The following is a 72,089-nucleotide window of genomic DNA, read 5'->3' as shown; positions in this document are numbered from 1 at the left end:
CCCAGGCGGACACGGGTTCCAAGTCTCTACCACCTTCAGAAAAAAAGTTATTGGCCGAGGGATGACCTTGGAGTGGTTTTCATCCCTTATCCTAACCCTAACCCTAACCCTAACCCTAACCCTAACCCTAACCCTAACCCTAACCCTAACACTGCTTCCAAGTCTCTGTGACCTTCAGAAAAAAAGTGATTGACCGAGGGATGACTTTGAAATGGCCTCCACGGAGCTTTCGGGCACTTCCCCTTGCCCTAGACACTCGGGACTGCTACCATTGGAAAGGGCATCCTCGAAAACCCCCAGGCGGACACGGGTTCCAAGTCTCTACCACCTTCAGAAAAAAAGTTATTGGCCGAGGGATGACCTTGGAGTGGTTTTCATCCCTTATCCTAACCCTAACCCTAACCCTAACCCTTTTTCTTTCTGTCCAAGTCTTTAACCCTAACAAGACTTTCAATTCCAATTTCATTCCACTACTAACCCTAAAACACAACCAAATACAACAAACACCAAGTCTGCCGACCAAAAGAACACCTCTGCTTGTCGCACAAACTCGGGGCTGGTACCGTTGGAAAGGGCGTCCTCCAAAACCCCTGGTTGGACACCGGTTCCAAGTCTCTGTGACCTTCAGAAAAAAAGTTATTGACCGAGGGATGACTTTGAAATGGCCTCCACGGAGCTTTCGGGCACTTCCCCTTGTCCTAGACACTCGGGACTGCTACCGTTGGAAAGGGCATCCTCGAAAACCCCCAGGCGGACACGGGTTCCAAGTCTCTACCACCTTCAGAAAAAAAGTTATTGGCCGAGGGATGACCTTGGAGTGGTTTTCATCCCTTATCCTAACCCTAACCCTAACCCTAACCCTAACCCTAACCCTAACCCTAACCCCAGGCGGACACGGGTTCCAAGTCTCTACCACCTTCAGAAAAAAAGTTATTGGCCGAGGGATGACCTTGGAGTGGTTTTCATCCCTAACCCTAACCCTAACCCTAACCCTAACCCTAACCCAACCCTAACCCTAACCCTAACCCTCAGAAAAAAAGTTATTGGCCGAGGGATGACCTTGGAGTGGTTTTCATCCCTTATCCTAATTCTAACCCTAACCCTAGACAGTCTCATAATACACTTTTACATGGAACCCTCACCAATCCCTAACCCTAACCTTAACCCTTTTTCTTTCTGTCCAAGTCTTTAACCCTAACAACACTTTCAATGCCAATTTCATTCCACTACTAACCCTAAAACACAACCAAATACAACAAACACCAAGTCTGCCGACCAAAAGAACACTTCTGCTTGTCGCACAAACTCGGGGCTGGTACCGTTGGAAAGGGCGTCCTCCAAAACCCCTGGTTGGACACTGCTTCCAAGTCTCTGTGACCTTCAGAAAAAAAGTGATTGACCGAGGGATGACTTTGAAATGGCCTCCACGGAGCTTTCGGGCACTTCCCCTTGCCCTAGACACTCGGGACTGCTACCATTGGAAAGGGCATCCTCGAAAACCCCCAGGCGGACACGGGTTCCAAGTCTCTACCACCTTCAGAAAAAAAGTTATTGGCCGAGGGATGACCTTGGAGTGGTTTTCATCCCTTATCCTAACCCTAACCCTAACCCTAACCCTAACCCTAACCCTAACCATTGGAAAGGGCATCCTCGAAAACCCCCAGGCGGACACGGGTTCCAAGTCTCTACCACCTTCAGAAAAAAAGTTATTGGCCGAGGGATGACCTTGGAGTGGTTTTGATCCCTTATCCTAACCCTAACCCTAACCCTAACCCTAACCCTAACCCTAACCCTAACTTCGATTTAACCCTAACCCTAACCTATCCCTAACCCTAACCTAACCCTAACCCTAACCCTAACCCAATTTCAGTTCTGGCCTTAAATGACCATCAAGTCTAATTCTAACCCTAACCCTAGACAGTCTCATAATACACTTTTACATGGAACCCTCACCAATCCCTAACCCTAACCTTAACCCTTTTTCTTTCTGTCCAAGTCTTTAACCCTAACAACACTTTCAATGCCAATTTCATTCCACTACTAACCCTAAAACACAACCAAATACAACAAACACCAAGTCTGCCGACCAAAAGAACACTTCTGCTTGTCGCACAAACTCGGGGCTGGTACCGTTGGAAAGGGCGTCCTCCAAAACCCCTGGTTGGACACTGCTTCCAAGTCTCTGTGACCTTCAGAAAAAAAGTGATTGACCGAGGGATGACTTTGAAATGGCCTCCACGGAGCTTTCGGGCACTTCCCCTTGCCCTAGACACTCGGGACTGCTACCATTGGAAAGGGCATCCTCGAAAACCCCCAGGCGGACACGGGTTCCAAGTCTCTACCACCTTCAGAAAAAAAGTTATTGGCCGAGGGATGACCTTGGAGTGGTTTTCATCCCTTATCCTAACCCTAACCCTAACCCTAACCCTTTTTCTTTCTGTCCAAGTCTTTAACCCTAACAAGACTTTCAATTCCAATTTCATTCCACTACTAACCCTAAAACACAACCAAATACAACAAACACCAAGTCTGCCGACCAAAAGAACACCTCTGCTTGTCGCACAAACTCGGGGCTGGTACCGTTGGAAAGGGCGTCCTCCAAAACCCCTGGTTGGACACCGGTTCCAAGTCTCTGTGACCTTCAGAAAAAAAGTTATTGACCGAGGGATGACTTTGAAATGGCCTCCACGGAGCTTTCGGGCACTTCCCCTTGTCCTAGACACTCGGGACTGCTACCGTTGGAAAGGGCATCCTCGAAAACCCCCAGGCGGACACGGGTTCCAAGTCTCTACCACCTTCAGAAAAAAAGTTATTGGCCGAGGGATGACCTTGGAGTGGTTTTCATCCCTTATCCTAACCCTAACCCTAACCCTAACCCTAACCCTAACCCTAACCCTAACCCTAACCCCAGGCGGACACGGGTTCCAAGTCTCTACCACCTTCAGAAAAAAAGTTATTGGCCGAGGGATGACCTTGGAGTGGTTTTCATCCCTAACCCTAACCCTAACCCTAACCCTAACCCTAACCCTAACCCAACCCTAACCCTAACCCTAACCCTCAGAAAAAAAGTTATTGGCCGAGGGATGACCTTGGAGTGGTTTTCATCCCTTATCCTAATTCTAACCCTAACCCTAGACAGTCTCATAATACACTTTTACATGGAACCCTCACCAATCCCTAACCCTAACCTTAACCCTTTTTCTTTCTGTCCAAGTCTTTAACCCTAACAACACTTTCAATGCCAATTTCATTCCACTACTAACCCTAAAACACAACCAAATACAACAAACACCAAGTCTGCCGACCAAAAGAACACTTCTGCTTGTCGCACAAACTCGGGGCTGGTACCGTTGGAAAGGGCGTCCTCCAAAACCCCTGGTTGGACACTGCTTCCAAGTCTCTGTGACCTTCAGAAAAAAAGTGATTGACCGAGGGATGACTTTGAAATGGCCTCCACGGAGCTTTCGGGCACTTCCCCTTGCCATAGACACTCGGGACTGCTACCATTGGAAAGGGCATCCTCGAAAACCCCCAGGCGGACACGGGTTCCAAGTCTCTACCACCTTCAGAAAAAAAGTTATTGGCCGAGGGATGACCTTGGAGTGGTTTTCATCCCTTATCCTAACCCTAACCCTAACCCTAACCCTTTTTCTTTCTGTCCAAGTCTTTAACCCTAACAAGACTTTCAATTCCAATTTCATTCCACTACTAACCCTAAAACACAACCAAATACAACAAACACCAAGTTTGCCGACCAAAAGAACACCTCTGCTTGTCGCACAAACTCGGGGCTGGTACCGTTGGAAAGGGCGTCCTCCAAAACCCCTGGTTGGACACCGGTTTGCAAGTCTCTGTGACCTTCAGAAAAAAAGTTATTGACCGAGGGATGACTTTGAAATGGCCTCCACGGAGCTTTCGGGCACTTCCCCTTGTCCTAGACACTCGGGACTGCTACCATTGGAAAGGGCATCCTCGAAAACCCCCAGGCGGACACGGGTTCCAAGTCTCTACCACCTTCAGAAAAAAAGTTATTGGCCGAGGGATGACCTTGGAGTGGTTTTGATCCCTTATCCTAACCCTAACCCTAACCCTAACCCTAACCCTAACCCTAACCATTGGAAAGGGCATCCTCGAAAACCCCCAGGCGGACACGGGTTCCAAGTCTCTACCACCTTCAGAAAAAAAGTTATTGGCCGAGGGATGACCTTGGAGTGGTTTTGATCCCTTATCCTAACCCTAACCCTAACCCTAACCCTAACCCTAACCCTAACTTCGATTTAACCCTAACCCTAACCTATCCCTAACCCTAACCTAACCCTAACCCTAACCCTAACCCAATTTCAGTTCTGGCCTTAAATGACCATCAAGTCTAATTCTAACCCTAACCCTAGACAGTCTCATAATACACTTTTACATGGAACCCTCACCAATCCCTAACCCTAACCTTAACCCTTTTTCTTTCTGTCCAAGTCTTTAACCCTAACAACACTTTCAATGCCAATTTCATTCCACTACTAACCCTAAAACACAACCAAATACAACAAACACCAAGTCTGCCGACCAAAAGAACACTTCTGCTTGTCGCACAAACTCGGGGCTGGTACCGTTGGAAAGGGCGTCCTCCAAAACCCCTGGTTGGACACTGCTTCCAAGTCTCTGTGACCTTCAGAAAAAAAGTGATTGACCGAGGGATGACTTTGAAATGGCCTCCACGGAGCTTTCGGGCACTTCCCCTTGCCCTAGACACTCGGGACTGCTACCATTGGAAAGGGCATCCTCCAAAACCCCCAGGCGGACACGGGTTCCAAGTCTCTACCACCTTCAGAAAAAAAGTTATTGGCCGAGGGATGACCTTGGAGTGGTTTTCATCCCTTATCCTAACCCTCACCAATCCCTAACCCTAACCTTAACCCTTTTTCTTTCTGTCCAAGTCTTTAACCCTAACAACACTTTCAATGCCAATTTCATTCCACTACTAACCCTAAAACACAACCAAATACAACAAACACCAAGTCTGCCGACCAAAAGAACACTTCTGCTTGTCGCACAAACTCGGGGCTGGTACCGTTGGAAAGGGCGTCCTCCAAAACCCCTGGTTGGACACTGCTTCCAAGTCTCTGTGACCTTCAGAAAAAAGTGATTGACCGAGGGATGACTTTGAAATGGCCTCCACGGAGCTTTCGGGCACTTCCCCTTGCCCTAGACACTCGGGACTGCTACCATTGGAAAGGGCATCCTCGAAAACCCCCAGGCGGACACGGGTTCCAAGTCTCTACCACCTTCAGAAAAAAAGTTATTGGCCGAGGGATGACCTTGGAGTGGTTTTCATCCCTTATCCTAACCCTAACCCTAACCCTAACCCTTTTTCTTTCTGTCCAAGTCTTTAACCCTAACAAGACTTTCAATTCCAATTTCATTCCACTACTAACCCTAAAACACAACCAAATACAACAAACACCAAGTTTGCCGACCAAAAGAACACCTCTGCTTGTCGCACAAACTCGGGGCTGGTACCGTTGGAAAGGGCGTCCTCCAAAACCCCTGGTTGGACACCGGTTGCAAGTCTCTGTGACCTTCAGAAAAAAAGTTATTGACCGAGGGATGACTTTGAAATGGCCTCCACGGAGCTTTCGGGCACTTCCCCTTGTCCTAGACACTCGGGACTGCTACCATTGGAAAGGGCATCCTCGAAAACCCCCAGGCGGACACGGGTTCCAAGTCTCTACCACCTTCAGAAAAAAAGTTATTGGCCGAGGGATGACCTTGGAGTGGTTTTGATCCCTTATCCTAACCCTAACCCTAACCCTAACCCTAACCCTAACCCTAACCCTAACCCTAACCATTGGAAAGGGCATCCTCGAAAACCCCCAGGCGGACACGGGTTCCAAGTCTCTACCACCTTCAGAAAAAAAGTTATTGGCCGAGGGATGACCTTGGAGTGGTTTTCATCCCTTATCCTAACCCTAACCCTAACCCTAACCCTAACCCTAACCCTAACCCTAACTTCGATTTAACCCTAACCCTAACCTATCCCTAACCCTAACCTAACCCTAACCCTAACCCTAACCCAATTTCAGTTCTGGCCTTAAATGACCATCAAGTCTAATTCTAACCCTAACCCTAGACAGTCTCATAATACACTTTTACATGGAACCCTCACCAATCCCTAACCCTAACCTTAACCCTTTTTCTTTCTGTCCAAGTCTTTAACCCTAACAACACTTTCAATGCCAATTTCATTCCACTACTAACCCTAAAACACAACCAAATACAACAAACACCAAGTCTGCCGACCAAAAGAACACTTCTGCTTGTCGCACAAACTCGGGGCTGGTACCGTTGGAAAGGGCGTCCTCCAAAACCCCTGGTTGGACACTGCTTCCAAGTCTCTGTGACCTTCAGAAAAAAAGTGATTGACCGAGGGATGACTTTGAAATGGCCTCCACGGAGCTTTCGGGCACTTCCCCTTGTCCTAGACACTCGGGACTGCTACCATTGGAAAGGGCATCCTCGAAAACCCCCAGGCGGACACGGGTTCCAAGTCTCTACCACCTTCAGAAAAAAAGTTATTGGCCGAGGGATGACCTTGGAGTGGTTTTCATCCCTTATCCTAACCCTAACCCTAACCCTAACCCTTTTTCTTTCTGTCCAAGTCTTTAACCCTAACAAGACTTTCAATTCCAATTTCATTCCACTACTAACCCTAAAACACAACCAAATACAACAAACACCAAGTCTGCCGACCAAAAGAACACCTCTGCTTGTCGCACAAACTCGGGGCTGGTACCGTTGGAAAGGGCGTCCTCCAAAACCCCTGGTTGGACACCGGTTCCAAGTCTCTGTGACCTTCAGAAAAAAAGTTATTGACCGAGGGATGACTTTGAAATGGCCTCCACGGAGCTTTCGGGCACTTCCCCTTGTCCTAGACACTCGGGACTGCTACCGTTGGAAAGGGCATCCTCGAAAACCCCCAGGCGGACACGGGTTCCAAGTCTCTACCACCTTCAGAAAAAAAGTTATTGGCCGAGGGATGACCTTGGAGTGGTTTTCATCCCTAACCCTAACCCTAACCCTAACCCTAACCCTAACCCTAACCCTAACCCTAACCCTAACCCTAACCCTAACCCTAACCCTAACCTTGGAGTGGTTTTCATCCCTTATCCTAACCCTAACCCTAACCCTAACCCTAATGACACTTTGAATTCCAATTTAATTTGACTTCTAATTCTAACCCTAACTCTAGCCAGTCTCATAATATAGCTTTAGATGTAACCCTTACCAATCCCTAACCCTAACCTTAACCCTTTTTTTTTTTCCCCAAGTCTTTAACCCTAACAAAACTTTCAATTCCAATTTCATTCAACTACTAGCGCTAATACACAACCCAATACAACAAACACCAAGTCTGCCAACTAAAAGAACACTTCCTCTTGTCGCACAAACTCGGGGCTGCTACCGTTGGAAAGGGCATCCTCAAAAACCCCTAGTTGGACACTGGTGCTAAGTCTCTGTGACCTTCAGAAAAAAAGTTATTGACCGAGGGATGACTTTGAAATGGCCTCGACTCAGCTTTCGGGCACTTCTGGTTGTCGTAGAAACTCAGGGCTGGTACCGTTGGAAAGGGCATCCTCAAAAACCCCTATGTAGAAATTGATTCCAAGTCTCTACCACCTTCAGAAAAAAAGTTATTGACCGAGGGATGACTTTGAAAGGGGTCCGGCGGAAGTTTCCGGCACTTCTGGTTGTCGTAGAAACTCGGGACTGATACCGTTGGAAAGGGCATCCTCGAAAACCCCCAGGCGGACACGGGTTCCAAGTCTCTACCACCTTCGGAAAAAAAGTTATTGGCCGAGGGATGACCTTGGAGTGGTTTTCATCCCTTATCCTAACCCTAACCCTAACCCTAACCCTAATGACACTTTGAATTCCAATTTAATTTGACTTCTAATTCTAACCCTAACTCTAGCCAGTCTCATAATATAGCTTTAGATGTAACCCTTACCAATCCCTAACCCTAACCTTAACCCTTTTTTTTTCCCCAAGTCTTTAACCCTAACAACACTTTCAATTCCAATTTCATTCAACTACTAGCCCTAATACACAACCCAATACAACAAACACCAAGTCTGCCAACTAAAAGAACACTTCCTCTTGTCGCACAAACTCGGGGCTGCTACCGTTGGAAAGGGCATCCTCAAAAACCCCTAGTTGGACACTGGTGCTAAGTCTCTGTGACCTTCAGAAAAAAAGTTATTGACCGAGGGATGACTTTGAAATGGCCTCGACTCAGCTTTCGGGCACTTCTGGTTGTCGTAGAAACTCAGGGCTGGTACCGTTGGAAAGGGCATCCTCAAAAACCCCTATGTAGAAATTGATTCCAAGTCTCTACCACCTTCAGAAAAAAAGTTATTGACCGAGGGATGACTTTGAAAGGGGTCCGGCGGAAGTTTCCGGCACTTCTGGTTGTCGTAGAAACTCGGGACTGATACCGTTGGAAAGGGCATCCTCGAAAACCCCCAGGCGGACACGGGTTCCAAGTCTCTACCACCTTCGGAAAAAAAGTTATTGGCCGAGGGATGACCTTGGAGTGGTTTTCATCCCTTATCCTAACCCTAACCCTACCATTGGAAAGGGCATCCTCGAAAACCCCCAGGCGGACACGGGTTCCAAGTCTCTACCACCTTCGGAAAAAAAGTTATTGGCCGAGGGATGACCTTGGAGTGGTTTTGATCCCTTATCCTAACCCTAACCCTAACCCTAACCCTATGACCTTGAAGTGGTTTTCATCCCTTATCCTAACCCTAACCCTAACCCTAACATTGGAAAGGGCATCCTCGAAAACCCCCAGGCGGACATGGGTTCCAAGTCTCTACCACCTTCAGAAAAAAAGTTATTGGCCGAGGGATGACCTTGGAGTGGTTTTCATCCCTTATCCTAACCCTAACCCTAACCCTAACCCTTTTTCTTTCTGTCCAAGTCTTTAACCCTAACAAGACTTTCAATTCCAATTTCATTCCACTACTAACCCTAAAACACAACCAAATACAACAAACACCAAGTCTGCCGACCAAAAGAACACCTCTGCTTGTCGCACAAACTCGGGGCTGGTACCGTTGGAAAGGGCGTCCTCCAAAACCCCTGGTTGGACACCGCTTCCAAGTCTCTGTGACCTTCAGAAAAAAAGTGATTGACCGAGGGATGACTTTGAAATGGCCTCCACGGAGCTTTCGGGCACTTCCCCTTGTCCTAGACACTCGGGACTGCTACCGTTGGAAAGGGCATCCTCAAAAACCCCCAGGCGGACACGGGTGCCAAGTCTCTACCACCATCAGAAAAAAAGTTATTGGCCGAGGGATGACCTTGAAGTGGTTTTCATCCCTTATCCTAACCCTAACCCTAACCCTAACCCTAACCCTGACCCTAACCCTAACCCTAACCCTGACCCTAACCCTGACCCTGACCCTGACCCTAACCCTAACCCTAACCCTAACCCTAATGACACTTTGAATTCCAATTTAATTTGACTTCTAATTCTAACCCTAACTCTAGCCAGTCTCATAATATAGCTTTAGATGTAACCCTTACCAATCCCTAACCCTAACCTTAACCCTTTTTTTTTTCCCCAAGTCTTTAACCCTAACAACACTTTCAATTCCAATTTCATTCAACTACTAGCCCTAATACACAACCCAATACAACAAACACCAAGTCTGCCAACTAAAAGAACACTTCCTCTTGTCGCACAAACTCGGGGCTGCTACCGTTGGAAAGGGCATCCTCAAAAACCCCTAGTTGGACACTGGTGCTAAGTCTCTGTGACCTTCAGAAAAAAAGTTATTGACCGAGGGATGACTTTGAAATGGCCTCGACTCAGCTTTCGGGCACTTCTGGTTGTCGTAGAAACTCGGGGCTGGTACCGTTGGAAAGGGCATCCTCAAAAACCCCTATGTAGAAATTGATTCCAAGTCTCTACCACCTTCAGAAAAAAGTTATTGACCGAGGGATGACTTTGAAAGGGGTCCGGCGGAAGTTTCCGGCACTTCTGGTTGTCGTAGAAACTCGGGACTGATACCGTTGGAAAGGGCATCCTCGAAAACCCCCAGGCGGACACGGGTTCCAAGTCTCTACCACCTTCGGAAAAAAAGTTATTGGCCGAGGGATGACCTTGGAGTGGTTTTCATCCCTTATCCTAACCCTAACCCTACCATTGGAAAGGGCATCCTCGAAAACCCCCAGGCGGACACGGGTTCCAAGTCTCTACCACCTTCGGAAAAAAAGTTATTGGCCGAGGGATGACCTTGGAGTGGTTTTCATCCCTTATCCTAACCCTAACCCTAACCCTAACCCTATGACCTTGAAGTGGTTTTCATCCCTTATCCTAACCCTAACCCTAACCCTAACATTGGAAAGGGCATCCTCGAAAACCCCCAGGCGGACATGGGTTCCAAGTCTCTACCACCTTCAGAAAAAAAGTTATTGGCCGAGGGATGACCTTGGAGTGGTTTTCATCCCTTATCCTAACCCTAACCCTAACCCTAACCCTTTTTCTTTCTGTCCAAGTCTTTAACCCTAACAAGACTTTCAATTCCAATTTCATTCCACTACTAACCCTAAAACACAACCAAATACAACAAACACCAAGTCTGCCGACCAAAAGAACACCTCTGCTTGTCGCACAAACTCGGGGCTGGTACCGTTGGAAAGGGCGTCCTCCAAAACCCCTGGTTGGACACCGCTTCCAAGTCTCTGTGACCTTCAGAAAAAAAGTGATTGACCGAGGGATGACTTTGAAATGGCCTCCACGGAGCTTTCGGGCACTTCCCCTTGTCCTAGACACTCGGGACTGCTACCGTTGGAAAGGGCATCCTCAAAAACCCCCAGGCGGACACGGGTGCCAAGTCTCTACCACCATCAGAAAAAAAGTTATTGGCCGAGGGATGACCTTGAAGTGGTTTTCATCCCTTATCCTAACCCTAACCCTAACCCTAACCCTGACCCTAACCCTAACCCTAACCCTGACCCTAACCCTAACCCTAACCCTAACCCTGACCCTAACCCTGACCCTGACCCTGACCCTAACCCTAACCCTAACCCTAACCCTAATGACACTTTGAATTCCAATTTAATTTGACTTCTAATTCTAACCCTAACTCTAGCCAGTCTCATAATATAGCTTTAGATGTAACCCTTACCAATCCCTAACCCTAACCTTAACCCTTTTTTTTTTCCCCAAGTCTTTAACCCTAACAACACTTTCAATTCCAATTTCATTCAACTACTAGCCCTAATACACAACCCAATACAACAAACACCAAGTCTGCCAACTAAAAGAACACTTCCTCTTGTCGCACAAACTCGGGGCTGCTACCGTTGGAAAGGGCATCCTCAAAAACCCCTAGTTGGACACTGGTGCTAAGTCTCTGTGACCTTAAGAAAAAAAGTTATTGACCGAGGGATGACTTTGAAATGGCCTCGACTCAGCTTTCGGGCACTTCTGGTTGTCGTAGAAACTCAGGGCTGGTACCGTTGGAAAGGGCATCCTCAAAAACCCCTATGTAGAAATTGATTCCAAGTCTCTACCACCTTCAGAAAAAAAGTTATTGACCGAGGGATGACTTTGAAAGGGGTCCGGCGGAAGTTTCCGGCACTTCTGGTTGTCGTAGAAACTCGGGACTGATACCGTTGGAAAGGGCATCCTCGAAAACCCCCAGGCGGACACGGGTTCCAAGTCTCTACCACCTTCGGAAAAAAAGTTATTGGCCGAGGGATGACCTTGGAGTGGTTTTCATCCCTTATCCTAACCCTAACCCTAACCCTAACCCTAATGACACTTTGAATTCCAATTTAATTTGACTTCTAATTCTAACCCTAACTCTAGCCAGTCTCATAATATAGCTTTAGATGTAACCCTTACCAATCCCTAACCCTAACCTTAACCCTTTTTTTTTTCCCCAAGTCTTTAACCCTAACAAAACTTTCAATTCCAATTTCATTCAACTACTAGCGCTAATACACAACCCAATACAACAAACACCAAGTCTGCCAACTAAAAGAACACTTCCTCTTGTCGCACAAACTCGGGGCTGCTACCGTTGGAAAGGGCATCCTCAAAAACCCCTAGTTGGACACTGGTGCTAAGTCTCTGTGACCTTCAGAAAAAAGTTATTGACCGAGGGATGACTTTGAAATGGCCTCGACTCAGCTTTCGGGCACTTCTGGTTGTCGTAGAAACTCGGGGCTGGTACCGTTGGAAAGGGCATCCTCAAAAACCCCTATGTAGAAATTGATTCCAAGTCTCTACCACCTTCAGAAAAAAAGTTATTGACCGAGGGATGACTTTGAAAGGGGTCCGGCGGAAGTTTCCGGCACTTCTGGTTGTCGTAGAAACTCGGGACTGATACCGTTGGAAAGGGCATCCTCGAAAACCCCCAGGCGGACACGGGTTCCAAGTCTCTACCACCTTCAGAAAAAAAGTTATTGGCCGAGGGATGACCTTGGAGTGGTTTTCATCCCTTATCCTAACCCTAACCCTAACCCTAACCCTAATGACACTTTGAATTCCAATTTAATTTGACTTCTAATTCTAACCCTAACTCTAGCCAGTCTCATAATATAGCTTTAGATGTAACCCTTACCAATCCCTAACCCTAACCTTAACCCTTTTTTTTTTCCCCAAGTCTTTAACCCTAACAAAACTTTCAATTCCAATTTCATTCAACTACTAGCCCTAATACACAACCCAATACAACAAACACCAAGTCTGCCAACTAAAAGAACACTTCCTCTTGTCGCACAAACTCGGGGCTGCTACCGTTGGAAAGGGCATCCTCAAAAACCCCTAGTTGGACACTGGTGCTAAGTCTCTGTGACCTTCAGAAAAAAAGTTATTGACCGAGGGATGACTTTGAAATGGCCTCGACTCAGCTTTCGGGCACTTCTGGTTGTCGTAGAAACTCAGGGCTGGTACCGTTGGAAAGGGCATCCTCAAAAACCCCTATGTAGAAATTGATTCCAAGTCTCTACCACCTTCAGAAAAAAAGTTATTGACCGAGGGATGACTTTGAAAGGGGTCCGGCGGAAGTTTCCGGCACTTCTGGTTGTCGTAGAAACTCGGGACTGATACCGTTGGAAAGGGCATCCTCGAAAACCCCCAGGCGGACACGGGTTCCAAGTCTCTACCACCTTCGGAAAAAAAGTTATTGGCCGAGGGATGACCTTGGAGTGGTTTTCATCCCTTATCCTAACCCTAACCCTAACCCTAACCCTAACCCAATTTCAGTTCTGGCCTTAAATGACCATCAAGTCTAATTCTAACCCTAACCCTAGACAGTCTCATAATACACTTTTACATGGAACCCTTACCAATCCCTAACCCTAACCTTAACCCTTTTTCTTTCTGTCCAAGTCTTTAACCCTAACAACACTTTCAATTCCAATTTCATTCCACTACTAACCCTAAAACACAACCAAATACAACAAACACCAAGTCTGCCGACCAAAAGAACACCTCTGCTTGTCGCACAAACTCGGGGCTGGTACCCTTGGAAAGGGCGTCCTCCAAAACCCCTAGTTGGACACCGGCTCCAAGTCTCTGTGACCTTCAGAAAAAAAGTTATTGACCGAGGGATGACTTTGAAATGGCCTCCACGGAGCTTTCGGGCACTTCCCCTTGTCCTAGACACTCGGGACTGCTACCGTTGGAAAGGGCATCCTCGAAAACCCCCAGGCGGACACGGGTTCCAAGTCTCTACCACCTTCAGAAAAAAAGTTATTGGCCGAGGGATGACCTTGGAGTGGTTTTCATCCCTTATCCTAACCCTAACCCTAACCCTAACCCTAACCGTTGGAAAGGGCGTCCTCCAAAACCCCTGGTTGGACACCGCTTCCAAGTCTCTGTGACCTTCAGAAAAAAAGTTATTGACCGAGGGATGACTTTGAAATGGCCTCCACGGAGCTTTCGGGCACTTCCCCTTGTCCTAGACACTCGGGACTGCTACCGTTGGAAAGGGCATCCTCGAAAACCCCCAGGCGGACACGGGTTCCAAGTCTCTACCACCTTCAGAAAAAAAGTTATTGGCCGAGGGATGACCTTGGAGTGGTTTTCATCCCTTATCCTAACCCTAACCCTAACCCTAACCCTAACCCTAACCTTCAGAAAAAAGTTATTGGCCGAGGGATGACCTTGGAGTGGTTTTCATCCCTAACCCTAACCCTAACCCTAAATGACCATCAGGTCTAATTCTAACCCTAACCCTAGACAGTCTCATAATACACTTTTACATGGAACCCTTACCAATCCCTAACCCTAACCTTAACCCTTTTTCTTTCTGTCCAAGTCTTTAACCCTAACAAGACTTTCAATTCCAATTTCATTCCACTACTAACCCTAAAACACAACCAAATACAACAAACACCAAGTCTGCCGACCAAAAGAACACCTCTGCTTGTCGCACAAACTCGGGGCTGGTACCGTTGGAAAGGGCGTCCTCCAAAACCCCTGGTTGGACACCGCTTCCAAGTCTCTGTGACCTTCAGAAAAAAAGTTATTGACCGAGGGATGACTTTGAAATGGCCTCCACGGAGCTTTCGGGCACTTCCCCTTGTCCTAGACACTCGGGACTGATACCGTTGGAAAGGGCATCCTCAAAAACCCCCAGGCGGACACTGGTTCCAAGTCTCTACCACCTTCAGAAAAAAAGTTATTGGCCGAGGGATGACCTTGGAGTGGTTTTCATCCCTTATCCTAACCCTAACCCTAACCCTAACCCTAACCCTAACCTTCAGAAAAAAAGTTATTGGCCGAGGAATGACCTTGGAGTGGTTTTCATCCCTTACCCTAACCCTAACCCTAACCCTAACCCAACCCTAACCCTAACCCTAACCCTAAGTCTCTACCACCTTCAGAAAAAAGTTATTGGCCGAGGGATGACCTTGGAGTGGTTTTCATCCCTAACCCTAACCCTAACCCTAAATGACCATCAGGTCTAATTCTAACCCTAACCCTAGACAGTCTCATAATACACTTTTACATGGAACCCTTACCAATCCCTAACCCTAACCTTAACCCTTTTTCTTTCTGTCCAAGTCTTTAACCCTAACAAGACTTTCAATTCCAATTTCATTCCACTACTAACCCTAAAACACAACCAAATACAACAAACACCAAGTCTGCCGACCAAAAGAACACCTCTGCTTGTCGCACAAACTCGGGGCTGGTACCGTTGGAAAGGGCGTCCTCCAAAACCCCTGGTTGGACACCGCTTCCAAGTCTCTGTGACCTTCAGAAAAAAAGTTATTGACCGAGGGATGACTTTGAAATGGCCTCCACGGAGCTTTCGGGCACTTCCCCTTGTCCTAGACACTCGGGACTGCTACCATTGGAAAGGGCATCCTCCAAAAACCCCAGGCGGACACGGGTTCCAAGTCTCTACCACCTTCAGAAAAAAAGTTATTGGCCGAGGAATGACCTTGGAGTGGTTTTCATCCCTTACCCTAACCCTAACCCTAACCCTAACCCAACCCTAACCCTAACCCTAACCCTAAGTCTCTACCACCTTCAGAAAAAAGTTATTGGCCGAGGGATGACCTTGGAGTGGTTTTCATCCCTAACCCTAACCCTAACCCTAAATGACCATCAGGTCTAATTCTAACCCTAACCCTAGACAGTCTCATAATACACTTTTACATGGAACCCTTACCAATCCCTAACCCTAACCTTAACCCTTTTTCTTTCTGTCCAAGTCTTTAACCCTAACAAGACTTTCAATTCCAATTTCATTCCACTACTAACCCTAAAACACAACCAAATACAACAAACACCAAGTCTGCCGACCAAAAGAACACCTCTGCTTGTCGCACAAACTCGGGGCTGGTACCGTTGGAAAGGGCGTCCTCCAAAACCCCTGGTTGGACACCGCTTCCAAGTCTCTGTGACCTTCAGAAAAAAAGTTATTGACCGAGGGATGACTTTGAAATGGCCTCCACGGAGCTTTCGGGCACTTCCCCTTGTCCTAGACACTCGGGACTGCTACCGTTGGAAAGGGCATCCTCGAAAACCCCCAGGCGGACACGGGTTCCAAGTCTCTACCACCTTCAGAAAAAAAGTTATTGGCCGAGGGATGACCTTGGAGTGGTTTTCATCCCTTATCCTAACCCTAACCCTAACCCTAACCCTTGGAGTGGTTTTCATCCCTTATCCTAACCCTAACCCTAACCCTAACCCGAGGGATGACCTTGGAGTGGTTTTCATCCCTAACCCTAACCCCAACCCTAACCCTAACCCTAGCCCTAACCCTCCCCCCCCCAAGTTTTTAACCCTAATGACACTTTGAATTCCAATTTAATTTGACTACTAACCCTAATACACAACCTAATACAACAAACACCAAGTCTGCCAACCAAAAGAACACCTCTGCTTGTCGCACAAACTCGGGGCTGGTACCGTTGGAAAGGGCATCCTCAAAAACCCCTAGTTGGACACTGGTTCCAAGTCTCTACCACCTTCAGTAAAAAAGTTATTGACCGAGGGATGACTTTGAAATGGCCTCGACTCAGCTTTCGGGCACTTCCTCTTGTCCTAGAAACTAGGGACTGCTACCATTGGAAAGGGCATCCTCAAAAACCCCAAGGTGGGCGCGGGTTTCTAGTCTCTACCGCCTTCGGAAAACAAGTTATTGGCCGAGGGATGACCTTGGAGTGGTTTTCATCCCTAACCCTAACCCTAACCCCAACCCTAACCCTAACCCTAACCCTTCCCCCCCCCCAAGTTTTTAACCCTAATAACACTTTGAATTCCAATTTAATTCGACTACTAACCCTAATACACAACCTAATACAACAAACACCAAGTCTGCCAACCAAAAGAACACTTCTGCATGTCGCACAAACTCGGGGCTGGTACCGTTGGAAAGGGCATCCTCAAAAACCCCTAGTTGGACACTGGTTCCAAGTCTCTACCACCTTCAGTAAAAAAGTTATTGACCGAGGGATGACTTTGAAATGGCCTCGACTCAGCTTTCGGGCACTTCCTCTTGTCCTAGAAACTAGGGACTGCTACCATTGGAAAGGGCATCCTCAAAAACCCCAAGGTGGGCGCGGGTTTCTAGTCTCTACCGCCTTCGGAAAAAAAGTTATTGGCCGAGGGATGACCTTGGAGTGGTTTTCATCCCTAACCCTAACCCTAACCCCAACCCTAACCCTAACCCTAACCCTTCCCCCCCCCAAGTTTTTAACCCTAATAACACTTTGAATTCCAATTTAATTCGACTACTAACCCTAATACACAACCTAATACAACAAACACCAAGTCTGCCAACCAAAAGAACACTTCTGCGTGTCGCACAAACTCGGGGCTGGTACCGTTGGAAAGGGCATCCTCAAAAACCCCTAGTTGGACACTGGTTCCAAGTCTCTACCACCTTCAGTAAAAAAGTTATTGACCGAGGGATGACTTTGAAATGGCCTCCACGGAGCTTTCGGGCACTTCCCCTTGTCCTAGACACTCGGGACTGCTACCATTGGAAAGGGCATCCTCGAAAACCCCCAGGCGGACACGGGTTCCAAGTCTCTACCACCTTCGGAAAAAAAGTTATTGGCCGAGGGATGACCTTGGAGTGGTTTTCATCCCTTATTCCTAACCCTAACCCTAACCCTAACCTGTTCCCTAACCCTTTTTTTCCCCCCAAGTTTTTAACCCTAATAACATTTGAATTCCAATTTAATTCGACTACTAACTCTAATACACAACCTAATACAACAAACACCAAGTCTGCCAACTAAAAGAACACTTCCTCTTGTCCTACAAACTCGGGGCTGCTACCGTTGGAAAGGGCATCCTCAAAAACCTCTAGTTGGATACTGCTTCTAAGTCTCTATGACCTTCAGAAAAAAAGTTATTCATCGAGGGATGACTTTGGAGTGGTTTTCATCCCTTATCCTAACCCTAACCCTAGTGTTGAAAGGCTGAAACACCCGGTGAATCTGAGGTACACTACTGATGATGTGTCCTGAAATTTAATAAAGCTTAGGCTATCTCAACACTTCAAAATCAGGTAAAATAGATGAAATAGAGTAAAATGCATGCCCATTCAACCTCCTAACTCTTGGAACTTGGGCGTGGAGGTTGAATGGGAGAGTAAGACATGCCAAGCTTGCGCCCTCACTCCTCATCTTCACTCTTCCCAGTTGACATCCTCCTGCCTAGGGAATCGAAGAGTTGCGTGCATCGACATTTAATAAAGGAACAGGTGTTCAGTTTAACATGCGCCGGCCCGTGCCTTCACTTCGACGCTCCATTTCAACCGCTTGGTCTAGAAGGACCAAGTGTGGGGAGTGTCGCCGGATAACCTCCAAAACCTAACCCAGCCAGTGCCTTCGGACCAAACTGACACCAAAGAATCCTAGAGAGGAGCTTAAGAAGAATCGCTACGCTCTCGCCCATTCACCCTCTGGGCTTCCTGGACTTGAGGTGTGGAGGTTGAGTAGACGAGCATGAATACCAAAGATCTTCTGAACTTTTATTGCTGCACCATAGAGAATGTATTTACAGGCCGTATCACGACGTGGTTTGGCAACCTGACTGCTCAGGACTGCAGACTGCTCCAAAGGACTGTAAAGAAAGCAGCAAAAATCATTGGCACAGAACTACCAAAACTTAATAACATGTTGTAATGAACTAGTCTCCTCCACTGCCGACTTTAGCCATTCAGCCATCAGAGTCTCCGGTTTTCTAATCACCCGTTTGTTCACTCATCTCCCGCACCTGTCTTCACTATCTTGCACTCATTCACTCCCCTATTTAAATCTCTCTGTTCAATAGCTCTCTGTGAAGTCTACACATGCTATATGTGTATTTCGAGCGGCTCTAGATACGAACCCGATTTGGTTTTTTTCGATCTCGAATTCTGTCGTTTGTTTGTTTGCTACACGGTTTTGTTAGTTATTTTCTTATTTCTGTACCGTGTTTGCTTTGCTACTTTTGCCAGTTTTGGTTTGTGTTTTTGCCCTAAGTTTGTTAATAAACTGATACTCCGCACTTGCGTCCTGCCATTTGGTGATACTGTGACACATTTACACTACTCGCTGCAGAAGGAAAGCTCAAAACATCATTAAGGACACCAACCACCCCGCTTATGTTCTGTTCTCTGTCTTGTCTAAAAAACATTATTGGAGCATGAAATCACACGCTACCCGTCTCAGTAACAGTTTCTTTCCACAGGCAGTTAGGTAGCTGAACAGCTGATACAACCATATTCACTGTACACTGCTGTTGTACAATACGTAATGTTATTGTGTACTGTATATTTTGTATATAATAAAGGTCTGTAGTGTCTTGTGTACATAATGTGTAGGTCTGTAGAGTCCCTCTTTGTTGGTTTGTGATGGTGTGTCCTTTATGTTAAGGCAGTGAGAGTCAGAGCTCAAGTATGAGATTTATATATTAATACACATGACAAAGTTGAACTTGAATTGTTCCTGGACAAAGTCAATGACACGGCCTAAATCTGCATAGTCCTTCATCGGCTGAGTCTGTTGTCCTTCAGTATGCTCAGCAATTCCTGCTGACGACATTTCCGTGTCTTTTTGCAAGCTAGAGGTGGACAGAGACGTCATTATCTATATTTGTATTTGTTCAGCCAACAAAATGATCTGTCTCTGTATCTGTATTCAGATACTACACCGGAAGTGGGCATGGTTTATACCGGAGGTCACGTTAAATCAGGCAAATGTATTTTATAACCTAATATTCATTGGCAATGTAATTTTTGTGCCTTAAAAACAACAAATTGATTTAATATTGGCATATAACTAATTATGAAATATATTTCCACATCCTCATACTGTACTTTTCATCTTTCTCTCTTTTTTTTTTACTTTTATTTTTAACTAAACTAAGTTTTATGAACTGTCTGAACCCCACCACCACTGCCCCTTTAACTGGTGGACAGTGAACAATATGAAACTGAAAGAAAGCTTTATAAATCAAAAGTTTTGCAGAGTTAGAAACTATTTACAGTAAAAATATACAGGAAAATGTCCTTCAGTTGGAGGGAATAATCTCAAATTCCAGTGATGCTGCTATTCGCAATTTGTTAAAGTTACTGCAGTTTGCAAGGCAAACGTGAATTATTTTACAACAGTAACTTGCGCTGATTGGTGGGGGCGATTACAGAATATAGCATTCAGTTTTCAATAATGTGTAGTAAATGAATTGGCTTTCGACCGGGTTTTTTTAAAATGGAGGAAAAGTTTCATTTTGATGTAGGCCTATAGGTTGCGGGGGTAATGCTTGTCTCGCTAGTTCCCACACCTGACTTGGTGGGGACGACTACAAAATAACGATTGCTTTTTAACAATACGTAGTAAGTGAAATAAGTAGTTAGTGAAATTGGTGTTTCTATGTTGCAAACAGAATGGGCATATTTATCTTGTGGCCATTCACAGTGATATGAATCGATTTGAAGAAAAATAATGGCTGATGCACAGACGTTTTTTTTTTTTTCCCTGAATAATAATGAGCAATGTCGGATAGAAGAAATATCTGCTTCCATCGCATTATTTGTGCTTTCCTGAATAACGTATTCGGATTCACGTACATCCCTAGTGCAAGAGCGGCGAGGACTTCATCGTATGACATGCCGAGGTGAAAATAATACTTGATTAGCTGAGCTAATGGCGGCTGTGTGCATCTGAAGTCGTTAAAGACGCACTGTGTGTTTTATTTGTGTCTTGTTTCGTTTGCGTCTCTCTCTCTCTCTCCCGACACAGGTACCCAGCTGTGGCGAGCTGGCAATCCCACCTGGCCTGAAGTTGTGCCCCACCCCCCCCTCCCGTTCGACCAACCAGGGAGGGAGTGCCCCTCAAGGTTTAGCCGACCAGATGCGGAGCGCCAACATTTAAAGACGCTAGATGTGCTGTGTGTTAGATTTCCATCTCATTGCTTGCCTTTTGCCTTTCGTGTGTTTCTACTATTATGACAAACTTGCCATTCTGTGTTTGACCCTGGATTTTCGTTTATTGACTTTGTTTGTGGATTGCGGTCTGGCTTTGGTGTTCTGGTTATCGCGTGGAGAAGGACAGGTAAGGAAGGGGATCCCTGCGGTAGTGATCACGCTGTATAGGGTTAGGTTAGAGGCGGGTGCCACTCTTGTATTTTTGTTACTAGATAGTTAGTGTAGTCAGGTTTCTTTGGCTCTGCCACCTTTTTGTTTTGTAGTCTCGTGTGTTTTTCAGTGTAGACATTTAGGGTGGTTTTTGTTTTACTAGTTTCATTTCTTGGCACCGTCTGTCATCCTCTCCCACCATCGTGTGTTTTGTGTGTCCTTGTAAATATATACCTGTAAATATTTTGTAAATCTCACTTTGTAAATATTCCCAAATATATCGGGCACCTTTCTTTCACATCAATTCCCTGTGTCCGTGTTTTCCTCCCCCATTACACCGTCCCAAAACCAGCACAGGTCGTGGGTTTCCTTTATGCTACGTCCCCCCTACATACCACACTCCACCGGGGACGTAACAGCGCACAAAATAAATAACTTCTGCACACAAGATAATAACTTGTGTGCAATCATCTTTTGAGACTTCAGGGGGCCCGTGGGCAATGGTTAACCCATGGACACGTATTTGACTCAATTTGGTTTGAACACAAGGGGAGGGCATGTTTGAGGCAGGGGAATTAAGTCTTCCCAGGATGTGTGTATGTGTTCCGTGCATGTCCCTCTGTCCTATACTTCATTCCAGGTATTTCTAGTAATCAGCCTAGAATCTCTGTTTTGCATGTTATTATTTCCCGTTTTTTCCCATGGAGTAACTGATCCTGGGTTCCTGAGTTCTAGAAAAGGGCCACTGATGAAGATGGATTTAAGCTTGCCTCTGGTCTTTGCTTATGAGATTTGTGATGTTTTCCTGTGTTTCTGGAGTTTTGGATTTCAACCTTTGCTATGGTTCACTATGATTTTTGGAAATGCCTTTTTGATGTCTGTGGTTCTTAGTATTACTTTGGTCTTTCAATAGTTGTGCCTATTTGTCAAAAATAATCTAACTTTGCTCCCGTGTTGCAGTTTTCTCTTTTCCCCGCCACCATACACTCCATTGCAGTCAGCCACGCTTAGACACTGTGTAACGCTGAACCTCACCAAGACACAAATGATTTGTAATCAGACATAACCTTTTGTGTAGTAACAAACAGTATTTCAACCAGATGTAAACTGTTAACCTATTTATAGATCATCTCTAGAGTGAAAGCTAGGGTGTTAAATTAATAACTCTACATAAGAATCTCCTGTAATGTGAAAACTGATTAGGATCTACCAATTAACTGCATTCTCATCATTCACTTCAGTTGAATGTGCATTAATGGTGGGGATACCTGAGTCACCTTAATCTTGTAATTTCACATTCAAGGTTAGCTTTATGAGAGATACTCTAAATGAGGTTATAGATAATGAAATGTTGGTTTATTTCAATATCACTTCTTCTTGATTACACATGTCAGCAGGGGATAATTCTCAAGTCTTAAAAAAGAGAAAAATGGAAAACATACATTTCATACCTCTTTCCCCATTTAAATATGGATATTGTATTTTAGTGTGCTGTTGAAAAGCATTGGAGCTGTAAGCACATTTCAAGGCCATACAAAGCAAACAGGTCTTGTAACAAAATGTTATTAGTCTATCAATGATCTGTAATCATGAGTGAGACTGGAGAAAAGGGATACAAATGGTTCACTTTATTTATCGTGGACTCTCATGGTTACTCCACACACAGTCATCTCATGTCCCTGAAGCTGAAATCTTATTGTTTGTGAGCACTGACAAACTGAAAAGAGATACTGATATAAGGATTTGATGGGGAAATCTCCAGAACTCACAAACACATTGAACCTGAGAGCTGCTTTAGGCATGAAAAGCTCTGCGTATAATACAGAGGACATCCTGATGAGCAACATAACATTGAAGAGAAAGCTTGAATCATTCTTATTAGTTTTCCTCTCAAACATCAGAGGTGAAGCAGAAGACAAATTTCTTTCGTAAAAATGGACAATAAAAGGTTGTACTGCACTGCAGATATTTCCTGCAAATAAATCAGTGTTTCAGTCTTGCAGTTCATTCCATTTAATGTTCATCCAAGATCTTAAATTGCCTTAAAATGCAAGTAAACAAACCCATCCACCACATCTATAAAGTTCTTTTTCATTTGCATATTTATTCCCTAGAAACAGTTTAAATATTACTCTTGAAAAAGAAACAATCATTGAAAATGAAGCAGACACAATTGCTTTTATATATTCTCAAATCATGAACGTTTCCCTATATTAAAATACATTTTTTGTACCGCATTACAAACAACAGTTTTATTTCCCATATAGTGTCATAATATGAACCATCCATCTCCTGTGAAGAAGGCACATCATTGTTTAAGTGTTTCTGAACGGCTGAAGACGGTAAAAGTCGTGTGAAATTTAAGTTTTAGAAAGCTCCTCTAAGCATATTCATGCAGGTTATCAAAAGGAGAAGGGCAAACCTAACATACAAAAAAACCCAAACAAACAACAACAAAAAAAACCTCTACACAATGTGTTTCCACAGCTCCCTTCTAAAGAGTGAAAAAACAAATTAAGGTGTAAACAAGTTACCTTTCTGTTAAGGAAATAAGAAGGTATGCCTGTACAATTTTTGGTTTACTACAAAAATAAAACGTCAGTAAATAGTAGCAGAGTTTTTGGCAGAGGCTGTCGGAGAGGAGAGTTAAAGGTCTTGAGTGAGGCGCTGTGTGGGTGGAGCATCTTCTCACTGCTGGGAAAGGAGGGCATTCCGATTGGCTTTCATTTTCTCAAGCCGTTTCACTAAGTGGTTATTGGTCATCTCCATCTCCTCAATTTTGTCCAGCGCTGTGCGCAGCTACCAAGGGAAGACAGGAAACATTTTTTAAGAGGGCTACAGGACTAAAGCCCTACATACAGAGCAGTAGCACTGAATATATTAAGACCTGCAGTGGTTTCATTGCAAGAGAAAATCCAGTCTCTACTGGCTGCTTCCAGTCAAGCTTGTCAGAGTTGCATTTATATTGTACTGTACTTCAGTATACATTGAAATCAATATATTACAAACACTTTACCATCATAATAGCGAGGGATATTTTTACTTAAAATATTCTGACTGCGATTAAATGGGTTGAAGCTTATGACTGTGTGATCTCTAACAGTGTGACCTCAAACCCTGTCCACTACATTACCACTCAACATTTGATACGAACATATATTAATACACACACAGATGATTCACTGATGGTCAAATCCTGAAAGCACTAAAAAGACAAAATATACACCTGAAAATATGACACAGCCCACCGCTATCCTAAATATGTTTAGAAGAAAAAAAATGAAGAACGGAAAAAAAAGGGGAAAAAAAAAAAAAAAAATTTAGAAAACAGAGAAAGATATGAAACAGCCCAGTCTGAATGAGATATAGTATTCCTCTTGCACTGAAAGCATGGTCACCTGTTACTGAAGTAACCATCATTAATTTGAGTTTTCTAAACTTCGATGTCCAAAACAGTAAATGGGTATGGCTCTGCTTACATCATTAGCATACCATATCAACCATGCCAAAATTCTGATACATACCTCTCTTTGCAGTTTTCGCTTTTCAGCTTTCAGTTCATCTTCTATTTTCTCTGAGTTATCCGCTGCTGCTTTATACCTGGACACCTGTCCTTCAAGTCTGTTTATCTGCAGGAAGTTACATAGATACATAATATAAGATGTCTCTTGCTATATATATTTATATATACACTGCCTGGCCAAAACAAAAATCACCATTTGGATTAGGAGCAGTGTTATGGGTTGCTTCAGTCAGTCAGGTCTTGGCTCAGTGACATTATGTGGCCATAAAATGAAGTCAGCGGAGGACCTGAATGTACTGAATGACCAGGTTATCCCATCGATGGATTTTTTCTTCCCTGATAGCACAGGCATATTCCAGGACAACAATACCAATATTCATCGAGCTCGTAACAGAGTGGTTCAGGGAGCATGAGGAATCATTTTCACACTTTAATTGGCCACCACAGAGTCCTGACCTTAAACCCCATTTAAAGTCTTTGGGATGTGCAGGATTAGACTTTATGGAGTGGTTCGATTCTCCTGTTGTCAGCAAGATGTCAGCCAAAGATTAATGCAATTCTGGACTGAAATAAATGTTATGACATTGCATAAGGTGGCTGAAACAATGCCACAGCAAATGTGCACTGTAATCAAAGCTAAATGCGGTCCAATGAAATATTGGAGTGTGCGACTTTTTTTTTGGCTGGGCAGTATATGTGTGTGTGTGTGTGTGTGTGTATCTCGCTCTCTCTCTATATGTGTGTGTATATATATATATATATATATATGACAGGTTGTAAAATTATACAACCTTTTAGATCCTAAAGATTAGATACAATAGATAAAACTGGTGTCTCAGGTAAGATAGATAATCTCTCTCATTATCTAGATAAAATAGTTAATAGATAAAACTGCTGACTTACATTCTGTTCCATTGTACCCATTTCCTGTTCTGCTTTTGAGAGCTTGAACTTGTATTCACTTATTTGTCTGTTAGCATCTCCTAAAAGCAGAGAACCAAAAACAGTACATAAACTTTGACAATAGTGACAGAAATGAATGTAATAATGAAGCAGTTAGTGGGATTTTAAAGCTGTGTAATTCCATAAGAAGAATGAAGCAGTTAGTGGGATTTTAAAGCTGTGTAATTCCATAAGAAGAATGAAGCAGTTAGTGGGATTTTAAAGCTGTGTAATTCCATAAGAAGAATGAAGCAGTTAGTGGGATTTTAAAGCTGTGTAACTCCATAAGAATAATGAAGCAGTTAGTGGGATTTTAAAGCTGTGTAATTCCATAAGAATAATGAAGCAGTTAGTGGGATTTTAAAGCTGTGTAACTCCATAAGAAGAACAGTCTGAGTTCATACAGCACATACTTTGCATCTCAATGAAATGGAGGTCTGTGCCGTTTTCCACTCGCTCTCCATCCGTGTACACACTTTCCATCTTTGAGTGTTTCTGCTTCTCCTCCTCCAGCTGCATCTTCAACTTCCTGATCTACAGGAGACAAAGAGCAAAGAGTATAAAATAAACCCATCAGGTATGAGCTGCCCTGCCTCTCCCTGTCAAGTGCCCTAACCCTAACCCTAACCCTGTCAAGTGCCCTAACCCTAACCCTTTCTCTGCCTCGTCAAACAGCAATAACCCTAACCCTAACCCTAACCCTTTCTCTGCCTCGTCAAACAGCAATAACCCTAACCCTGACCCTAACCCTTTCTCTGCCTCGTCAAACAGCAATAACCCTAACCCTAACCCTAACCCTTTCTCTGCCTCGTCAAACAGCAATAACCCTAACCCTAACCCTAACCCTTTCTCTGCCTCGTCAAACAGCAATAACCCTAACCCTGACCCTAACCCTTTCTCTGCCTTGTCAAACAGCAATAACTTTCACTGTTATGGCCGGCAGCCTAAGGCACGGCCCATTCATTCAATTCCTATTGGCTGCAGTTTCTGTGTATGTGATTGGTCATCCCCTGCTGGACCAACACTTTGAGATGGGCCATTTCTGTTGTGATTTGGGCTATTGAACCTGTGATCTTCAACTCAAAGACTGTTGTTCTTAATGAGAGTTTATGGCCATTGTCTGTTTCTAACATTACTGTTGGATTCTTAGACAAAGCCAAAAGAAGTTTTGGTGTGGACCTTGCCTGTTAATAGTTCCCATCTCACAGGTCACTGAAGGAAAGTTGGGATAACTTGTGTTCCAAGTGAAAGTGGAATTAAGGCATAACCCATAGGTATTTGCAGGCCCATCATTAGTCATAAGTGTTGGTAAGTTCATCAGATCAACAATGGCACACTCTTAAATTTGTTACTGCACATCAGTATCACTTTGCTTACTGCAGACAGAAACCCAGGAAACACAGAACGTCTGAACTAATACTTTCACCCCGAGGACAGAGGGTTTTATTTTTAGCTACTGTTTTGCAGTGGCGATCCTGGACTCTGGGGGGGCCCAGGAAAAGAAACCCATTAATCCCCCCCCCCCCCCCCCCCGGCCCCATAAAAATGCATTCGGTCACTTCAGTAAAAGAAATGCATACGGTCAACTGTGCTTGATCAAACGTCAATCATTTATTAAGAAATAATAAATAACACCATGCACACACGCCTGACGGAGTTTCCGCTAGGATTTTTCCTTGCCGGTCCATTGTCTGGAAAGACTTTATTTTACCGAACAAATTTGAAACTTACTGGTCGTGTTTCAATGTCTATGATTCAGCAGTCAACAGTATTCAACAGTCTACGTTACAAACGCAAACATAATGTACACCTAGGTTGAAGAAAGAATGACAACGACCTCAAATCAGTTTGACAATTCAATGAACAGTAACGATTAAGCGTGTTTGACAATTCAATGAACAGTAACGATTAAGCAAAACCTCAACATTAGCCGCTAAAATGTAGGCTAATATGAAACATCAGTAACTTATAACATCTGTAGCCTTTTTTTGAAAAAAATAAAAAGGCTAGGCCTACGTGGCATCAAATGTAGCCGACTTGAAAATCAAGCATATCCAATGTGTCTTTACAGCTTGCAAGGCTGTTTCACTGACAAAACACGAATGTCCTGTTTAGAGATCGCCTTCGTTATAGCTTCATTTTGTATGAGCATTATTACTGGACATTTTGACCGGCAAGTTTTAATTTATCTTTTTTTTTTTTTTTTTTTTAATAAATTTTACCAGGCAAAACCCAGCAAGTTGCTGGCTAACGGAAACCCTGACGTCTGAGTGTTTGAACAACAAAGGAGGAGCACCGTGTTATGTAACATCAAACAGGAGCAACATGTAAATATGTTACATCAAATATCAACTCACAGTAATGCCAGCGGTAGCTAGAAGGGGCTCCACTTAGGAGGTTTTTGGGGCAGCGGTAGTGTACCATATAGTGCCTTTCTGGGAGGTTTAAGGGGGTTTATAGTTGTCATTGCAACTATTAACCCTTTTTCCTGATTTTTTTTGGGGGGGGGGACATTTGCCTGGTTTGCCTCTCCTGACCGTGCACCCCTGCAGTTTTGTCGCATTTTTCACAATATGAGTAGCTGGTTCAACAGATAAGCACAATACCATATATATATATATATATATATATATATATATATATATATTTTTTTTTTTTTTTAGTAAATTCTCATTTCTACAGTTTCAGCAGTAATAGCTCAGGTCGGGGGCTGAGAAATAAGAACACAGATCAATATAAATTAATATTCTTTGCCATAACAAATACTAGCTGTCTGACTTGCTTGACCAATTTCAACACAAACATACAAACAAAAAAACAACAAATATGTAAAAGTCTGTGTCAAACAGGAAGCTCATACCTGGTTGAGGAGTTCATCTTTTTCCTCAGCAAGCTTTCGTAGCCGAACATCTACAGGAGACGGAAGAGACCACAATAATAATGTACTGTTATGATACATAATATTGACAATACTGACAGTGTTATAATGTAAAAATGTAAATGTGAATACAAATCTCCTTGATTGCACACACACACTGTGAACAGTGAGTAGTGAATTTGTCCTCTGCATTTAACCCACACACCAGACACAGGAGGGGTGGGCAGCATCCCTTGTGCCCGGGGAGCACTGGGGTTAAGTGCCTTGCTCAAGGGCACACAGACGAGGTTCTCTCTGCTGGTATAATCACATGTAATCGATGTAATATAAAGTGCTGGCATATAGTGGATCCAATTTACCCAGTGGTCCTTCTCCAGCTGATTCAAGCACCTGAGCAGCCTCCTGTGTAACCACAGTGAGTTCTGAAGTAAGGGACTCATGGCTGACATCTCCATTGGGTGTGCCCTCTGGGATAATGACAAGTCCGTACTTCTAAATAGGGCAGAGTGCGAAAGGGAAGAACATTTAGACTGCTGTCAACGGTTGATCTCCTAACAGCCCTTAACATTATGACTGCCTAATGTCCCTCAGGAGCACTCCACACAGCTGACCAATGACCTACCTCTTTAGATTTCCCCTTCAGTTCAGCCAGCTCATCTCTGAGCTCATCTCTTTCATTCCTTATGCAATCAAAGTACTCTTTCTGCCTCTCTAAGGCCTGGCCACAGCAGCAGAGCCAGATTCAGGAGAGGGACAGGATGGAGGAATAGGAGTGGAAAAGAGGTAGAGAGAAGGACCAGGTCACAGTCACACTAGTGCAAGTATTCCCTCTAACACAAACACACACACACAGTCACAGCTAGAGAAGGACAGCCTGGATAGCGAAAGCATGCAAAGGCAGGAGCGCATGCTGCCTACGGAACAATCAACTCAAATAAGGTAAATGATGTCCTAAAGCTGTTCAATAATCATACTGCACACACTGAAAAAATGAAATTTATAATCTTACTAACAAAGCACAATCTTATAAACTGCTGTGCACACTTGAAATGTGAGGCAATGGGGAGCATGGTAAATGATCTCAGTGTTCACAAATCTTCACGACTATGCATCTGTCACTGAAGTAGCACATGTAAAATAAATACTGCCCATAGACCAGGTACTAGACATCAGTATGGCATGTTTCTCTTTCAAAAATGCTCCAGTGAACGGTGCATGTCTCAAAAGAACATCATCTATAAGAGCATTTCAGGAAATTCCTCAGGACATTGCAACAGTCAAAAACTTTTAAAATGTAAACTTGCATGCATGTTATTTCATTCCATTTAACATTCTGATGCAATTTGATTAGCAAAAATGGATTCTTTTGGTTACCGCTGAAACACTGCTATCATGCACTGATGAGAAGCAACAGACTGCTATATAATATTAATACCAATCTTATATCAACTAATGGCCAACAATGATTCAGCTGCAGAATAAAATATACTGGTCATTCATATTTTCACGTTTTCTGGACTAAAATGAAACTGTTTAAATCCTTGCTTTTGTCTATTTCTCCGGCATCAGCTGTCACAACCTCCTACCCCAATCTTTTTGTCCTTCCAGTTAATTGTTTCCTGCAGGTCAAACACCTCTCTTGTGAGGGTATCTAACTTGTTCTGCATTTTCTGGTTCTCCTACAGGTGGAGATGTTCACAAAGTAAGTCACAGAGCAGGAGGAACAGAAGAAGATAGAATCAACATTGACAAGAATGAAAAAGCAATGTATAATGATGAACACTGAAATGAGACACAGAAATAGAGGGAAAGGAAACAGGAAGTGAATCCACAAAACTCACATGAGGCCTGATGCACAAACAGGCTCATCTTAACTTGCCTCAAAGTTTTGTCAGACACTTGCAATGTTTGTAAAGTTTTTGCTGTCTACTCTTTCCCCAAACACAAATATGAAGTATGTACCCACGGGACAAGCCACTTTGCCATCACCTTATGGCACATGAATAGAGACATTCTTTAAGCTGTTGTCACTACTAACAAGCAATATCTAAACGACAAATACCAATGTACCAGAGCTGAGATAATATACTAAATTCCGAAGTTTTACATGCCTCATGGCAGTCTGGCCATGTGTGCCCAAAAAAATAGATGACAGTTGGTGCTCAGGCAAAAAAATCCCACCTCAATAAGTTCATCTCTCTGACGAATGCCCTCCTTCAGTTCCTCCTGCTTGTGCATTAGGACGCCGCATGTATGTTTTTGCCTCTCCAGTTCCTGTAAGTGAAGAAAATATTGTGCTGAAAGAGTAAAAAAATGGATTTATTTCATGCTATTACACAGAAGACAAAACATTGTTTCATTGTTGTGGCAAAAGCCACTCAGGGACGAAACACTGGCCAATATTCTTACAGCCTAAGACAAAAGAGCAATGGTAAAAACATGAGTCCCCTGTGATTACTGTAATGTTACTATAACATTACTATAATACGATAATATTTCATTTCCCACTATAGAAACTTGCGTTTTATAGGTTGGATAGAAAATACGCATTTTTTCAATCCAACCTTATCAAGCCATAGTTTTTCTTGAAGTGAGTTTATATAAACTGTAGACTGTAACACTAAGGTAAGAATTAGGAGAATCACACACAAAAGATTGTGTTTTATCCATAGAGAAATCTGTTGTTACTCTGCATTTTGACAACTTTGTTAAATCTGTCCTAAGATGTTAAATAACCCTTCATATCTACATTTTGACTTTCCAAGACATTTCCTAAATATTTGTGTTTTAGATGCTCACTTACGTTCCATTTCAGAAAATGGATTTAAACAAACAAATAGGGTGTTTTTCACAGCCCCCTTTTACCACTGACATTATGCCAACTGGCACTGGCCCCCAAACATCAGGTGTGAGCCCACTGAAAACTCACTGCTACAACACAAACTGCTACCTCTCTCTTCTTCTTTCACACATATTCTGATAAAAAAACCCCAGAAAAACAAAACAAAACAAAACAAAAAAAAAAACCCTGCATCACCGGCACTGTGAATGCAAATGAAAAATGGGAACCCCTAATATTTTTATATGAAAAGTTTGTCCATCTGTGTGATTTAACAATAAAAACGTAATATATAGTTAAGTGCATGGTTAAGTGGAAAGGCTCTAAAGTTGAGAAATAAAAAGTTCAGAAATAAACATGGTAACATATTATTCCAAGTCTTTGGTGATTAAACAACATTTGCAAAAATGCTAATATGTATAACAAAAAGCTAGATTTGACATTGGTGGAAATATACTTTCTACAATATACAAGATATATTTTGAAAAGGAATGGAAACTGCTTAAACTAACTAAGCTCAGAAAATGACCTTGTCTATCACCTAGCTCTGTGGTTCTCAAAGTGTGAGTGGTAATTCGCCTTGAGTACTACATGCTTTTGGTAGGCTGAAAAAAGTGTTTGAGATGTGAGATGATTCCAGAAAGTGTGGAAAAAATTGTAACAGCAAAACTTTTTTTGGTCGTACTAGTATTTACGCCTCAGTGCGGGCCATTCAATGTGAGAATCACATAGCCGCAACTGTGCCCCTACCTTTTTAGTTTTTTATAAATGAATTATTAATGCTAACACAGGGCTCCAGACTAACTTTTCCACTGGGAGCACTGGTGCGACCAACTTTCTCAGTCACCGGCACATGATTTGGGCGTACCCTTTTTTTGGTACAGCGTGGTCCTAATCAGTGACCTTGCAGGCTGATGAATAGTTGTAGTGGTTGTTAATTTGCATACCCTAGTTTTGCATTGATGTAAAGATTGACAGTGACTTGAGACTTGATATTTGCTAAATATTTTAATCTGAACATTAAGTTTCTCTACCACGAGCAGTGGCTGATAAAATAGGTCATCTTCTATTATATCATTTTATAAGAAAACATAAATGTTACCAAATAAAAGCAAAGCACAACAATAGCATGTATATTTTTACATGTCCTCTGTGTTTTACTTTTTATTATGTATTGCATTTAATTGCCTTGGGTTTTAGCTCTATTCATATCTGTTTGTGGTGCATATGGACCATTCTGATATGCCTTTTGTCCATAATATGGTATCTGTTTAGGTTTGTGTATGTATAAAGCCCTGGATGAGCCCTTGTGTTCTCCAATAAAAAATGTATACTTTGTGTGCTGTGTATATGGACTGTCCTATAATCCATAAATCTCACAAACCACACTTGTACCATGGAACTCGGTGAAGTTTTAGATGTGTGGCATCTCTAGGAACTAAAGGTCAGTATGTACCTTAAACAGACTTGTATTGCATTTGGACCATAAGACATTTTTTTACATTTTTATTTAATACAGTAAAAGAACCTAGATGGTTCCTGAAGATCAGTCTCTTAACCGATTAAAACCAGTGTGTGTGTGTGTGTGTGTGTGTGTGTGTGTGTGTCTGTGTGTGTGTGTGTCTGTGTGTGTGTGACTCTACCTTACTCTTCTCCTCAGTTTCTCGCCGTAACTCTGCCATTTCCTCCTCCATTTCCTCTATCACATCTTTGAGTGTATCCACCTGGTATATTAGGTTGGCTTTGTCATTGTCCAGCTGAGCATTGGATACCATGGCTTTCTTATACTTCTCCTCCACCTCTGAGAGCGATTCCTGAGGGGTGCACACATTTCTGAGACAAAGAGCACTGAGGACGATTTTTAACATAGCATTTACACTGCAAAGGAATGATGGGAACAAACCACGCAAAGTGGCCAGATCGAAAAACACACTGTAGAAGGATAATTGCAGGGTGTCATACTTTCACTTCTGATTAAACAGACCTGTGCTTTCTTTGATATTACATAGACAGACCCAAAGATTCTTAAATACACATAACAGTGATAAAAAAAAAAAAGACATTGGTCAGTTTAACCTAAATGCAGCTGGCAGGCAAACCATAGTTGGGTAAGAAAGTGAATTTGATTTCCATGCAGGGTGAATTCACTTGTGTGCCAGGAGAAACCCTGGCAGTCTAGAAGGAGAACAGGACCCTTCATGCCATGTTATCTTGATCCCCATCTTTTAAAGTCAAAACAGCATTTCCTACACTTCAACTTAGAGTACACAGAACAGCACAAAATGAGTTTAGGTGGAGCTTAACAGATTCCTACAAGGCTCATGCTTTGACAACTGTAGTGGCTGAAGGATGTGTTAGAGGTTAGAGAGGATTAGAAAGCACCCAGAGAGGAAGAGAAGGCATGCTGTGAGTTCAGGCCCCTCTACCTTCAGCTCTTTAAGCCCCTGCATGTATCGGCCCTCTACATCCTGAATCTGGTCCTTTAGATCATAGATGTCCTGCAGAGGAGATGGGAGGAGCACCTCGGGTCAATCAAGGCAGAGAGCTCTCTTGTTTCTGACATAAAACACAATCTGTCCAAGTCGAAGCGCAGCATGTGCTTTAGAAAACGGCTCACTGCAATGTTCACATTTGACTCTCTGAATCTGTGACAGCAAATAAGTTTCTTCCTAGACATTTATGGATGCAGCAGAGTAACTTTCTCAGAGTAACGGCCATTCACAGATGTTGATGAACATGATACACAGTTTAGGCGTCCAGGTGCGCGGCAGGATTCCACCCCGGCTATCACCTGGACAAGCACATCACATTTTCATCGCGGTAGCAGTTTTTTTTTTTTTTAATCTAGACTATTTAATAAAGCTGCTAATTTACATAGCAGTTTCTGTTGGAAAAACAATGTTTCCCATCAAAATGTAGCCTTCAAATCCATGTCTTCAAAAGTAGCTTGTGCTTGCAATCATATTTACTGTCTCTCTATGGCAACAGCGTAAATGTGTGTCTGTGTTAATGCACTACAGTCAAAGAGTATGTGACTTCAGTCACTCAGGTGTGGTCAATCAGTACAAACACAGTGGATACAGGTCTTTGCCTTCTGTTATTAAACTGAAGATTTGGGAGGCTGTTTCTTACCCTTAGTTCACTGAGAGAAGCATCAGGGTCGATGACAATGCTACCTGTATCCCCACTTCCTCTTCTGGAGGAACTTCCCCCCAGAGATGCCAGGGTGGTAGCAGACAGGCTAGGTGTGCCACATCGAGAGGATGGCTAGAAAAAATTTGTTTGAGATGCCAACTTAGACAAACTTAAAAAAAAAAAAACTGTGATACAACCTTATGAGTCGAACAAGTCAAAGTACAAGTTAAAAACAAGTTACGTTACTGATAAAATACTTAAAGAATATTTCACAAAATTTGAAGTTAAAAATACTCATGTCTTAATGTGAGCACAGTAGCCTTCACCAAAATAAACATATAAGGCTGTTTTTTCTCCCTCTCTTTCTTTCTTTCAACACTGTAACTGCCTCTCAACCTAATATTTTTCAGAAATTTGTCTGCTGTTAATTGGATCCAAGCGATAGTTTGCAGAGCCATCAGGATCTGTCAGGGTAGGCAAAGCCAAGTGGCAGTTTAGAATAACTGTGTAAAATGAATCAGACTTCATATTGCCAACAGTGCTACTGCCCTGATCAAAAGTGATGCAAACCCATTTCTGTTCACGTGACATACATTCACAGAGGAAACATGGCATAGGATATACTGGTACCTGAAAATTACTGTCAATGCTTTCGTTCATGACAATGCTTAAAACAACAGGACTACACATTTAAGACTTTTACAAACCAAAACGGGTTGTTGGTGATTGCCATAGTGTTAAATAAAACTGCCATAGTCTTAAATAAAACTGCCATAGTTTTCAATAAATAATTTCCATTAGCAGCCTTTCAAGCAACATACTGTAATATTTTAACACTGACATGCTACTACTATGCACATGATAAGCAAGTATTTTTCTGATACTATAACACCAAAACTGATTATTATTTTTCACAGCAATGCTGTTGACTAAACTGTACATGTTTCATTTAAAAGCCCTATTCTGAAATGACAATACAAGTATGCTAGACGCAGAAGGCCAAGTGGAGCCACACCATGGGCCACACGGTTGGGCTACATTCATTTTGTGACTGCTGTATGTATTTCCTCGCTCTACTAATTTTAGACTACTGATGAAAAAAAGACTCAGACAAGTAATGTTCTCTGATAATCTAATGAGGTGTCCATTCAAACCTCAGTAATTTTCTGCTAACGGATGCGTTATAACGGCAACAAAGTTATACATGAGAAGGTTTAGAATTTTAAGTCAGGCTTCACTAACGTGTTCAAAAATGTTGTTTAGATCCAGTGGAAAAAGTTAACACACTACGTTATAAATAGAGATCAGACAAACAAGTTTTATAACACTGATTTAATTTAATAGTATGTGTCCAAACAGCAGTAGAGGCTGAATGCCATTTGAATTTGCAATAGCCATTTAAAGTTTAAAGAGTTCTCTTAGGTACAATCTTAACTCATTACTCATCGCTCCTTCTACACTCCTGAATCATTTCAGGTTTCAGTTAGCTTTGAAGGCATAACGCCTTTTGTGAATATCTGAGGCAAAATCTTATTCTCAGAACAAACCCTAGAATTTTCTGAGTTGTTACCACTTCAGCGGCAGTTTGAGCTTGAAGACCCTCTATGAGCATGCACTCCTAACCTTGCCCCTCTCTTTGTTGCCTGTGTACTCACCCGGCTGAAGTCTGAGTACTGTTTGTCACATTTTTCATCCAGCTGTAAGAGAACAAAGTAAATTAAATCAACTCATGTTCCTTAAGAAGGTGGAGTAATTCTGTTTAATGACCAACAATATTTGCGGACCGTAGCCTGGAAATAAAACAGATATCACAGTATGAGTGAAAAATTGCGACATGTTAAACAAAAATCACTCAGCAAACACTATCTACACCCCAACCAGCCCACCTAGTCACACTGACATATTCCAGACATACCTTACCGAAAACATCAAAAATCACGGCTTCTACTCTTTCTCTTGATTGTATTCTGCCAAATAATGTAAATGTGAAATCTTGTAGATGGTATTCCAGTATCTGTTCATTCTATAGCGCCCTCCAGAGTTATTCACACTACTACAAAGGGACGCAGAAAGGGATATAAAATGAATAAAGTAACCTATGTGACTAAATGTGGAATTTGTATTATACTCTTTTATAGCGATATGTTTGCTAAAAGGCCATCATTTTCCCTAGCAATTATTAAAAGGACAATCCTGGTTTTGTCTGTCAGGAGCCTGCAACGTCTACAGACTTTACTGGGAAGACATTAATTTATTAGAACTGACTTTACTGGGAAAACATTAATTTATTAGAATCTTATTAAGCTTCCAGTGGTAGCATGCTGAGCAGCTCCATAATAATGCTGACAAACTCCCCACTTTCCAAATTAAAAACACCTGTTAACACTGTTAAGGTGCATGGGAATGGAAATGTCACACTGAATGAACTGGATCTGCATTCTCGAACAACTGAACACTTATCGGTGAAGCAAGCAGAAAACAGAGGTCGCAGCATGAGACTGCTCTGTGTCAATGGAGTGACATATGAAATACAGAATCAGCATAGAAGAGTGCCTGGTCCAACCGTCTACTTTAAGGATGGACATAAAGAATTCAGAAGGAAAACTTACCACAGACGCACAGTGTTAAAGAAGAATCCGAAAATCGAGCAATGACTTAAAAGTGTTCCTTTAACTGGGTACTGGAATCCAGGCCTTTGCATTTTTGGTACCAGTATACTCTGATTGTTCAACCACGTCCAAAACAGAGTTCATGTTATTGTTCTCAGTTGTCCTACATTAGGCATAATATATATATATATATATTATGGATTCCACAGAGGGCGTAAGTGTCAATATCAGGACAGCTAAATCATACATATATGTATGAATGATGAAGAGAATACTAAGCATGGTTCACTGGTTTTGTTCAGGCCACTTTGCACATTACAATGTGTGATTACTGGCAGTGATATTTGGAATGGCCCTTGTTCCAAATCTGCATCACGCCGGCTTCATGACACCCATCCTTCATGGTATCCCTTTGTTTTTGTGCAACCAGCGAAATGGCCGCGTGGGGAAGACTCTGGGAGGCTACATATTTAGGAGGAAAGTCCAATAAGAGGGAAATCCCAGAACTGTGCTCACCAGTGGTGCTAAAAGGCATGCTAACCCTGTGTTTGGTGCACTGAAGTAGTAAACTCATCTTAGACAATGCCAACAACTCCACGGACACCTTAAACAATAAGACCTATAAGTAGGCGTAAGCAAAAGGGAATAGGATCTCACATAACCAAGCTGCGATGAGTAGTGCCGGGAAACACAAACCAACCATCATTTTATATGTTTTGATGTTTGAGAGACTTCAATTAAAACACATGCAGTAAATTAGTATTCCAAATCATCCCCTGGGCATTCAAACCGTGTGCTCCATTACAGGGTCACACTAATGATTCTTGCAAAAACATTTTGCATTAGCCTAACATTTTCAGCTATCAAAACACAACATTACACTCCACACTTCAAAGACCATTAGTAGAAAAATGGCATCCCATTTCAAAGGCTAACATGCCATTAAGATACTTCATAACACATCATGTCGCTGATGTAATACACTTTGTGACAGGAAAGGGATGCAAGACATGCAAAGTGCAGTCATACTGCAATAACTTACAGCATCCAGGTCTGGGATGTTCAGATCGTCTAAGTCAGAGACAATACTGCCCCGACGGTTAGAGCGACTGAAATAGTCAGCAGCGGTTTCACTGAAGTCAGAGAAATCAGAAGACTACCAGGTGGTGAAGGTGAGATGGATGAGAAAAGCAAGTGTGTGTGACATAGAGAAGAAGAGAAAACCGGCAGGAGAGAGAGAGAAAGAGAGAGACAGTCATGAGGTGCATAACAGAATGCAGAATAAAGGTATAAACTCAATGTTCTAGAGGAGAGCTATGATAAGGAACAGAATACAAGGAGTCGTCCATGTCATAACGTTAATGATTGTGAGGTGACCCTATTACTATACTCCAGCATTAAACGTAAGGGAATATCAATGCTGAACTATGTGGTGAATGATAGTCCTGTGTTCCTTATCTCTCCATGCTTGCATCTTTCTGTTGCTGAATATTTTCACACATTTTTCCTGTCTCGTTTTCAGTGGCATTTAACTGATCTTCAATTTATTGGTCATTTAATTTAACTGGTCTGTATTCCACAAAGCCTTTATATGTTTGCATTGTCTGTCAGCTCTTTTAATGATCATGATAATCTGAACAGGAATATTCATCATTCAGTGTTTCCCGTATATATATAAAAATATATATAAAAAAAAAACTGTGTTAAAGTTGTATGATGGCATTTAAACATAAGGGAGTTCACAAGTTAACAATGAGTGAAAAAAAGAAGATATTACTAGGCATTACTATTCCCCTTGTCCCTTGCTCTGTATTTTATCTCACACTGGTATTTCATTTGTCAGACTTTACGGCTAAGGCAGTAGGCAGTTATGAGCCATTACCTGTACATCCTATTCGAGAACATTTGGGCTAGAGGATTATTTGGTTTACAATAATACCAAACTTACTTCAAATCAATTATGTTGGAATTAATATGTTTTGATACATTGGTTCACCCACTGTCACTGAAACCATCCAAAGACAAAGAAGAATCACTGCAATGAACTGCTGAGGGAGGTAAAGTGAAATGTAAACATCCTTATTATCTTCTGTTTGTTAAAAAAAAAAAGAAAAAAAAAAAGAAAATTGTAACATGAAAGTGCATTTATTAATTTAGCTTCACTAATAGTAAGAAACTCAATGCAAAGTACATGTTAGCTTGATAATACCCCATATCTGAATGCAAACTAGTGCATTTTGTTTTGTGTATGAACATTTGTGGGTATTTGTGAGTATTTAGGTTCTTTGAAAATATATTTCACAGTGTCCAAAAAGGATCAGCCAAAATCTAAAAAAAAAAACAATATTAGTTCCTTGAAGCTGAGCACCAGCAACTGGATAATCAGAATTATAATGTGCAGTTCCAGGAAAAAGTATCTTTAAAGCTACAGTCAAATACTTAACAAAACAACAGTTTAAACCCTAACAATGAGCACACCACAACACAACCTTACATCATCTTACCACAACGATCCTAATCCTCAAAATGGATCAGGATGAGCGACAATGCCAATGTAAGACGGTAGAGACCATCTGACTAACAAAGACAGACACAAAGACAGACACAAAGACAGACACAAAGACAGACACAAAGACAGACACAGACACAAAGACAGAGACAAAGACAGAGACAAAGACAGAGACAAAGACAGACACAGACACAAAGACAGACACAAAGACAGAGACAGACACAAAGACAGAGACAGACACAAAGACAGACACAAAGACAGAGACAGACACAGAGACAGACACAAAGACAGACACAAAGACAGACACAAAGACAGACACAAAGACAGACACAAAGACAGACACAAAGACAAAGACAAAGACAAAGACAGACACAAAGACAGACACAAAGACAGAGACAAAGACAGACACAAAGACAAAGACAGACACAAAGACAGACACAAAGACAGAGACAAAGACAGAGACAAAGACAGACACAAAGACAGACACAAAGACAGACACAAAGACAGACACAAAGACAAAGACAGAGACAAAGACAGACACAAAGACAAAGACAGACACAAAGACAGACACAAAGACAGAGACAAAGACAGACACAGACAAAGACAGAGACAAAGACAGACACAAAGACAGACACAAAGACAGAGACAAAGACAGAGACAAAGACAGAGACAAAGAAAGACACAAAGACAGAGACAAAGACAGAGACAAAGACAGACACAAAGACAGACACAAAGACAGAGACAAAGACAGACACAAAGACAGACACAAAGACAGAGACAAAGACAAAGACAGAGACAAAGACAGACACAAAGACAAAGACAGACACAAAGACAGAGACAGAGACAAAGACAAAGACAGACACAAAGACAAAGACAGAGACAAAGACAGAGACAAAGACAGAGACAAAGACAGACACAAAGACAGACACAAAGACAAAGACAGACACAAAGACAAAGACAGAGACAAAGACAGACACAAAGACAAAGACAGACACAAAGACAGACACAAAGACAGAGACAAAGACAGACACAGACAAAGACAGAGACAAAGACAGACACAAAGACAGACACAAAGACAGAGACAAAGACAGAGACAAAGACAGAGACAAAGAAAGACACAAAGACAGACACAAAGACAGAGACAAAGACAGACACAAAGACAGACACAAAGACAGAGACAAAGACAGACACAAAGACAGAGACAAAGACAAAGACAGACACAAAGACAGACACAAAGACAAAGACAGACACAAAGACAGAGACAGAGACAAAGACAAAGACAGACACAAAGACAGACACAAAGACAGAGACAAAGACAAAGACAGAGACAAAGACAGAGAGAAAGACAGACACAAAGACAAAGACAGACACAAAGACAGACACAAAGACAGAGACAAAGACAGACACAAAGACAGACACAAAGACAGAGACAAAGACAGAGACAGAGACAGACACAAAGACAGAGACAAAGACTTGAGCCCAGCTCACCGCACTATTCCGTCTGCTGCGGCTGGAGTGATCGTGTGACACAGTGCTGGATGAGTCATCATCGGACGATGACTGATAGATGAAAGAAAAAAAAAAAAAAAAGACTGATTCTTCCTCTTCTATGTTTAGAGAAACCACAGCAAGCATGCACAGAACACTGCACTCAGCAACAGGAGACTGTCATAGCAAGGGTTAGTTTGAACCAATAATCACTTAATAGACCATCAAATCACCGGCTCAATTGTCACTGAGACTACATCCAAAGATGACATACTGAGATGACATGATAACAAACTTTGCATATTTATTCGCTGAACACCACACCATCAAAATAACAGTGGGATGAGAGGAGGTAAGCTCCTGTTCTTCTGTCGTTCTTCTGCTGTGTCCATATTCTTGCAGCTTTAAATTTGTCATACAGTCACTTTTAGCCAGAATTTGATCTGCTCTCTTATAATTATGCACTGTTCATACATTTTTACGCTATTTTTATGTTGACAATGTTTATGTACTAATTACATGAATTTATTGTTCTGAGGAGCAACCGCTCACATCACTAACAGTTTCTCTAATTTTCCAGCAGATGAAAAAACCAGCTGGAGGAAACTCAGCTTACTAAATGAATGAGGATAAATCCAAACAGATTCAGCCTGAGCTGAAAAGAACACTACATGATCTAGAGATGTAGCATTACTTATAGCAAATATTTCTAAGGAAATCAAACTTCACATAATGTCTAAAGTTGTTGATAGCTAGTTGCAGCTATCCTGTTTTGCACTACTGGTTCACATTTAAACTCAGGCAAACAAATTAAGGTTTGTCCTTGTGTTTTCACTGACAGCAGATATGACTGCCACAATGCCTTGAACTGAAGTGCCAAGCATAACAATTTAACGGGTGGCATGCAAATCTACACGGCATCAGATGAAATACAGCTGGTATGAAAATATAAATTCATTTTAAATTTTAGGTGGTAATATATTATTAACAATTCTTATTCATACCAGTCTATTGGTTTATATTCATACCAGACTATTTATATTCATACAACTGGTTATTCCTTCTCCAATCACGACCTTTTAGAACAAATTTCATTATATTTTTTCTGACACTGGCGGTTCATGCATTCCAGGTAATTTCCTGTTTATTTTAGTGGCCTTTTGGGTCTAAAGCTTATGAGCTCTTCATGCCATGCTAGCAGTTAGAGGTGTTGCATGTTATCTGTGGGTGAATCTGAGATGAGGTGCTCACCACAGGACTGCTTCGAGTGGAGCTGGCCCCTGAGGAGTACCAGCTGTATTCTGAGGGCTGAAGGAACAGACAAAGCATTGACACAGAGGCCAAAAGTCTTCACTGAACGAGCACTGAGCACCCCATTAAATAGCCGAATAGTATCATTAGACTGTACTTCAAACACTCACAGCTCTGGAGCCGAATGAACCATAGAGACCGTCATCATAGATAGAGGCCTTGGAAAACAAAGCAGAAGTCTATGATTCAGTAGAGCACTGACTGTGAATTTCAAAATGTCTCATAAGTTCTTTTTGTTAAATAACGGAGAATGTGTTATCATAACTGCTCTGAAAAGAGAATATTGTCAGCATAGCAGCAAAATCACACACACCGTTAGTGTATAACTACACCTAACGGACAACATACCCAAAAAGCCTTGTCTAATAGTGAGGATAAGCTGTATTCCAGGAATCAACATATGACTCTTCAGAGGTTTCATTTAAAGGCCTGCTTTGTTCTGTAGAGAACTGGTTTCGTATGAATTGTCCTTGGTACAAGTTTGGTACACAGTTACTGTTATTAGGCTACTCTTTCCTACATGATGTATTTGTATAGACTGTGGTGCAGTGGATCTGATAGAAGCAGAAGAGCAGAAGTGCAGACTGACCAGGCTATAGCTTCGTGTGAGACCTGTGGAGCCAGTGGCAGATGGAGTCTGTGAGAGGAGGTATACATGGGATTAGAGAAAAAGGCAGACTGTCCAATAAGGGACAGTCAAGAAATAGAATGAAAAAGACGTGTGCCCTCCTTCCATGCCTCCATAAATTTAAAGTATTTACCTGCGTACTTTACACATGCAGTTTCCTCTATTATTTTACAGGCACTGAAAACCAGGAATGACCCTGTCTATTGATGTAATTTCTTGATGTTGATTTTTGCCCCAAAATATAACATATCAACTAGCTTTGACAGTTATCCTTTATTCACCCTTTATAAAAGAAATTTAGCATAAAAATCAAAACTGCTAAGGAGAAAGAACAAAATTTGATAAGATCTTCCAAAAGCTCACTAACATTCAAATCCTTCCTTGGCAATCAATGATTAGCAGGTCTGTAGAGAAAAGAAGCCTAACTACTGTCCACAAAATATATCAACAATAAAGTACAAGCAATCAAAGACTAGGGGTCAACCAATTATCGGCCTGGCCGATTATCGAATCCGATATTCAGCATTTTTATGTTTATTGGAATCGTTATTTTTATTTATTTATTTATTTTATTTGATTGCCGATAAAATCAATTAATTTAAAAATGCTCTGCTTTGGCTTTGATGCAGCTGCATCTCTATGTCTGTAGTCACCGCTCTGTGGTCTCAAGCAATGTCCCGCCCACAGCAATATCTGATTGGTTACACATCATAAGTAATAGCCTATCAACACTAAAAGCTACTGTGATGGGCACAGAGGAACGCATTTGGAGACTGGAGCAGCTCCGGTGAGAGAGCGGAGCTGTGTTTTGAAGGTAAGGCAGCAGATATTGCCAAAGTTGCAATAACATCAAAATCCCCTACGCTGAAGTTGCAAGAACCCCAGTTTCCCCACTTACGCTGAAAATGCCCGAATAATGCACTTTGTTGCAGTGATATACAGTTAACTATAATGAGACAATAGAGTGTATTTATGTAGCAAAAATTTTATCTTTGAGTGACGTTGGTTGCAGTGCAACTGGAACTTATTTTAGCTACCACATTGCGAACGTAACATTACTCGTCCATAAGAGTAGGGCTGCCATGATAAGTCAAGGTACTCGATGACGTTAGCGGCGAAAATGCATCAACAGCAGTATTTTAAACTGACATCATTTTTTTTTAATTTTAGTGAATTTACCTTTTTGACTTCTGAAACGCTTCAATTCATCTGCTGCTGCTAGCACTGCCACTACTGAAATTTTTTTACCTCAATTAATCGCGGCTGCCCAACGTATGAGTTGGTGTTTTTACATGTTATAGGAGCCGACGGTCAACCCTAACCCTAACATAAGCTAATGTAGAGCCTCATAGCGCTAATTTGAATGCGATAGCAAACGTCAACAAGTTCATTTGTTGATCCATAATTTAGCCAGGTGACTAGCAAAAAACCTGACAGGCTACAACGTTACTTCTTGCACATCACATAGCAGGGCCGGTCATACTCTCAGTCTCAACCCGCGACTACTAGTAATGTTACTGATGTGCGTCCTGAAGCTGTCTCTGACTCCGTTTCTTACGGAGAGGAGTAGGATATTGTTGTTAAGAGACTTTAGATGCAATGGAACTGCATCTAAGGCCTGTGTTAATCCATACATGGACTGCATAGAAGTCGTACAGTTGTCAGAGTTGAATACTCACTTCTATTGCTATTGTACATATTCAGCTAGGCTATAGTAATCATTAGTAATGAAGTAACCTGGTTCTGAATGACAGGGTCCCTACTATCAGATGTTGTTAATATATAACATTTAAATAATTAAAACCATCTAAAGGCTTTCCAAAGCTGTTTTGCTGTAATAAATGAAGCATAATTGTGTGTTAAGCATATTAATTTTTTCTTTAAAATTTTCACTTAACTTTATAAGAAATGCTGCCGGGAGCTCCCTGCAGTTTTAGTTTTAAGATAATGTTGAAAAGTTCTCTTTTAATTCAACATAAAGGCATTTCAACAAAGTTTTGCGTTGTGTTACTCTAAATTTTGACACCAAGATTTTCATTTTTGGTGCAAATGTATACTGGTTACAAATATCGGTTATCGGTCTCCTTGATTACTGATAATCGGTACTGGCCCTGAAAAAGGCATATCGGTCGACCCCTATTAAAGAGACTAGTAAGCACAAACTACAGCAGAAATTGTACTGGAGAGACAGACAAACCCGAGGCTGATACGCAGAAACAGTGGAAGGAGGAGGTGGAGGCAGTTTGGAGCTCTTTAGACTACTGTAGCTCCTTTGGTCTTGATGTAATCCAGTCTAAGTGGATGGAACATCACAAGGGCATCAACTGATAGCACAGCAGCACTGCATAACATGAGGCATCATATCACTTTGTCTAAATTTCATTACCTGAACCCTTAAAGGCAAAAACAACATTCAAACTGTTGTAATAGCATGAGCACATTTCTCCAAATATTTCTACATCTCAAACAGTGAGTGTCTGTGGAAAGCTGTCTAAGATAAAAACTCAGAATTGGCTATGAAAATAGTAGCTTTGTTTACAGCTGTCTGCAGACTGAAGGGGCTGAATACTCCCTTGCTTTTTAGATGCTTATCTTTCCCCACACTTTAGCCCAAAGTTAGGAGTTCACACTGACCAGCAGGTCCTTCTTAGAGCTGCTTGAGCCAGGGGTCTTCGAGCGCAGGTCACTGAACAAAGAACTCTAAAAAGGCAGGGAGTAAACTGAACTTCACTCCACTTATCCCACTGGCATTGATAACGCTTTGGATTTAAGAACCAAAAAACACTTCCTTTTCATAACCTGTGTGTTGTAAAATGGCTACATATTCTGCAATGTCTACAACTTCCACATCAAAGAAACTCTTTTCATAGTCATTCAAAGACTAGCTGTTACCTTGTTACCAGCCCAGGAGGATTCACAATTAACATGCAGAAACCTGTGATAGCTGACTTATCATGAACATGACACATGACACAAAGCTCAGCATAATACATACAGTGGAGCGGAAGCTCTTCAGTGAGGAGCTACTGGAGAGGCCATCCAACTGAGGAAAAAGTAAGAGTTGTAGGAGTAAATAATCAGATGAAGCAAACTGAGCTGAGTGACCCAAAATGCATTAGACATCTGTGAGCAAAATAAATCAAATGAAGAGCACACTAAACACTGGGTGTAGTGGTTAGAAAGTCTCAAAGGTGTGCAGCCAAGGAGGGCACTGCAATGTTGCACTGTCTTATAGTTCTTCTCAACACACACAAATGTCAGCAAGGAAGTGAGCTGTTAAACAGTTAACCCATCATTTGATTACTAAGCACACTCAAACAATCAAGACTTTGAGTCCTTTCACATTTGTTTTGAGAATGGACAGCTTGCCTGTGGAATTACTGCAAGTTCTCCAGTTTACTACACACAATCCACACACCTTCATTAATCATAATGACATCATCACAAACCAAGCTGTTAATGTCTACAACTCACTGGCTTCCCCTAAATGTTATCTGACAATTTATTTTACAAGGAAAGATTAAAAGCATCACAACTGTCAACAGACACGTGCACCCACAATAAAATGAACTGCACACAGACGCACCACTGGGTCTCTTCTTCGAGCAGATCTAGACCTGCTGCTTTGGTGAGGCTTTCCAAAGTCATGCAGCACTGAGGAGGTTGACTTCAAAAGTAAAGAGAAATGTCATTCTTATGCAAAACCTTCACAAAAAAGCTTCTGGTTGATGTAGGCTAACTATGACTTGGTCAAACCTGGAGCATCTGTCCAATGCTATCAAATTATAGAATTTATTATTTTGTATGAAAACTAAATATCTTACTACTTGTACGGCATAAAACAAGCCAAAATTAACATAAAATTAATAATGCTAACTAATTATGCACATGATAAAAGCAAAAAGTTGACGTAAATTAATAACTGCAAAATTTACATTGCACTATGCATATTTTTGACTTATTGGTACATTTAATTAAGCATTTCTATATTTGTTTCATTAATCCTGTATTTAATTCTCTCCACGTGTGTCTACATATCCCTATGTTTCATAATTTGTTGCCACTTCATAACGTGCATCATTTTCAGGATGGGATCTTTATGTCGGATAGCAGCATCCACAGCCTATGTGGTGATATCCTGATAATGTTTCCTTAGTCAAACAGCCTTGTACAGACACTAAAAATCCACCAAACTCATTCTGCATGTGTTCAGAGAGCTGCATCCTGACTGATACAAGTGATCATGCCCCACAGTTTGGCAACAGCTTCCTTGACATAACCCACTGCCCAGTATTATTCCACAGCGAGGTGCAGCTAGAGGACCATTTATGTAGTTTTTGTCCTTTTTGCTCCGTCTATTTTTCTCTTTGTCAATGAGAATAAATGAGAGCAGATCTTACAGAGAAAATGTTAGAGCTTAACACCGTGACATACACACCCTGTGGCTTCCACTGCTGTGGGCTCGCTTTGCATCATTATCCAGGCCCTAGAGCAGGAGGACCCCCCCCCCAAAAACAAAAACAAAACACACACACAGAAGAAAGGAGGACAGATCCAGTGAGGAGAAATAAAAAGTGACAGAGAAGAATTTGCAGAGAAAGACAGATGCTGAGGATGAGATACAAACCCGCCGATTCTGACTACTTAATCGATGAGAGTGTCGAGCCCTCTCTGTATCAGCCTAGAATGTAAATGACACAGCAGTCAAAAGACTCAATCAGCCAAAGTCATTTTCAAACCATTCTCCTACTGCCTCACACCTTGTATGATCTTTGAAGAGAGAAACCAACTAGATGACAGCAGGCAAGGTAGAACTTCACACAAGGAGCTGTTTTTCAACAGATGCCACCAAATGGAGTACAAACATGAGATCAGTGTAAATTATCATAAAACTGCCATAGCAAACATGAGATCAGTGTAAATTATCATAAAACTGCCATAGCAAACATGAGATCAGTGTAAATTATCATAAAACTGCCATAGCAAACATGAGATCAGGGAAATCAAGACAACACTCAGATGCAAACAGACAAACCAACTTACAGCATATGCTGGTCTACAGAAAAGTGTAAGAGTGCACAGTGATGGTACTTGAAAGAAAAACTTTTTGGTTAAGTTCAGATCTATCCAATTAAATAAAATCTTGACTATTTCTGGCATAAGTGAGAAATGCATTTTGTGATCCCTCTGCTAACTCCAATCAGCAACACGCCACATTCAAAAGGTTAGGCCATGCAAGAGAGTGGTTTCTATTAACATGGGTAAACAAGACTTAAAAGCAAACACTGGGTTCACTGGCAGACGTAAATATAGCTTTGTCACATTCTTTAATAATAACAGTAAAACATCACAAGATTGTCACTAAACTGCATAAAAAAAGCAGAATTTAGCAAGATTCGGGACGGACTGAGCCAGACATTTCTCTGTTCTTGGCTGAGATGGACAGCATAGCGCTGCAACACGTTTCTTTTGGTTTAATGAAAGGCGTTCATTTTACTGAAAGGCATTCATTTTTAAGGATTCTGTTACTGTAAAGTTCTGTTGTTTGTATTGTTATTTGTTAGTAAAAAACATTTTCCTTTTGCCCTGTCCACACTAATCCCGGGAAATTTGAAAGCGCATAATTATTTCTCCGTTTAGCCCCTCTGTCCACATTAAAACAGCGTCCTCCGCCACCCAAATCAATACTTTTCGAAAACGCTCTCTGAGGTAAATACATTTGAAAATGCTGGGATCGAGTTGTAAAGTGGACAGGGAAAATGGAGGGTTTCAGAACTGATGGCGTATAGTTGCCGTGACACTAGTGAAAGTTTGTGCTTGAGACACCAAAACAAACATGACAGGCGAAATGCAGTCAATGCGGCTCTGTCTATCAAAGTTGCTAATCTGATTTAAGCCTATTCTCTATGCTCTTTTGTATGCTGCTTTGGACAAAAGCATTTGCCAAATGACTAAACGTAAATACTATAACTCTACCCCCCCCCCCCCATTTTATACATCGCTGCTCAATTTGATCAAGGTTGGGATCATTTAGAACTGTCTTCAGGATGCTTTTAGTCCAGTGTCAGGTTTCAGATTTCAACCATGCCTTCAATGTCAGCTGAGTGGACAAGTCCATGCATAAACACTGGCGTTTTAAATGACCTACCATCCACTGATGGATATGCCCCCACTTTCTGCTAGAGGACGAGTGGTGAGAAAGCTAAAGGGGAAAGAGAGCCAGGAGGAGACAACATTTCTCTAAGAGACAGAAACTCGCAGATAATGCCAAAACAAGAAAATATTAAAGTAAACATTTAAAATATTTCACAGTTTTTCCGAATGTGACCTAGCAGTGTTTCCCGCAAAATATGTTCATTGCAACTGTGAAAGTTTCTGGCACCTGACGTGGGTCAGGGGCATTTCACATTTCTCACCAGTTAAACAATGCAAATACACGAATGAGATTTTGACAGCTCCCCTCACTGTTCACCTGCATATGTTCACCCAGGTGCAAAAATGTAACATCACATTTAATTTTCTGTGATTTGTTTCGGGTAAGCTATTTTCGGGTATGTGGGGGACCCATTGTGGAGAGCCCCATACCTGTTGAAAGGTGTTCTCGAAGAACTGCTGTTCTGAGGCAACGGTTTGTTGAATTGTCAAAATAACAGAGAAAAAGCAATGTCAGACATAAATGTACTGGCTGACAGGAAATGACAACCCGAACTTACTGTTTATATTTACAGCATTTCACTCAATGTGTAGTGCCAGTGCAATAAATGTTTTTCAAAGCTGCACAAATCTAGCTTTCTTACACTTATTTTCTAAAGAGGAACCTTGAAATAAAAGTGCTAAAATTACTTTTCATTCTCATTTTTTGAGGAGATTTGTTTTTCTTTGTATTAAATTTGTTCTTTTTGTCTTAAATTTTTAGAAGTTCAAATTAAAAAAAAAAAATATATATATATATATATATATATATATATATATATATATATATATATATATATATATATATATATAAAAGTTCCCAGCTTGTTAAATTTCCTTTCAAGTCGAAATGTGATACAAACCCGAGCAAGGCCCAAAAAGTGAGGTGTACACTGAACCATGGATATAGGTTGAACTGTTACGACCCCCCCTCAAATCGCTCACATTTCTTTTTGAGTACAGCATCAAGTACAGGAATGAGATCTAAAACTGACACACCTCTACTATAAAATTTAGCTGGGGGAAACACTTCTGATCTATGATTTTGGGCAGGTTAAGTGCTAATAAAACACAGCGACATACTGAATTCTGACCTTAATCCACAACTGAGCTTTAAGACACTTCTCAAAATGCATGAACGGCATGACACGCAGAGGCAAACTGCAGTTTCTCCTTTGGTTAATTGCAGTTTAACATTACAGTGCACAGAATCCAGTTCTGTTCTCTTAACAGCAATGAGTGGAAGGATTTATGAGCGACGGATCAAGCACTGATGAAAAGAGTAGTGATGATCATCCTACAGATTAAATGGACAGGTTAACAGCAGTACTTTTCAACCTTCCCAGGGATGAGCTGATGCCAGGACAAGGGATGGATATACATCTTCAAGTCTCAAAGTAAATGAAAGGGGGGAAAAAGTACTCCACTTCCTTAAGTGCATATCTGAGTAAAAGAACCCCGTTTGTGTGGGTAAAATGATGGCGATATCACAGCGTATTGCTGGGTTGTTGAGGGTTGTGTGTGCTATTATTACCTCTTTCTGCTGTCGCTCCAGTTCTCTCATGCGGATATCTCTGGCCTCCGCTCGGGCTGCTCGCTTTGCAGCAAGTCTGGCCTCTGCCTGAGGAACACAGAAAAACCCCACAAAAACGGTTAAAAATGATCAGTTTCACTGTTATGGTTCCATTTTACACAAAAAATAAACATCATAAACATAATTTAACCATCCCAAATTGGCTTTTTCCCCCCACTAAATTTGATCTGGCCTCAATACCGCATGCACAAAATAGAAAACTAGATATTCAGGACTATGGTAAAAGGTAAAGAAAACAAACTTCAGACTTCTTGTCAGTTTGAAAAAATTCCCCTAGTTCAAAATCAGTCTGAAAATGACTTCAATGTCATGGTTCAAAAGAAGCATCCATCAGAGAGGGACACGGTTTTGGCGTGTATGGTGTCTAAACCCTCACTGAATTGTTGTTACAGTCAGTTTATTGCTTTACACATCTTATGTTTATATATTAATGTCTGGAATAATTCACAAGTTTTAAGTTTAGAATAATGTAAATGCTTAACAGTTAACAATTAACTCAGTTTGAAAGAATTAAAAAACAATACAAACATAAATGGCTATTGATTACATTAACCTGAAACATTATTATTTACACTGAGTGATACATTATTATTTACCCTGACCTGATACATTATTATTTACCCTGACCTGATACATTATTATTTACCCTGACCTGATACATTATTATTTACACTGACCTGATACATTATTATTTACCCTGAACGATACATTATCATTTACCCCGACCTGATACATTATTAATTACCCTGACCTGATACATTATTATTTACACTGACCTGATACATTATTATTTACCCTGACCTGATACATTATTATTTACCCTGACCTGATACATTATTATTTACACTGACCTGATACATTATCATTTACCCTGAACGATACATTATCATTTACCCCGACCTGATACATTATTAATTACCCTGACCTGATACATTATTATTTACCCTGACCTGATACATTATTATTTACCCTGACCTGATACATTATTATTTACACTGCCCTGATACATTATTATTTACACTGCCCTGATACATTATTATTTACCCTGACCTGATACATTATTATTTACACTGAGCTGATACATTATCATTTACCCTGAACGATACATTATTATTTACTCTGACCTGATACATTATTAATTACACTGACAGATACATTATTAATTACACTGACCTGATACATTATTATTTACACTGACCTGATACATTATTATTTACACTGAGTGATACATTATGAAAATAAGTGTTTGAAGTGCTCTTCTCAATACTTCACATTCCTCCTGCAAAAATATCAAGGACACATCAAATCTGCAAAAAGTTTCAGCTTTGCAAGAGATATCTGCCCTTTTGATGACCAGGATTAGATTTGTGTATCTGTTTGTGTATCTGTTTGTTCCTGAAGACAGAGGACAGCACTGACCAGTTAATCCTCTATGACAGCTACTTATCTCAGAGCATTCCCTCACCATTCATACATTTGTTATCTACACACTAATTCTACAACACTAAGTGAAGGTCATCGGATAGGAATGGCAAAGACAAACCCAACTGATACATTTTCTGTGTCCATTTCCCATAAGTCTGGTCAACATTCAATGGGACACGGTGATGATAATTCACAACAATGAATGCAAATAGACACCAAAAAAGTTCACTAAGAAAGAAGGTTCAAATCTGGTTGTATGGATGTTCAGCAGTGATCCTGCCATGCAATAACGTTGTACAATCATTAAGAGCAGATTCTGTTATAAAATATTGCAAGACAGGTGATCACGGGCTAATTGCTGGGAAACAAAGGTAAATCAGATTTTTTCCCAGTTATTCTGTATATATATGTACACACACACACACACACACACACATACACACATAGATACATATATATATATATATATATATATATATATATATATATATATATATATATATATATATATATATATATATGTATGTATATATATATATATAAATTACACACATCTTGAACAAATATATCACTCTCGGTTGAGTCATATGTGTGTTTGGGGACTAAAATACCGTATGTGTGTGTGTGTGTGTGTGTGTGTGTGTGTGTCATGGCTGGCCCCTACACTCTGCACCTGTTCTGCTGTCTGAAAAAGGTGACCTACTCTGCACAGCTGAGTGCTCTATCTGCAGCCTATCTATAGTCTGTCCGTTGGGCTAGCCATGTGCCTTCATCAGGAGGCTAGGACAGAAATCTGAGCACACACACAGGCCATAGCCTACTGGCAGCATGCTACAAAGTGTGCAGAGAAATTACAGCAGACTTGTGTGTATTCTAGCAAACTCACATGTAACATCACAATTCATTATTCTAACCATAAAACTAAAACACTGACATCTTTAATTGATAATGTGAGAGCTGTTACGTTTCACATTTTAAATATGCACCAGCATGAGAGATTCTTTCTAACAATGCAGCACATTTTAGTGACCAGTGCTCTGTTGACAATATTTGGGAAATTCAAAAATGTGATATTCCTACTGGGAAAGAGTTGTGCGATTACTGGTAAGAAACGTGTTTATCACAGCGACAGTCCTGTGATGTCACTGTAACAGGCTTCTGCTCCGGACCATGACACCTCTCTCCACTACAAGTAACTGCAACAAAAAATCCATTAAAAACTGGGGGGGAATGAATCTCACCAGGCATTTTACTTTGTCTAACTCTTTAAGATACTAAAGGCAGTTTTAGAGCACTATTATTAAAAATTTCTCAGGTATCGTTCTTCTAGTGATCTCCCAGTTTTAGTTTCCTGTTGTGAGGCAGATTATTAGATTGCTAGGCTTATGTCTATAAGTGTGTCACTGTAACGTATTGGCTTTACTTTATTCCGTATATAGTGTTTGTTATTCGAAGCTTATTTTCATTGGTTATCTCTGCCTGCATTCTCCACTGTAACAGGCTACTGTGTAGGCCTACGTCTTCACATATTTTGCTGTTTCCCTTGTTGCCATCAAGATGTTTCTGTGTTAATTCAAATCTTGACCAAACATTATTTTCTGATCAGGTGTAAGACTATAGATATAGACCATTCACAGGTTCAGAAACAAAACAGTTTGATGTAATGACAATTGACATTTCCAATATTTTGACAATTACAAACTCAAAAACAAGCCCCCAGAGAAACAACCAACCTAATCTCGAATTCTAAGTACTTAATCACTGAAAAGTTCAATACTTAAAATAGTTTTTAACACTTTCTCCACATTTCTGAATTGCATTACACTTAAAATAATCACAACTAGATATCAACGGTGTTTTTATCAGCCAAAATAAATGCGTCTAGCTTCATCGTCAATCTTTGAAAAATCAAATAAATTTGAGTATTTATCAATATTTTTTTTATCAAATACATGAGATGGTGGGATGCAGCCTTTAGTTACACGTGTTAATAATCAGCACCCCATTGTGAGCGGCAATCTAACTGATCCAGCTGAATGGAGGGCAGTGGCAGACAGCAACTCAACAGGCACACAAACATTTATTTATTTATGTATCTATGTTTGTTTTGCGTTAAGGCTACTGAATGCAAGATACAGTATATTGCATATTCTGCAAAGCTACTCTTTCATATGCCAACAAAGTATCATGACAGATCTTGTCAGTCAACTCATCAAAGTGAGTCTGCTTGGCTGAAAGAGTTTCTGTCTACGCTACACAATTGATCATTGGGCAAGAGGTCACCAATATATTCCATGTCCAGGTGACTGATGCAATATTTGAAGAAGGAATATGATGTGTTGACAGCGTATTTAATTTTTGAAGGAAGTGCATCGAACCATCAGCACAACAGGACACATCAGCAATATCTGAAGAACAAACCGTCCATGACATGTAGTGTCAGTTAACTTGTGAATTTGACATTTGTGGATCTGTGCTGTCAGGGTTGCTACACTGATGGTGTCGTGCTGAAAATGTGAGGGTCAAAGTCACAGATTTACATCTTTAAACAGCATTAAAAGTTTGCACAGTGTTTGAAGTTAACAGACAGGCCTAGCCGCGTATGATTTACGTCTGAAAAATTAGAGTACACTAGTACACTGTCACAGCATGAGGTTATTTGGATTGTTTTGCATCAGCACAAAAAGAAAAAAAAAACCCTGAATAAATTGAGAAGGGCTCTGCATAAGCCATCCTTCACACTGTAAAGAACCATAACCTTAACTGTAAACACGAGAGGAAGAACCCTAAGCCAAACTGTAAACAAACCTGAAAAGTAAGCATGTGGGCCAGAGTTAGAGAACGTACCCTGTCTCTAATCCAGCTCTACAGATGGGATACTAAAAGCGCAAAAGAAACCTGACATGCCCTGAACATCTTTCAGAGCCTACATATGTCAGTATAAGCCTACATATGTCAGTGTGAGTCTACATATGTCAGTATGAGTCTACATATGTCAGTATGAGTCTACATATGTCAGTATGAGTCTACATATGTCTGTATAAGCCTACATATGTCAGTATGAGTCTACATATAAGCCTACATGTCAGTATAAGCCTACATATGTCAGTATAAGCCTACATATAAGCCTACATATGTCAGTATAAGCCTACATATGTCAGTATGAGTCTACATATGTCAGTATGAACCTATAAGCCTACATACGTCAGTATAAATCTATAAGCCTACAAGCCTACATGTCAGTATAAGCCTGCATGTCAGTATAAGCCTACATATGTCAGTATGAGTCTACATATGTCTGTATAAGCCTACATATGTCAGTATGAGTCTACATATGTCAGTATGAACCTATAAGCCTACATACGTCAGTATAAGCCTACATATGTCAGTATAAATCTATAAGCCTACAAGCCTACAAACGTCAGTATAAGACTGCATGTCAGTATAAGCCTACATATGTCAGTATAAGCCTACACATGCTATTTCCTCACTCTTCAGTATAAAAAATAAATTGTGAAAAGAGTCACTGGTCTACAAAATATTTTACAATGATATCACCTACAAGGTGTCTGTCATACAACCAAATGAGACAGCATTAACAGACAGGAACGCAGAATTCAGGGTAGCAACTATATTAACTGTGATAGCAGTGACTGTTTTAAGCAACCTGTAATCAGTTTATAAATTGTACTGAGCAGTTCATGCTATCATGCTAGCAGGTTGATACGTGTCCTTGTATGCTATGGAAAATTCTGAGACAAGTCTATACTGGCTAACCCTGTTCTCACTCCTGAATTACCAAGTCAGTTCTGTCAAAGCTGCACCCTGCAGGCTTTGCTTGTCAAAATGCAACTTGAACAGGTGGAACCTGAAAATCCACATATCGGCTCACGTCAGACAGAAACAACCTTGGAGTTAACAGCTGTTGTGTGCCTCTAAAGGCCATATTTCTCTGTTGAATCAACTAGAAAATTACTTTGCATTTTGATGGAGGGTCTACTACAATCACAGTTTACATTTTGCTAAACATAAAAAAGAATCATATTATAAAATCAACCAAAATTGCTTTCAATTATATTATAATAAAGCCCTCTTTTCTCAAAGAGGAATGTAGGCCTAAACATTGGATTGCTAGGCTACTTCAACCTGCAGCATTACATGAGCTATAGACAGTAAGAGAAAACATGATGAACTGGACGTCTGATATTAAACTTGAAAAAAGGCATTCTTTCTCCCAGATCAAAAATAAACGACCCAGGTAGACAAGGGTACAATACAATAACTTACTTCTCTGGCGATGCTGTTTAGGGCTTCATCCTCAGCTGAAAACCGGTCCTTTATTGGAGCTCGTTTTCGTCCTGACCCTGGTGTCCCCATGTCCTTGGTGATGCCAACTAGGATAGTTCTGCTGGAAATAGACATGGAAAATGCTCAGTAATCAATCCACATACCCAAATCAAAGAAAACCTAACAGGCAGGACTGGTTCCTTTCATTTTAATTTTATATATCAATTTACACTGTCCTCCCTTATTTTGACCCTTAACAAAACTGTTGTCAATTACATGCCTTTACCCCCTCAAGGAGCAGTCATTTTATAGGTTATCTGTATGAAAGTACAAGGCATACGCTATTGTAACATAGAAAATAATCCTGGAGGTTTCTCTTTCATTTTCTAAACCAGGGAACTACATTTCAGGGCAACTGTAACAACAGTATCCACATAAAAAACCTGATGGACAAATATGGCTAGCTACAAGCACGCCTGCTCCTAATGACAGTCATCTGAGACAGTGAGAGCTAATTGCTAAAAATTCTGCTCATTTTTCACAACATATAAGGCACTACCCATTCAAACCAATGCTGTGCCCCAAGAGAGGAGACTGGTGGAAGACATTTGACCAAATTCTTCACAAGCGCAGCCTGAACCAGCAAAACAGGGTAAAAACAATTTGGTTTTCGAAAGGTGACGGGGCATAAGAAAAACAACTATGCTACACACTGTGCTGGCCAGACAGCGAAAGGTACCAAAATGCTCTAAAATTCATTTGAATGCTTACACTGCGTATGTTAAGTCCCAAATTTGCCTTGATTCTGATGAGGTTGATTCAACACAGATGCAAAGTCAAACTGAGACTGCTTTTGTGCATCCTCTCCTAGTAACTAGTCAACTCCAGCTGTTGTACACACACAAAGTGTATTTGCATATTAACCAGAGTCCTCCTCACGTGTTGCTGTCTGTTTCAAGCCTGTGCATACAGCAGCTGCTCTAAGGCTTAAACGCACTAGATCAGAATCACACAATATTTGACCAGTGCACTCCATTCAGATAACATGACAAAATGAGGCTTACAGATTTAAGAGACTTATACAGCTGTCAACAGTTCCGCACTAAATACTTTCCTTGCTTGAGTGTAAGACACACAACTAGTTTCAGAGATGTACAACCCTCTAGAATATATATAGCCTACATGTTTGGGAAGTTTGCAAGTGTAAATCAAAACAGAAATTGTTGACTTACATAACTGTCCATTAGATTTATGAAGGCTTAGGGATGCAGGTTGAATAGATGGTTTCTTTGTGTTTCATTTACTTCAAGTTTTAGGGATTAATTTCTGCTTACAAAAGCTACACATTTCAGGGGTACATAACCCTAATCTTTAAACATTCGGTTGGAGGGATTCAACATGTGCACACATATAAGTTCACCAGTATAGTGGTCAGTGCCCATCAGAACAGGTCCCAGTAAGGTCCTAAGCTATAAGTCCATAAATTGTCTGACTGTAGCTAGACTGTTAATAATTATTAATAACACTCATATGTCTTAGTCAAGCACTCACTTGCATATCATGATGTAATATGGAACATTCTAAAATAATCAAAACATTGATATCAAGGCACCAGATCAAGGCCCTGTCTATCTTACATCTGAGATTCACAGCCCGAGTTTCAGTTGTACCACACTTGCTGTCTGTGGCAGTGGCATTGCCATGAATCTCCACATCTTGCTCAGCAGGTCACTGACGGTCTGGCTTGACTCCGGCTACATTTAGATTGAAGTGAACAGCGCTGAACAACGCTCTCCTTCAAATGGATTATATCACTTGACTTAATACCACGCAACAACTAACGCACAGAACCCACTGAAATCCCAGATCCAAAATCTAGTGTGGAAAAATGATTACACTTACTGGAGGACGCATATGCTTGACACGCTCTTGCCATGTGAGGAAGAGACTTCAAGATCACAGCTAATTGGGGATGAAACATTAGAGGAAAAGGGAAAAGCACAAACAAATGCTTATGCAGCAATAGCCTATGTTTTCTGGGGATGAACCCGAATCCTAACACGTTATTCGGGAAAGCACACTAGGTGCATTTACATGGAGCCTAATATTCTGTTAATAATCGATTCAAGCTCAATCGGAATGAAAATGCTTCATGTAAACACTTCAATCGGAATGAAATACCCCAATCCGATCGAGAATTCAATCGGATTGAAAGAGGTGGTGTAGATTTTTTGATAATCCGTTCGATAGGAAAATATTAACCATGTAAACGCTCAATCGGATTGTCTTCTGCACTTGGAACTTTTCGCACATGTTCATTACGCACAGTAATGACGTACTGATGTTTCACTATGCATGACAGAGTTTAAAAAACATAGCGGACAATGTGAGAAATTTAACACGTTTGTTCTCAAATAATTAAGAATAGTCGAGCGTCGAGATGGGCGCAAATCGAGCAACAACAAGCTGTTTAAGAAAGTTTGGGAAAATATTCCATGCAGAGATGATGTAACTGTTATTATAAAGTTAGAATTGTCTTAAGTAATTAACTGATCAAATTACTGACCTGGAGTAAAGCTATCACTGACCTGGCTCTTTACAATACTTGAAAGTAAGCGTTCTTTTGACCACTCTACCATTATTTATTTCTGTGCATGACCGGCCTAAAGATTTTATATAGCCTTCGACTACATCATACAGGTCGGTGCAAGGTCATTTCTTTGCATTTGCAATGAATTCTGATTGCACGCTTTCACTAACTAGTCATTTCAATTACTAAGCAAATTACTATTGTAAAGCAGGAATTAGGATATTTTTCTATTTCTCCTTACTGTAAATAGTTTTTATTCCCAATGCAAAACAGAATCTTTCGATCTGTAAAACATTTTTTCAGTTTCTGATTGTTCAGTATCCCCCAGTTAAGGGGTGGTGGTGGGGGGGTCCAGACAGCTCATAAAACTTAGTTTAGTTAAAAATAAAAACACAAATAAAAATAATAAAGAGAGAGAGATGAAAAGTACAGTATGAAGATGTGGCGATATATTTCGTATTAATCATATGCCACTATTAAATCTTTTTAATGCTTTGGAGGCACAAAAATTGCATTACCAATAAATATTAGGTTAAATAACACAACATTTGCCCGATTTAATGTGACCTCCGGTATACGCCATGCCGAATTCCGGTCTACTATTTGAGTACAGATACAGAGACAGCCTAATTTTGGTGGTTGAACAGATACATATACAGACAATGACGTCTCTGTAGCCTACACCTCTGTTTTCACATTTAGACAAGAAATAGCCCTGAAGCCATCATGAAACACAAAGCTACAAAATGACAATATAAAACCATCATTTCTAGGGCCTTTTAATTTACCATTTGCCTCCACTAACTAATTTTTTAATATTATTTGCTATAATTTAATGCTTTAGACCCATGTCAACAACCTCTTTAACAGATCTCTACAATGTAAATGCAATGTGCAAAGCATATTAGGCTAGATGAAAAATAAGTTGTAAAATGACAGCGAACCTATGAAACCAGCACAAGACACAACAATGTATATGAAGAGGTTAGTTCCTTCCACAATTTAAAATCCATCCACTGCTCTATTGCAATATCATGTCATGACAGATATGAAGTTGTTTGGGCAACACTGCGGCAACTGGGCAGATGTACCAGAAATGACTGATGAAAAGACAAGCAGCACTGAATCCAGGCCAAACTGAGAGGTGAAATTTGGCATGAAATACATTTAAATGCATTTATGAACAGCACATGTAAAGAAGTGTTACATTTTATGATAATGCTAATTATTTGTGCTCATGATTCAAGATGAGGCATGCTCTCACCTCAGTGTCACTACTCTAAAATGACAAAAGTGATGTGGTCCCCAAAGAAAGCATCTTGTTGTCATTTCTTTTTCTTAAGGGCTATTTATCATTTGCTTTGAGTGTAGCACTTCATTCTTTATAACGTGTAACTATGTTAATTTTTGAACAAGAAGTTGGTTGCCACCATAAACTTCAGATAAGAGCCAAGTCGCGTCTGCTATCTCTCTCTCTTACTCTGCACTCCCACAAATAGAATGCCTTAGTCACCTCAGTCTGGGTTCTGTGAGAGCACAGGATAAACATTCACTGCTGACACCATGTAGCTGATTAATACATGCCACTCGAAACACTGCTCATGAACAGTCTGACTGGAATTTTACACGCGTGGGATATGAGAGAAAATGCTAGCATTTGAGACATACAGAAAACAGATCACAGCATGCCCTTGAAGAGCATACACCATAGTGTTTAAAAATATATAGTGAGCTGGTGAAACTATGGAAATAAAGGTTTCAATTAATTCAAAAAGTTTGTATCAAAGTTTGGAGGGAGTCCGATTCCAATCTGTGAGTTCTGAAAACATTTAAAGTTTCCATATTACTGCACGCTTCTATGATAAGTCTCACTTTTAATTTCAGACTACAATAAAATGGGCAGAGGTGAATGGTGACTGAGGGCACAGCCCAGCCTGTTCACTGAACAGAAATGGAAAAACTCCTTAAACTCCTTAAATACATTTGCTTAGTTTTTCACCCCTCTACATAATGTCCAATCTTTACAGCTAATGTTGGGGAAAGTGAAATCAAGCGCATGCACTTTTGTGACTGAATAAATTTACGGCTCACAGTAACCAAGAAGCAAAACATGTCAAGGGCAATAATTAGATCTATATACTGAGTCATTCCAGCGTGTAATACTTGGTCCCTAACAGTTAATCCAAGTGAAGCGGCTAAAACCTCTGTTCAGGTTCTTTTTTACTGAACAATCTAAATTAGAAGAGCACGTATTAGTTCGGTTTGGCTGGAATCTACATGAAGTGGTTACAAGTTCTGTTTGAGGCATCAAGTTCTAAGGCTAAGCTAACAATGTAATTTAACTTCTTCTTTATCGAACCTGAATTTAATATACTTCTCCAAACAATACAACGAAACGCTTAAGAAAACTATCTGTTATCTAATCCGTTTGCGGACAACAAATGTATTGGGAATGTCGATATGCAAAATGTGGTCTCAGTAGCTATATAAGGAATTTGTCTTGGGAGCCGGTGGCCAGTCAACCTGCCATTAGCAAGGGTTAACCTAGTTATACCGGGAGGTAGTAGCTTTTATGTGCTTTAATCTGACAAGTGAATTGGCAAAAACAAAGAACCAATGCATACTGCCAAGACCGTGTATGAGAGGTCAGGGACACATCTGTTTATGGCTAGAACTCACCAGAATGCTCATGAGATGGTATACAGCCTAAATGCTTGATAAGCTAACGTTAGTTAGCTTCAGAGCTAACCAACGTTAACTTGCTAGCTTAGCTAGCTCACCAATTGATTGTGTATGCAACTATGCTATCGCACATCGTTCCATGACTTATCTGAACTTCCTTCTCCCGTGAGAATTAGTCGAAATGAGCTTACCTTTTCCCGAATTCCAAGCTAAAACAGTAAAGTTATGCCCCGGTTCAGCGCAATGTGACCCCAATCTCTGAAGAAGAAGGCCAGTCCGTTTCTACTGTCAATTTGCCTATGGTAGGCTAGCTGGTTGATTTTGCCAGCCGCCCTTTCCAGCAAGCTGTGACAGCGCAAGCTGATACACTGCCCGTAGCGTCACCCTTCCCAAAGACATACAATCTTTTGACTCTTATGGCTCAGTCTCAGGGTCGCTCTCCCTGTGCTGGGTCTTAGTACCGCCGACAACAGATTTCGACTATTGTGAAGTGGTTACCACACTGGCTAACGCTTTTAATTCACATACAGTGTCCTGCTTTCCCACTTGTACCTCGCCCCGCATTCAGATATTATGGAGATATCAGGAATGACGCTACAAATTCCGGATGTAATTGGATTCGGGAGGAGACAAACATGAAACTAAGTAACGCCCTTTGAGTCGCTCTTCCTCTAAAAATAAATACATTAGACTAAAACACTTTGTAATTAATCAAACTGTTTTCAAACATCAATAAACTTATTTGACACGTCAAATGAGGCACGATGGAAGACGGGCCCGTTCGTAGCTATCATTACCTGCGCAGGTTTGCGCAGGGCGCGTTGCCAGATGTTAAAGTATCGTACCAGAGGCTTAAAATTATCGTATTTTGAAGAAACTTGTCGTATGCGAGTCATAAGCAACAGAACAAATAGGCGTAAATGTGTAATTTCAGAGAACACGTATTTATTAAGACGAACGACCTTTTGACACCACCTACAAATTAGCCACATTGGTGCAAACTCTCTTCAAATGAGCGACGAGGGTCGTCGCTCATTTGACGAGCACATTCAATTTATAATGTTATAACGATAACGCATTGTACTATAGTACTGGCCCTAAGTTACTGCATTCAATATAAAATACCTACAATTTCTGATGTGTAATGAGGACTTCAGTAATGGTTAAGGTAAGGACAGCCGTGATCCTGAGTCAGGTTAATCATCACAACAGGCATGATTGGCTGGAAAGACGTCACGTGAGAACAGCTGTGTAAACACAGACGCTGAATCCATATTTTACTATCCTGATGGTGTAGGGAAATTAATTAAAATGAGAGCCTAGACTGATTACAATTACTAACACTAATTGTCACAAAATGATCAAATTATCAAACGTTACCCTAGTAGCAAAAAATATGCGGACCAAATGTGGCTCTATTACAGCTACCCGACTCCGCAAAACTCTGGCTTTGAATCTAGGTCCAGGTCCAGGTCCGGTCCAAACACTCGGCTTGAATGTGGCCTGAGTGAGGACTGCTTCCGGACAATAAAATACCCTTTGCCATGCACTCGGCCCGACACCAGAAACCCGAGTGAGCAGGTGCTGCTTCCCTCACCGTAGGCTTCCACACAGCAAAACACCCTGTGAAATTTTTCACTGGGGCATGGTTGCAAAAACGGCAAGCAAATCAGCTTGCTCATAAGTTGGAGTGCTTAAATGAAGGTCTACAGTGGTGTGTTTGCCCTGACCAGCGCTGTTGGGAGAGTTTTTTTCTACTGCTTTGGCCCCGACTAAGTTCATGTACCATAACAACAACCCATGTTGATTCAGACACAAATGGTTTCCCATACATCGTTTAATCATATACATGTTTTCATGCTACATGTAGCATTTAGCCTCCACCATCTTGGTCAAACCTTTTTTGTTACTGCCGCTCCTCTAGAGAATGTCACATACCAAACACATCACACGCTGAACTGATTGGTTGTCACGTAGTGCTCATTTGCATCAAGTTGGGAATTTGTCCTCTCAATTTTGCTTGCCCCAGCAAATTTGCCTGCGATTTTGCCAATCAGAGCAAATTTTGCCCCCATTGAACTTGAATAAAAGCGAAGCGAAATTCACTGCAGTGGAAGCGTACTGTTAGGTTTGGTCCAAAAACTTGCTGCTGCCTACAACTTAGCTGTATAGGTTTACTGCTTAGCTGTTTAGGCTATTTCACTTCTAACATAAAATAATGTGAAATGTGAAGGCAAGGCAGGTGGCTAATGCTTTTCTCCAGTAAGTTTCAAACACTGGGGTTCCAAGGGCAGTGCTAACAGACCAGGGCACACATTTTACATCAAAACTGCTTAAACAAGTAAATCAATAATTGGATGTTGAGGTTATAACTACCACACCATTCCACCCTCAAACTGGTGGGCTGGTGGAAAAATTTAACCAGACTGAGTAGCATGCTCTGCAAGTTTGTCTCAGACTCTGATTCAGCCTTGGGTGAATGGCTGCCAAACTTATTCTTCATTTACTGAGCAGTCCCACAGGAATCAGCAGGGTTCCTTCTGTTTAAGCTACTTTAGGCAGGAGGGTGCAGAGACCACGCAATGCCCTAAAGGAGGCCTGGGAGAGAGAGCAGCCAGAGCAGAGGATCAATATCCTGTCCTATGTGCTAAAAATGAGAGACCAAATGCAGAATCTTATTGGACTAGTACAGGAGAGCATGCAGGCAGCCCAAGCCACAAAGCAAAGAAATGTTATGACATTACAGCTAGAGACAGGTCTTTAAAATCTGGCCAAAAGGTGTTACTGCTACCAACCACAGGGAACAGTGTTCTGGTGAAGTGACAGAGGCCTTATGTGGCTTATTGCTGGATGAGCAGTGTAACCTGTGAGATCATCATGCCAGAAAAGAAAAAAGAGAGATCAATCCTCCATGTCAAGTGGCATGCCCCCCAGACAGAGAGTCATGGAGTGGCAGTTGTTTGCCAGATCAGTGTAGGAAGAGGGAGAACTTGAGGGGCAGTATTTCCCTGTGACTCAGAGCAAGGTGGTTGAGGTTGATTTGTCTCATTTGACCAAGTCCTGGCAGGGGGAGCTGAGAGCCTGCATTCCAGCTGGTCTGTTCACAGAGACTCCAGGCCATACACAGCTGTTGCAGCACCGGATTACTTTGAAAATTGTGCTGCGTGATTACACCGGAAAATTGAGCGAAAATAAAGCAAAATATTGGCACACAAACGAGAAGGATTCTATCCATTGAACTTCCTCTCATTATACTAAAAATATGCCTCCGGTATCTCAGTGTGATCACTGTTTATCACTGAGTAAGAAGATTTTAGAACTTGAGAGCCGGATCACCAACCTTCACTCCATCAGGGAGGATGAAAGATTTTTAGACTTGCTCCATGTAGCACCCCAAAACACTGAAGACTTACGCTTGGAAACATCCGCCCACTGGCCTCCCACTACCGCTGAAACCGGTGAACAATGTCGTTTGATGCCGGCGAAAGATCCCGAAGAAATCCCGTGGACCGGACTTGGAGCCAAACCAAAAACCATGGCATGCTCAACACCGATCGCCACAACATCATGGTCCAGTGTCCAGTTTCGCAGGTGTAGGGGAAGACGCTTCAGCTGCCACCCGCCACAAGTGGAACTCAGACTAGAAAATGGGTTTTCGGCACTCAATGAGCAAGATAACTCTGCCGCGGTGACTGGACCAGATGGCAAGCCCAGACCGCCAACCACCAACATGGCTGTTCCTTCTCTGGGTATCTCTCGACCCGAGAGTCGGGATAGGAACAGGCCTTCTCCTCAACGCCACTCACCACCTCGTCCAGTGGCGAAGTTCGCGCCACCGAGGCAGATCGGCCGAGAGAATCACCGCCACACCTTGTCCACCGCCCGAGAGAAGCCTCGCCGCACCTTCACCACAGGCCTTCCCTCCACTCTCGTTCTCGGCTCCTCCATGGTGCGGCACCTCAACCTCCCAACGGCAGAAACCCTCTGCTATCCGGGAGCACTTGTCTCACACATCAGCTCATCCATCCCATCCATAGTTAAGGATCACCCGACCGACCGCATCTACAGTCATCACCCATATTGGATCTAATGACATCAAACTCCAGCAGAATGAAAAACTGGAGGCAGATTTCAAAACTCTTATAACCACACTACTTGACTCCGGGAAACAATGCATCATCTCTGGTCCTGTTCCCTCAGTCTGTTTTGGAGACATGAACTTCAGCCGCATTCGCCAGCTACACGTCTGGCTAAAGGGCTACTGTAGTGCACTAAATATACCATTTGCGGATAATTTCGCAAGCTTCTGGAAAAGACGTGACTTGTTTGCACGGGATGGACGGCGTTTAAATCGTGCCGGAACAAGATTATTAGCCAATAATATCGAACTTGCGCTTCAATCACACAAGGCTGTGAACAACTGACACATGGTGAGTCTGATGCCAATCAGCTGTGAACTTGAGCCAAATGACATAGATACATTATACTCCTTGACTACTTGCCTGTCAGCAATCACTCAATGGATGAGTAATAATTTTTTAAAGTTAAATGAAAACAAGACTGAAATACTATTAGTTGGCCCCAAACCCAGAAGAGACGCACTTTCTACCAGACTAAGACACTTAGGCCATCAAAACAAACTGAAAGTCACAGGCCTGGGTGTAATTTTAGACTCAGATTTAAGTTTTAAACCCCACATAAGTAAGGTAACCAAAGCAGCCTTCTTCCACCTGAGAAATATTGCCAGAGTACGCCCATTTCTAACTCAACAGGATGCTGAGAAGCTCATTCATGCTTTCATTTCAAGTAGACTGGACTACTGTAATGCTCTTTTTATTGGTCTTCCAAAAAAGTCAATTGAGAATTTACAGCTAATTCAGAACTCTGCTGCTAGACTTTTAACAAAAACAAAGAAGAGAGAGCATATTACTCCTGTTTTAGCTGCACCACATTGGCTCCCTGTATCTTTTAGAATTGATTTTAAAGTCCTTCTACTTGTATACAAAGCTCTTAATGGTTTAGCACCCTCTTACATTACTGATTCTCTGTTGTTTTATGTTCCTTCACGAGCCCTTAGGTCCTCTATGGCAGGTCTTTTAAACATTCCAAAAGTCCCCAGAAATAAAAATGGGGAAACTGCTTTTATCCACTATGCACCTAAACTGTGGAACACCCTACCAAGAAGTATTAGAGAGGCAGGCTCAGTGGACAGTTTTAAACGGCAACTAAAAACATACCTTTTTAGTCTAGCGTACTATTAGCAATTTTCTCTTTTGTTTTTCTCTCTTTCTCTTTTTTTTTGTTTTAATGGTTTCTATTCATTTTATCCATTCCTCATTTTTTAAATTCTTTTTTTTTATTTCATTCAATCTATTCTTTTAATTATTTTATTCTAAACTGTTTTATTTATTAACTTTGACAGTCTCTCCTGTTTTATGTTCCTTGAATGATTTTCTTTCTACTGATATGTAAAAGCACTTTGAGCTACATTCTTTGGATGAAAAGTGCTATACAAATAAAGTATTATTATTATTAAATCTCCTGGTTCAATAAGCCTCCCATGTTACCACATTCCTTTAGGGCTGCAGCTATCGATTATTTTAGTAATCGAGTATTCTACTGATTTTTCCATCGATTTATCGAGTAATCGGATAAGAAATACTTTTGCTTTATTAAAGAGCATTAATAAATTTAGAAAAGAGAAAATAAGACAGGTCTCTTAAAATGAACAACTAATTGGTTTCCTTTTTAGAAAAATCAACATTTTATTGCTTAAATTGCATACAATAATGTTCTCTGTCAAAACTAAACCCATTTTGTGCATTTAAGTGCAATATTACATTCTTGGTTTTAAAGAAAACATTGTCTGAAATGTAAAAATAAAACAAAAAAATAATAACTTCAAATTACTTTTAAAAAAGGTATACATACAACCTAATATTAAGGCATGAATTAAAACAACAACAACAACGATGATAATAATAATAATAATAATAATAATAATACATAAACATTGCCTTTAAGTTGTGTCACTTAACTTTCAGAACTACAAGTTTCAACCTAACTCCAGCTCAGGCATAACGTAAGCCTTCACTGTCTTCTTGGAAGGCTTTGTGGCATTTGTAGGAGGCATAAACGAGTGGGCAGGAAGGTTTGAACAAGAGTCCATGCATACAATTTCATCACGCATTTTTCTTCTGAGTGCTTTTACAAAGTCAGCATGTACTGAAAGTTATTCATGAGAATACACCTTCTTAAATGTCTCTCTACATACTGGTGTGTGTGTGTGTGTGTGTGTGTGCACGTGTGCGTGCATGCGTAAGCCGTTAAAGGAGCACGTGGTGGTTGCAATGAAGAAAAGGGGGCATATCAACATGCTGAGAACTGAGGCTTGCTCTGCCCTTAGATGGAATCTTTCCTTCTGCAGAAGATAGATGCTCTGATGGTGTGGATGTTGCCAGAATACACATCAAGGACTTTGCTAGCTTTGCCAGCATTGGATAGCGCGCTGCATTTGTTTTCCACCATGACAGTGGATTCTCCTTCTTGGACAAGGGATGCTCTCTGGAATACATCAAGACCTCCTTCTGCACAGTTTGGTTTAACTGCTGCTCCTCATCCTCTTCATCACTGGTGCTGGAGTCTGATGATGATCCCAGTATGTTGTTGAGGACCAGTGTTGCACCCTTAGCATGCGTTACTGGATTGTCTTGTGCTGGGCTAGAGGCTCCGTTTTCACTTAGGATGAGTTGCCTTTTTGGCATCAAGTGCCATGGTTTGTACTGTGCTTTGGACCTTGAATGCTTCATCAGCAGACAGGAACTTAAGTTTTCTAAACCTGGTATCCCGAGCAGCAGCAATTAGAAGTGTGTTTGGAGATTCAGGCTGAAACACAGATAGTCCTTGCCATCTTGCTGTGATCTGTTCTACCACACGAGCCTGGTATGACTTTACTGGTGCAGCCTCAAAAGCTGAACTCTGTATGGACTTCTCAAGGCTTTGCACTAGCTGTGGAAGTGCAGAGAGGGTAACATATTGTTACCCACTCAGAAACATCGTAGCTCCTCCAAATGGCTCAAGGGCCTGGCTCAGCTCCTCAATCAGATTCACCTGTAAAGGCTTGAGATCAAGGTGATGGTGTTTTCCTCTCAGAGTCACTCCTGGGTCCTAGTGCAGCAGCCACTGGCCATCTTTGTTCCAGCAGCCTGTGATATGTGCTGTTCCAGTGAATGCTTACATCTTGCATGTGTTGCGGTGTGTCCATTTGCTGCTGCTTGTCCTCTAGCTTGGTGCATGCCAGCTCACTCTTCTTAAAACGTTTGACAAGGCATCTTGCAGCAGCCACACACTTGGAGATAGCTTGGTGGTTCTTCTGAGTGCTTTGCACAACCACGTTCAGGGTGTGACCTGCACATCGAACTGATGCCCATCCATGCTTTTCTGACAAAATCATTAATACCACTGTCGTGGACAACAGCTTTGATTTTCTCTGGTGGAATGTCGAATTTGGCAATAACATCCTCAGGCCACTCTGCAATATTTGCAGCCGTGTGTCTCTCCTCAAGGGGTATCGTTGTCAGGCTGTGGGGCTCCATTTTCCAGTCCTCCCCAAGAAAGTGACACATCACTCCCAGATACACCTCTGTCGCAAGGCTTGTCCAAATGTCGGTTGTGAGCGCAATGCTGTCAGTCTCCTTAAGGGTGTTCTTCGACTTATCTTTGATTTCTTCATACTTTTTCTCCATCATTTTCATGAAGTAGGTTCTTGAAGGAAGCGTGTACTTGAAGGAAGCGTGGGATTGAAAGTGGACATCATCTTCTGAAAGCCTTCATCATCCATCATGGACAGCGGGCACATGTCTGTGACAATCATAGTAAAATGCCGTTTGTGAACTCAGCTGCTTGTTTAATTGAACGTGATGCAGCTGTCCACATGAAGCTGTCCATACAATGCTGTGGTTTACTGAAAAAGAAGTGAAATAATAATTATAATAATAATAATAATTAGTCCTAAATATTATACTGTAAGTTCATCAGACTGGCTAATGTGCATTTATTTACTCTGTTGGAGGGTTGCTCTACACCTGCTGACCCTACTACTGCAATCAAACTAAACTGAATATACCTGCTTATTGGATTGGTGCATTTTAGGCTCCAGTTGCTACTTACACCACCTGATATTTTGCTTTTTGGGGTATTTTTTACATCACTGTGAGGGGAGTAGGGGTGTGTGTGTGTGTGTGTGTGTGTGTGTGTGTGTGAAGAGTGCATGTTCTTGTGTGTGTGTGTGTGTGTGTGACTATCACAATAATAACATGAATAAAGCTCAGGCTTTCACAAACTGACGGCAGCATTTTATTTTTTCTGGTTATTTTCTTGAGCAAAACTTAGCTAACTTAGGTATTGTGTTGTGTTCTTTTACAGCAATAAAGACTACCTTGAGTTTAATGCTCAGACTCTTTACTTAGCAATATCGGCAGGTAGGTATTAATCTATTAATCATTAATATGATCCATGCATGACTCGCAGTCACACATCAGCCTCATAACTCCAGAGCCATACTGAGACCACCTTATGACATCATCAACAAGTTAGATGCCAAACAGATTACATTACACCACATTAGGGACATCATAACTGGCCGCCATTTTGATTTACGCTCTTAACTAACCATTACATATAACCATAATTAACATACATTCTTTACTAGCCCCCATCTCAACTAGCAATCATTGATTTACATTAAATGCTAACAATAATGTTACCTTGTGTCGGGTCTGCTCTGTGCATAGGCTGGATGCTTTCTGCTGAGATGCTGAAGTATTGACGTCATGCTATTGTGGTAGGTTAGCTCGGTTTTACCACAGACACACTGTATAGAGTGTTTGTTTTTTTTCAGCTTGAAATGATTCCAAACCTTGGACGCTTCCTGTCATTTTCTCTGGCCTGTCTCTTCTCTTTGCCCCTCTCTATTTTCACTCGCATTACGCAATCCGTGCCATCACATGACGTCTTCTTCACGTCTCATGTCCACAGCATCAGCACACTGTGCGACAGTAATAATCATCCATGTGAAACACAATGAGCTGTATATAGTTATATGGATTAAACGAAGCTTCGATGCAAAGAATTTGCATCAATGATTTTTAGTAATCGAGTTACTCGAGTTTCTCAAGGAATAGTTTTTCATAGGCCATCAAATGGGCACTGAACTCCATGAAGTATTACCTAATGTGGAAGGACTTTACTCTCGAGAGGGACTATTGGATGTGTGTGTGTGTGTGTGTGTGTGTGTGTGTGGTGTGATAGTATGATTTTGCTGCCATCAGCAAATGTGCACCAATCAATTGGAGAATAAAACAGTACAGTACAAACTGACGGGACAAAAGAAATGATTGTTTGTATGGACTCGATGAAACACAAGTTGGTCATACAAGCTAAGCAAGTGCATTACATGTATTGATCAACTTACAAATGACATTATTTTATTTGCTGTTATTTTTTGTATCAGTATATACCCTGTCTGTGGACTGAGTTGCTTAATGGGAAAACAAACAAACAAACATTAAAAAAAAACCAAAAAAAAACTAACAACTGAGTTTTGTGTTTTGCTAACCAGACTGCTAGTAGTCTTGTTTCAACAGGGCAAATATGAGAATTATTTGACCCAAACTTTCCCCTGGTGTGGATGTGCACTTTTGCTGCACATGTCCACAGTTCAAAACAGAATAATGTGCAGTTACAGATAGCGGCATATAAGTTCTACTTTCACACATTGAAGGAATTCTGCAGTATACAAGGTGAATTATGCTCTTTTGAAGGTTTATGTTGCAGTTATGTTGGAGAATTACTGTAAAACGTATTGGTGAAGTGGGTCGGTCTGAACCCAGATAAATGTGACGCAGATTCCATGTCGGGGACGCGGCTCTAATGTGAAATTGCGTACATGTGAAACTATAAAAGTTGGCCTAGACATCTCTGTGTCATTTGCAGTTTTATACAGTGTCTAGTTCTGTGAAGATTGTTTGTTCACTGTTTACCTGCAAGCAGCTTAAAAAAGAAAAAGAAAATCACCATACTTGCAATACTTCCCTATATGTCTGCTCTTTCCACCTGCCAAACATGCCAGTCCTCCAGTACACTAACCCTAGCCCTAATCTGAACCCAGTTAAGTTAGAGTTATTCTGAAAAAATCTATTTATAGCTCAGTGCCCTGAACACTGAACCAAGAAATTAATCATATGAACTCTTCATTAGCATTGACATATTAAATAATAGCATTAATGTAGCAAGTACAGTAATACTCTTGGAATTAACTTCTACTAAAAAGTTCCTGGATCACCAGGTTCACTAAAC

General features: G+C 41.3%; 1 protein-coding gene across 2 annotated transcripts; it reads right to left on the bottom strand.

Annotated features, from left to right (window-relative positions):
• Positions 1-22,714: 22,714 nt before the first annotated feature.
• Positions 22,715-62,195, bottom strand: lrrfip2 (leucine rich repeat (in FLII) interacting protein 2). 2 transcript variants are annotated; one of them, XM_030770634.1, is made up of 16 exons: positions 61,925-62,195; positions 56,462-56,582; positions 50,690-50,776; positions 36,074-36,115; positions 34,416-34,550; positions 33,710-33,781; positions 32,927-33,097; positions 30,626-30,718; positions 30,031-30,123; positions 29,067-29,162; positions 28,804-28,936; positions 28,427-28,476; positions 25,980-26,100; positions 25,528-25,607; positions 24,626-24,730; positions 22,715-23,900 (listed from the first exon to the last, which is right to left on the bottom strand). In XM_030770634.1, exons 2-16 carry the CDS (start codon positions 56,549-56,551, stop codon positions 23,790-23,792), a joined length of 1,479 nt encoding a protein of 492 aa, XP_030626494.1. In that variant the 5' UTR covers positions 56,552-56,582; positions 61,925-62,195; the 3' UTR covers positions 22,715-23,789. The 2 variants fall into 2 exon arrangements, with proteins under 2 accessions (XP_030626494.1, XP_030626495.1); XM_030770635.1 differs by lacking the exons at positions 29,067-29,162; positions 30,031-30,123.
• Positions 62,196-72,089: the final 9,894 nt, after the last annotated feature.

Source organism: Chanos chanos, chromosome 4 (assembly GCF_902362185.1).
Source record: "Chanos chanos chromosome 4, fChaCha1.1, whole genome shotgun sequence".
Classification (NCBI taxonomy): domain Eukaryota; kingdom Metazoa; phylum Chordata; class Actinopteri; order Gonorynchiformes; family Chanidae; genus Chanos; species Chanos chanos.
Note: the sequence above shows the minus strand (reverse complement) of the source record. Positions and strands in the feature narration are given on the sequence as shown.

Excerpts from the sequence above, each read along its gene's own strand:
- lrrfip2 (XM_030770634.1), bottom strand. The coding sequence starts at position 56,551 with ATGGGGACACCAGGGTCAGGACGAAAACGAGCTCCAATAAAGGACCGG. Across the intron at positions 36,116-50,689 it reads TGGAGCGACAGCAGAAAGAG|CTGGATGAAAAATGTGACAA; the intron begins GTAATAATAGCA and ends GTTCTCTTACAG. Across the intron at positions 33,782-34,415 it reads CTTCTCTCAGTGAACTAAGG|GACATCTATGATCTAAAGGA; the intron begins GTAAGAAACAGC and ends TCTCCTCTGCAG.